The sequence below is a fragment of the Cavia porcellus genome, unplaced genomic scaffold (genome assembly GCF_034190915.1).
Source record: "Cavia porcellus strain 051 isolate PalLab524CR breed Dunkin Hartley unplaced genomic scaffold, mCavPor4.1 scaffold_1, whole genome shotgun sequence".
Taxonomy (NCBI): domain Eukaryota; kingdom Metazoa; phylum Chordata; class Mammalia; order Rodentia; family Caviidae; genus Cavia; species Cavia porcellus.
Genome location: NW_026947484.1, coordinates 192,125,551 through 192,182,697, shown reverse-complemented (window position 1 = coordinate 192,182,697; position 57,147 = coordinate 192,125,551). Strand labels below are relative to the sequence as shown.

General features: G+C 45.5%; 2 protein-coding genes across 3 annotated transcripts; both read left to right on the top strand.

Moving 5' to 3' along the window:
• The first annotated feature begins 374 nt into the window (after positions 1-374).
• Glipr2 (GLI pathogenesis related 2) lies at positions 375-19,068 on the top strand. Of its 2 annotated transcripts, XM_063225478.1 has the most exons (5): positions 457-609; positions 9,914-10,022; positions 10,358-10,461; positions 12,137-12,214; positions 17,607-19,068. In XM_063225478.1, exons 1-5 carry the CDS (start codon positions 597-599, stop codon positions 17,765-17,767), a joined length of 465 nt encoding a protein of 154 aa, XP_063081548.1. In that variant the 5' UTR covers positions 457-596; the 3' UTR covers positions 17,768-19,068. The 2 variants fall into 2 exon arrangements, with proteins under 2 accessions (XP_063081549.1, XP_063081548.1); XM_063225479.1 differs by lacking the exons at positions 10,358-10,461; positions 12,137-12,214 and having other exon boundaries at positions 375-609.
• Positions 19,069-19,193: 125 nt separating this feature from the next.
• Positions 19,194-23,963, top strand: LOC100733980 (calicin). The gene has a single exon (XM_003470869.4). It carries the CDS (start codon positions 22,168-22,170, stop codon positions 23,932-23,934), a length of 1,767 nt encoding a protein of 588 aa, XP_003470917.1. The 5' UTR covers positions 19,194-22,167; the 3' UTR covers positions 23,935-23,963.
• Positions 23,964-57,147: the final 33,184 nt, after the last annotated feature.

The window sequence follows — 57,147 nt, the reverse complement described above, 5'->3', positions numbered from 1 at the left end:
ATAAAGAATGAAGAAATCTACTTTGATGGGGTGGAGCAGGTCTGGCCTTTCGCCTGACCTGGGAGGCACGGAGGGCCAAGCGCGCAGGTCCCAGGACGCTGGCGCTGCGGGGAGCTGGTACCCCGGTCCAGCCCAGCCTTGCGCCCAGCTCCCGGGGCAGACTCCTTCGGAGCCCAGGGTCACTGGGGAGGGGAAGGGCACCCTGGGAGCCTGAGTGTCGGGTACCGACCCCTGGTGGCCCCAACCGGAAGCGTCTACTACGATGCCTCCGGCGCGTCTGCCGCGGCCGCGCTCCCGGGAGCCCCGCTGCTCCTCCCCGCGCCTCGGTGCAGCCCGCGGCGGGACCGCTCGGGGCGCCACCGCGGGGAGACCACACCTTGGGAGCCCCGGGCGGGCGGTGGCCGAGCTCCCCCGCTGGGCAAGCGCCCCACCCGCCCCAGGCTGCCCCGGGCGCCTCGGCCGCTGGCGGCGCTGCCGTAGAAGGCGAGGGGCGGTGCCGCCCCCTCCGCGCCCCGCCCCGCCCCGCCGCGCCCCGGTCCCCAAGCCGCGCGGAGCGCAGCGCAGGACAGCGGGAGCTGAGGATCGCGGAGCCGGCCATGGGCAAGTCAGGTGAGCCGCCGGCCGGGTGCGAGCGGGCTCCTGGCCCTTGCTGTCACCTTGCCCTCCGCGGTCCCCCAGAGCGAGCGACCTGGTCCTGCGCGCGCGGGAGGCGGCTCGGGCTTCGACTCGGGACCCCGGGTGCAGGATGGAGGGCGAGCGGGCAAAGCGCCCAGGCGAGCAGTGCAGGGCAGTTTCTGCTGCAACCAGGGAGCTAAGGCTGTTGAGGCCACGGGGAGAGCGGGCAGAAGGCGAGACGGGGAAGGGTCCTGCCTGGCTGGGAGCCAGAGATTGTGTCTGGGTGGGTTTCCAGGGGCTAAAAGGGATCAGCGCTCCGGGGGCTGGCCGAGGCGTGGCTTTTGCTTTGTTTCAGGAGAAGCACAAACTTAGGGTTGGAAAAAGACCCCAAACTGTGGCAGCATCGCCCAGCAAAAGCAGCTGGCCCTTTTGGACCTTAAGAACAGCTCTGAGCCACCTTTTTCATTCTTTTTGGCTCTTCCTCTCCTGAGCCCCTCTGTGCAGGTCAGCTGCCAGTGCCTCTGGCTTCCTTATTCGTCTCTGACCTGTTGCTGCCCATCCTCACCATGGTGACTGCTGTGGTGAAGTTTCTGAAAGGAAGAACTCCTGTCACTTCCTGTCTGCTTCCCCACCCCACCCCAACTTCTGCAGGGTGAAAGCGTGCACTGTCAGCACCACCCTCAGACCTCTGGACATCTCTTCACCTTTTGCCTGCACCCTGCTCTGCAGCTGACACTTGGTCCCTTCCCTGGTGTCCTAGTCTAGATCTCACCATCCTGTACCTTAGCCCAGCGTTCTCCCCACCCTGTGAGCTCAAGTCCTGTGCGAGGAGCCACCATCCTCCGTTCCCTGACTGGGACAGGCAGCCTCGGCAGCCCCTCTCTAGTGGGCGTGGGCCCAGTGTTCACAGATAGGCCTGCTCCCCCCCCCCCTCCGTGCTCCTGGCAGACAGCAGTGTCTGTGTTTATCTCAGCGTAGTTCCTGCCTCGGAAGGAGCAGCTGGCTATCAGAGCTCAGATGTCCCGCTTCACAGGCGTTGCCGGGTTTGGATGACTAGGCTTGTCCCCTGTCTTGGATCTGTCCTCCACAACGTGGACTCCTGAGGTGCCAGCACTGGGAGGAAGGGGCTTCCCTGCCGTTGGTCCTGATGTGTGTTACCTCGGGCTGCAGTGGCAGGCCTGGCTTGAGGGGCCTGGCCTTGGTGATCACTTGCTGTATGAGATTAGGCCTTGCTCTTTACCCCTCTGTGCCTCGGTTTTCCCATCTGTACAAGGAGGGCAACCCATGATCTCCAAGGTCCTTTGCAGAATGGAAAGGTGACAGAAGAGGTCATCATGTAATTCAAAAGACACAGTAGTAGGTGCTGATTGGGCAAATTATGGCTGGTGTGAATGAGCGTGCTGAAATCTCAAGAAAGCAACTTCTCTGTAGATGTAGGAGAAAATCCAGAAACTCTCTAAAACTACATTTTAATAAGTTTTCTGACTTTTTACCTGACGGTATTCAGGAACTGCTGATATTCACCAGAGGGTCCATTCTTCTATTTGTTCATCCTGCTCTCTCTCCTCTTCATCCTTCCTCCCGTCCCTTTCCTTTCTTCCTTTTGGTTTTCTTTCTTCTTTCTTGTGGTGCTGGGGATGGAACGAAGGCCGCATATGTGCTTAGCCAGTGCTTCAGCACTGGGGTACAACTCAAGCTCCCCATCTGTCAGTTCTGTATCAAGCTGTGGCCTTAGTGCTCTGGAGCTGTGGCCCTGTGCTCAGTAGTGCCATTTGAATTTTAAAATGAATAAATAAAGCTGTTAGAGAGCTTGCCTGGCACCGTAAAAATTAAATTGAGACTGGGTGTGATGGTGTTCACCTGTGATCCCAGCACTTGGGAGGCTGAGGCAGGAGAATTGCTGTGAGTTTGAGGCTAGCCAGGCTCCACAGTGAGTTCAAGGCCAGCCTGGACTACATAGTGAGAGTCTGTCTCAAAAAAAAAAAAAAAAAAAGTAATACATTGAGTAAGCTGGTCTGGGGATAGACAGGTACCACAATGCTCCAAAAAGAAATGGGAAGTAATCCAAGCCAGCCGGTATGCAGAGCGAGGATAGGAAGAGATTTCCTTACCAAAGGATCCTGGAGAAAGTGGTGAATCCTATAGGGTCATGGGAATTTGGGCTTTATCCCACTGGACCTGCAAGGACCAGAGTTGTATTAGGATGGAGGGGAGATCAGAATGGGAGAAGATGGAGCTGGGAGATGGAGGAGACGTCTGCAGTTACAAACAAGAGTAGCAGGCATCTAGGGCAGAAGCAAAGGCCAGAGAGAAAGAGGAGACGAATTTGCCAGGCAGTGGCCGTGAGTGGTCTTGGTGACACCTTACTGAGGTCAGAGGTGTGCATCTGGATACAAGATGTCAGTGATCTAGGACTAGAGATCAAAAGTCGGGCAGATTTCAGGGGAGAATGACTCCACACTCAGGAGCAAGGAGCTGGTGGCAGAAGGGAAGTTAGAGCTGGGTGAGTTAGGTACCCTCCCTGTGCTCAAGAACCTTCCAGAATCCTAGTTCAGGCATATCTCCCTTACAGCCCAGTGCACGTTATTTGTTTTTCTTCTATGAAACTGGCAACCCCCAGCTTAGTGTCTAGCTCTTCTAAGAGTCCCTATAAAGTGACTTCTGAGTGACCAAAGTGAGTCTTCAGCACAAGCCCAACCTTGGAGTTCCGGGCTACCTGCAGGGATTTCTGTCCGCACCCACGGGGAAGTAGCACTCATGGGTGTGAACCTAAATGACCACCCGAAGGGGTCAGTGCCAGCATTTTTGGAGTCTTTGTTTCCTCATCACTGTTCAAAAGCCCGGCTCTTTTCATCCCTGCAGACGAGGTCCAGAGCTGCTGGAGTAAAGGGCACCCTAAAGTCTTCACAGCTCATGTGGCTGCAGTCCCCGGAGCGGCTCCATGCAGGGTGGGGAGACTCCAGGTCCTGCTCCCAGCTGTGTTCTCTCTGCGGGGCTCAGTGGGCTGCATATGTGCTGGGCAGAGGAAGGCAATGGCCTTGAGCTCAGGGAAAGCCTCTCGCCCCGATAATGATACCAATCGTGAGGCTCCTACTGCACCGGGAAAGGAGCTGTAGCTGCTTTATGCTACCAAGCTTTGCAGTTGCGCACCAAGACTGTCGCTGTCAACTCCTTGGTAGACTTACAAAGCTTCAGTCCCTTGCCCTACCTCACACCCTGGCTGACAAGAGAACAAACTGGGATTTGAATCCAGCTCTCTGTCTTCCCAGCTGGACCCTTGCCAGTGGGCCCCCCCCCGAGTTGTCTCTAAGAATTGTGGTGTATCTGAAGACACGTCTCCTAGCACCAGAGGTATCAGAGCAGAGGACTGTTAAGGATGAACTAGTCCAAGGATTCCCTTTTGTGGGCCCTCTGAGAGTGAGGTTGTGAGGACCAGTCAACCCCAGCAGCTCCCCTTTCATCTGCAGCTTCTCTTGCTGGTTTCATTCAGAGTTTCCCTGCTTTGAAGGCATTTTGAAAACCACAACTATCAGCGCTTCCTCTGTGTACAGAGGGGGAACCTAGGGCCTAGGGTGCAGACTTGTCACTAGGCAGGGCTGAGGGACACAGGCAGGGCTGGACATTGGCCAGCCCAGCAGCCACGGTCCCCGGCTCTGGCTCCTTCAAGCTTTCCTCAAGCATGTCTGTCTGGCCATCGATTTGAGAGGGGCACCCTGGAGGAGGTATTGCCCCAGGAAATGTCCCTTGTTCCATAAGCAGTTGAGCAAGGCTTCGCTGCCTCTCTTTACGTTAGGGAAAGACGTAACCATTTGGAGAGTGATTCAGTGGATGACCTTGGGCAGTTCCCATGCTGCCCCCAAACCCAATTTCCACATCTGTCTTCAGTGCAGATGCAATAACTTCATTCATTTGCTCATACACCATTCACATGGCGGACATTCAGGCTTGGTCATCCTGAAAACTCCTGCGAGACTCTGTTGAAATAAGGTCTTGCTGTGTTGCCCAGGCTGGCCTCAAATTCCTGGGCTTAGACTGACCGCCTACAACAGCCTCCTGAGTAGCTGGACTACAGGCGCTCTGCTTAAAATCCATAGGAATATGGCCAAGCTTGGCTTGCAAGCAACTTGGCTTGTAAGTGTTCAGCAAGATGAGCAAACATTTCTGAGAAATTTTACCTTGATAAATCATCATTGTCTTGCAGTATAGACAGTCTGTCACGCTGAATGTCACATGATCACAACTATCTCTCTTTCTCCTACACTCTCTGTCTCTTTCTTGATATACAGATGACTAGCAGAATGAATTATTCTCTCAAACCAAGGTTTTACTGGACCACATCCCTGCTTACCTTAAAGGCAGGGAAGACATCAGATGATGGGGCAGGTCCTCCCAAAGCCAGAGCTAAAGGGTTCCATGCAATCTAAGAAGTGTAATTGACATTTTCGTAACGGTTTGTTATGTTCCAGAACCATCCTAAAGCATTCCCGTATTAATCCACTTAATCTCACAACTGCCCCATGGGGTTTGATATGGGGAATGGGTGGAGCAGATCACATAGCAGGTAAAGGCAGAGCTGGGATTCGCCTTGAATTGTGAGGAGCCCCGGCTTTAAGAACAGGAGCTGCCCACTGGGCACCTTTTCTTACTCAGTTTTCTACTTTTTGACTCCTTCTTCCTGAAGAACAGGCTAAACCAGCTTTGCCTCCAAGGTGGGACCAGGTTGCTGTCTAGTTTCTTGCCAAGCTGACAGAGGGGCCTGTTTACATTTCCTTCCTGTCCCCTGTCATGGTCTCCTTCCTAAGGAGTGTGGAGAGGACAGAGGAGTCAGAGAGACCTGAAGGGTGGAGATGTGCCCGGGGAGAAACCTGTCCCTGACAAAAGGACTCCCTCAGAATCTATTCAGCCCCAGAGGCCGTGCCCCAGAGGGCTGTACGAAGCCCACCTGGACTCCCGGAACTCTGCACCCCAGCAGATGGCTGCCCTGCTACCCCAGGTCCAGGCAGTCCCTGCCGACCCCAGGAGGCCTGGTAGCTGCAGCCTGGGGCCCTCGCTCACCAGGGCCTCTCAGACCTCACACAAAGGAAGCTCTTGAGCAATCATAGTTCTTTTCTCCTCTTCCTTCCTTCCTCTTTTTTCCTTTCAAAAGGCAGCTGCCCACCTTAGGTCTCTGGTCATCTGTTGCTTTCCTCAGCTGGCCCCAGTCAGCTGGACCCATTTCCTGGGACATCCACCTGTCATTTCTGTTTTCTTGTTACCTGTGAGCTGCGGCGTGGGGGCTCAGGACAGGGCCTTGTGTCCCCACGTGGACCCATCCCTGGACTCCATTCCTGGAGGATTTGCTTACTTCCCTTCTCAAGCTTCAGTTTCTTAGTCACAAAGTGTATACAGTGCTGGAAACTCCCACGAAGGCAGTGAGAAGTTGAGGGCACACCTAGGCCCAGCACCCAGAAACAGCCTGAGCCTGGGGCGGACAGGCCTGACTCTCCCCGTTTCTGGGCTGGCATACTGAGGCTGGGTGACCTTTCTGAGCCTGAATCCCTGTACCTCCTCCATCACGAGTTGACCGAGGGCTCTCCCTGCCTAACTGGGACAAGTGGTTTTTTCCTCTGTTCATCTGTGATTTTGGGTTTTTGTACCAGAGGGGATGTGGCTTTGCAGAGTGCGGTCACCATTGATAATTTGCCTCCCCAGGCCCACACCCTGCTCAGAGGAGCCACCTGGACTAGAACTGTTTGCTGGGGTGGGAGAGAACTCTGGGGACGGTGAAGAGGAGAGCGTGAGGCCTGTGCTTCCAGCTGGGGCTGGAGCAGACTTCTTGCTGAGACTCCTGGCCCAGGGACTCCTGCTGTACTGGGAACAGCGCCTGGCTTTGACTTCAGGGCACTGAACTTGGACTGGGCGCTGGGACTTTCACTTTTGTTTCTTCTAACTGCCCTCCTTCTGAGAATGCAGTGACCTACTTTTGAGCAGCCTTGTATGTCCCTCTTTGCTGAGGAGGCTGCAGCATCCACGGCACATGAGAACCGGAAGGGACGACAGGATAGACCTGGCCACACCTGCCGCTCACCCGGCAGCTCTTCGTCACCCTGACCGTGTGCTCCCATCCATACACGCCTTGCCTGAGCACATGTGCTTGTTTTGATCACTCTGGCTTCTTAAAAAAGCTCGGGGGGCTGGGGATACAGCTCAGCAGCACAACTGCCTTCCTGTCAAGTGTGAGGTTGTGAGTTTGACCCCCAATAGCCTCCCCCCCAAAAAGCTCCCAAAGGTCTGAATTCATATTGTCTTCTCTCAGCTCCACCCCAATGGGACTTCAGCTTTGGAGTCATCAGAGTCTCCACTGAGCCTCTAAATCCTTCTGAGAGCGGCTTACCTGCTTGCATGCCCCCAGTGCTGGGGGAGAGCTCAGCACCTTGTGAGGTACCACTTTCCTGGCTTCAGAAAGCTTTTGTTGGGAGAGAAGTCTTAGTCTAAGCTGAAATCTTTCATCCTGCCCTTTCCACCATTGGTCCCAGCTTTTCCCTATTGGGATCTCAGAATTCACCAAGAGCCACCACCATGTCCCCAAAGTTTAGTCCCGCAGGTAAACATACTCAGAACTGGCAGTCCTCACAAGACCAGCCTCTGATAGCTGCCTCTTACCAGACAAGGACAGGGCCCGGCTGGGTGAAGCTGCCCATCACCCAAGAGCCCATGTTTCTGGTGCCACACTACCCTGCTGGCTCCTCCACCTACTGTCTTGGAGTCCCCAAGTCCCATAAGTTGCTCTAGCTCCCCCATTTCCCCAGAAACGCGTGACATAAAATGTACCATCTTAGCAATAGTCTTAGTGGTGGTTTCACATTGCTGTGAAACAGCTTTAGGACTTTCTTAGTTTTGCAAAGCTGAAACTCTATACTTAGTAAATATCACCTCCTTTTCCTGTTGCCCTAGAAGACCTGCAGCCCTTGTTTTTCCTGTCAACAAGGGTGAGGCCCTCCTCTGATCCCAAAGAGGTGAGGACCTCAGATTATAGCTCCACTTCCTGCTTACACCTAGTGCCATTCCTCCTGTGCCCCATCTCTACCTGTCAGCTAAATCTTGCAGCTCGCCAGTCAGAGCCCCTCCTCGTCATACCTGCCCTGCATGCGTTCCTGTGCAGCCACCCTAAGCCCCAGAGTCTGCTCAGGCCTCCCCCCACATTGACTGGAAGGTCTCTGGGCACCTAAACTGCTGCAGGCAAGAAGTGCAGCTTTTCACCTCCTCAGCCACCAGCCCCGGGCCTCCTTCCCTGAGAGGCCTCATGATGTTTGCCTTAAAGATCCATCTCTGGCCAGAGGATAAAGGAGAACTCCATTTGGACCATCTCCTCACTCTTGGGTGAAAAGGCACAGAGAAGGGCGCTGGCAGATGTGGCCTAGGGCAGAGGAAGGTGTGTGGCACTTCCTCTGTGCTCTGGTTAAACATCCTTCCTGCCACCACCCACAGCCAGACTTCAGAGAGGGACCAGCCCTCTGTGGGCCTTCCAATCCACTCCACTCACTCCTGGTTCTGCCGAGGAAATAAGGAGTACTTAAGGCGTGGTACCTAGTCCCTTCATGGTCTGAGCCTGGTTGGGTCTGATTCAGACTTGTTTGGAGCTTCAAATTGGAGGTCAGTCACCTCCTTCATGATTCGCTGGACCTTTAGGTGGCTCTTCAAGTTCTTCTGACACCAGTGTTATCTGCCTTGTGGCACCTATCCTAAGAAATGAAAGGAGAAGAAAAACTTACAGTAAAGACAGGCTTTAAGATAAAGACCTTAGTGGGTCATTGGCTCTGAAGTGCCAAAAGCATCTCTCTTAAGAGTAAGGGTTTGTAGGGGCTGGGGGTTTAGCTCAGCGGCATAAGCGTCTGCCTTGCAAGCAGGCAGTCGTGAGTTCGATCCCCGGTACCGATAAAAAGGAAAAAGACAAAAAGAAAAAAAAAAAAAAAAAAAAAAGAGTAAGGGTTTGTAAGGTATCAAAGGAAATGAGCAACTTACAGGCATGCTGTCCTCAGGATCAGATTTTGACTCTCTGGTTCGTCTTGTGTTTGCACAAGGTTTTCTGTCCAAGAGGTAGAGCACCCTGTGCTCTGGAATATTTGCACAGTAGACAAATTTAATGGGGTTCACATTTATGGGGTTCAGAAGAAAGTAAGAGCTAAAACTCATGAGAAAATGTCCACTGGCCTTTCTTTTCACCTGTCACTCTTCTTTCACATGTTTCCAAGGTTGTGCTCCTTCTGTGAGGGTATTTGAGGGCAAGCTGGGGCTCATTTGTCTCTGAGCCCTAGCACACAGTGTGAGACCTGGCATGCAGAAGATGCCCCAGGAACAGAAGGACAGATACAGGGACTGGGACTGAACGGACGGTGGATGGATAGATGCTGCTGCTGAACACAGGATGAATCGATGGATGAAATGAAGATGGGGATGGTGGAGGTCTGGGTGGATGGAGGTTGGTCTGGGTATTGGATGGATATGTAAAAGCTGTTGGTTGGTTGGGGTTCCATTTTAAATCCAAATGTTTTGGTAGCCCACGGTTGATGTTGCCTGCCCTTTGGCTTCACCCATTTATTTTCTCTTTAACCCAGTCCCCTGGACCTTGCCTTTTCTGAGGTTGTCACCAAGGGGGCACAGTCTAAATAAATAGGGCCACAGTTGTGTGCCACTGCGCCTGGCTTCCCTTTTCTTCATCCTTCTCTCTTGATTTCAAGATGCTTTCCATCGCAGCTAGGCTCTTGCTCTCTGGGCTCCCACCTGGGCTGCCAGGCCCCGCCCCGCCCCACCCAACCTGAGGTTTCTGGGCTTCTTCTGACTTTCCCTTCCAGCAGCTCTGCTGCTGACCGTCCGGCCCTCATCGTCCGCTCTGTACCTCCCATCCATCCCCCAGGCAGCAGCCCGCAGGGTCTTTCAGAAGCACAAAGTCCAGTCAGCTCCCTGCCCTGCTCTTGCCCAGAGCCTTCCTATTGCCGTGGGTAGAGACCCAAACCTCTAACCTGGCCCAGAATGCAGGGATGGGGACGACAGTGCGCAGTGTATGTTCCTGGTTGATGTGCTTTGAAATTTTTAGGCTTTTTTTCTGTTTTTCTCCTTAAAAAAAAGACAATAGATATGGAGGGACGTGGAGGGGTGACGAGGGAATGGGCAGTGGTGAGGAACTGGGCTTCCCCGAATGGGAAGGGACAGCAGTTGTCCATGTGACCTGAGGAAAGCCGGGTGTCGCCCTGAGTACGCCTTGCACTTTTGGGGGGTTCTTTTTTCTGTGCTGAGCTGGTCTCCTCTGTTATCGTTTCAGCCTCCAAACAGTTTAATAACGAGGTCCTGAAGGCCCACAATGAGTACCGACGGCAGCACGGTGTCCCCCCGCTGAAGCTCTGCTCAAAGCTCAACCGAGAGGCCCAGCAGTGAGTGCCCAGCGCCCAGGGGTTTGAGCCCTCCACGGGGCCACTGCCTCAGTCACTGAGGGCCCAGGGTGGTTGGAGGGATGTGGGGTTGGGGATCAGGGAGAACCAGACTTGAGTACCTCTCTGCCACTAACCCAGGCATGGCCGAGCCTGTTTGCTCTCGGGTAAAACAGGACTGCTGGGAAGCCCACAGGCCAGCTGTATGGTGCCCCCTGTGCCCCCGAAAGCTCTGGCAGGGAAAGGAGGGGAGCTTAGTCACACCAGCCTGGGCGCAGGCATGTGTGGGGCGTCCTCTGGCTCTGCCTCCTCTGAGGAAACACCATGAATTCCGGCAGGTATTCCGAAGCCCTGGCCAGCACGAGGATCCTCAAGCACAGCCCGGAGTCCAGTCGTGGCCAGTGTGGGGAGAACCTCGCGTGGGCATCATATGATCAGACAGGTGGGTCACTTCCTCGGGCCCCTCCCAGCTGCGGGGCTGGGCCTAAGCCAGGGCCTCCTTGGTACTTTGCATGGTGCAGGTGCTGTGTCACTGCAGGGAAAGGAGGAGGAGGAAAGGGAAAGGAAACCCAGGTTCTGTGTCTGCTCCAAGGTGACTCAGTTTTCCACAGTGTCCCTGAGGGCGGGCTCAGAGCCAAGGCAGCACCAAGAGCCAGGGACAGTGACGTGGGTCTCATTGACCAGCTCTCCTCTGGAAGCTCCCAGTCTGGGGAGTAGGGCAGGAGAGGACAGTTCTGGACAGTGTCTCAGCCTGATTCTGCAGCAGTCAAAGCATTTTCAGCTGTTGAGAAATACTTTCTTCAGTTTTCTAAGTTATATCTTTTTTTACAGAGCTGGTATATTACTTTTATAATCAGAGAAAAGTGATAGCACTTCTTTACATTTGGGGGCAGGAAATGGGAAAGACAATTCCTATGTTAGTCTCAGTCTGGAAAGATCCCACCACACTGACCAAACATTCTTGGTCTCTTCTGTTCCTCCAGCCCAGAAAGGGCTTTTTAGGAAAACTGTCAGAGAAGGCTGGCTGATCCCTGAGGTTTTGTCCAGGCCCTGTCTGGAAGATGACTCACTCCCTTCCCAGCCTCACATTCCTGGGAGATCCCCGGGGAGCCCCTGGGGCCTCTCGGTTTTCCTGGCACAGCTGGGCCGCCCCTGGTGGGGAGCTGTGTGCCTGCTAGGGGAAGCAGACCTGCTCTGAGGCTCCCATTCCTGCACACTCAGACTCAGCCTGGGAGAAAACGGGGGATGGGAAGGGCCTTAGGCAGGCAGGCAGGCAGCAGATGCAGTTCCTTCCCAGCCTTGGGCTAGGCCCCTGGGGGACCTGAATCAGGTCACTGCCCTCTGTGGCCTGGGGTCCCCACCTCTGTAAAGAAGGGGTTGCCTAGGTGGTCCCCACCCCTCCGTGCTGTGGGATGTTATTCAGAGCTTTCAGAGAGAATGCGACACCCACTCTGAGGAAGGCCCCAGGCCCAGTTTTAGAAGTGGTCCTAAGGTGAGGTTAGGATTTGATTGTGAACCAGCATCAGTTATTTGTTAGAAAAGCAGGAGCATGGGCTACTCAGACCAGATCTATTGATCTGGAGTCTGTACAGTTCAACAAGATCCCCATGATTCCTAGCCACCGTAGAGCATAAGACTTCCTGCCCAGCTCTTGAGCTCCCTCCTCTGGCCCTGCCATCCTGCAGGGCAGTGGATGCCCCAGGCAAGCGCTCCCTGCGCAATGGAGACCTTGGGCTGTTAGCCCTGGGCTGTTGGTCATCTTTCTTCCAGTGGGTACTTCATGAACCAGACATGGGGTGGGATGAGGGAGTCTCCCAGAAACTCTAAGCATGACTAGAAGGCCTTTGGAGCACGCTGCGTGTGTTCAGCCTCCTTGTTGACTGCAGAGAGGGCAGAGAGCCTGCTGCGGGCCCCTTCTCCCAGACCTTTCAGCCCAGGACAAAGCTCTCCTAGACTTCCACTGGGCCTCTCTCTTCAGCCCGGATAGACCACGGGCAGGAGTTGTTGGGAGGGACTCTATCAGATCTCTATTTGTGGAACGGGTGGTGTGGGTCTGTGGGACAGACAGAGGGCTACAGAGTGGGTGGGCTTGGTTGCTGACTGATTTTTCCATACAGGAAAGGAAGTGGCTGATAGATGGTACAGTGAAATCAAGAACTACAACTTCCAGCAGCCTGGCTTCACCTCAGGGACCGGTGAGTGGCTGTGCCGCCAGTGGCTGCACAGGTTGTAGGTTGGGTTTCTGTCTTTGGTGAGGGCAAAGTTTGCCTTTCCTTGACATCTTCCCAAACTGTTCCCCGCATGTGCACCCTCTGCCTGCCCCCTGCTCAAAGCTGCTCACATTTCTGCAGCGCAGTCTCCAAAACCTGGATGGCAGAGGCTGCTGAGAGCTTCCAGGGCTGGTGCCTCAGCACTTAGCCACTCTGGCTTCCAGTCTTCTTCCTTCAGTCCTCTGGCCCTTTGCTGACCTCCTCAGGTGCCTGTCTTCCCTCAGACCTGGCTTAGACTCTGCCTGATCTCAGGAGGGGCTCAGAGGGTGTGTGAATCTGGGGGGCAGACACCAGGGAACTGCTGGTCTTCGCCATGCCCTCCGCCTGCCTTCCCACCCACGGGTAGAGCCACTCTGGGCTCTTACCCTCAGAAGGGTTTCTTCACAAGCAGGAAGTGACACTGTCAGAGCCAGTCACAGTTTCCTGTGGCTTGCTGCTCCCTCTCAGAGGTGGGGATTCTTGCATCACTTCAGGACTCTGGGGCCTGCTCCTCCCGGTCCTGCCGGGCCTGAGTGAGAGTTGATACAGCCTCAGAACCATGGAGGGGTGAGCTGTGGTTAAGGATGTGTGGGCAGGGCCTTGTCTGCTTTCCCCAGAAATACACGCCCGGAGAGGTTTTACGTCGTAGCTTCTGGAATTACTTTTCCTACGAACAAGATTGCTGAGCAGTCAGACACGAGTGGATGTGAGCTCTTGGCACGGTTCCTGATGCACCCGGGGGAGTGACACGGCCCCGACGGCCGCCATGACCACGCCAGCCTCACACAGCAGGGCTTGGTGCTGCCGTTGTGTGGAAGAGGACACTGAGGCCTGCGAAGGGCTTTTCTTGTGTCTTCTGTGCTTGATCCAATGCCTCTTCCATGGCCCCTTCTTCCAGGCAGGAATTTCATGAGTCAGAGCTGGGGATGGGACTCAAATCCCTAAGGTCACTGTCCGGCCACCCGTCATCCTGCATCTCTCCTCCCTAAAGAGGAAGGCCCCAGGAAGCCAGCCCAGTGCCCTCCCAGTGCCAGTGGACAGCGCTGGGGATGGACAGAGCCTCACCCCAACACATGGGCTTGTAAGACTCTCGAAGAGCCTCAAGCCCATCCTGTCGCAGCCTAAGGCTGCACCACTGTTTAGAGGTTCTCTTCCCTTAGTCTGTCCTCCAGATGCAGGGATGTTTGAGCTACCCTAAATGTTTCTGTCTCCCCAGCCCACTCTCCTAGCTTCTCGTGATGAAGGATTCTGATCCTTGCTCTGTGCAGCATGAAGAAAAGCATCTTTTATGCTTACTTTGTCATATTCTGTTTAAATGAGTAGGTTTCTTTATCTATTCTGAATGAGTAATCCTTTTAAATGATATGGAATTTGAAAGCAATACAGTATAAGCCACATAAGCTCTGACCTCTGACACTTTCCTCCAAGAGATAATCAGTGAGGGCAGTTTCTTTTTTCTTTCTTTCTTTTTGTTCTTTCTTCTTCTCTCTCTCTCTTTTCTGGTTTTTAGAGACAGATTCTCACTGTGTAGTTCAGGCTGGCCTCGAAGGCAGGGTGATCTTCCTGTCTCAGCCTCCTGAGTGCTAGGATAACAGGCGTGCACCACTTTGCCCAGCCTGGCAATTTCTTGTATATAATTTTTTTTCTTTTTTGATTTTTGATAGTCAAAATTTTTTTGGTTTTGTTAGTGAAAACTTTTTTGGTTTTTGTTTGAGATAGTGTCTCACTCTGTAACACACAGTGACAGAAAACTTGCAGTCCTCTTACCTCAGCCTTCCAGGTGCTTGGGTTACACTTGTGGCTCCTGCCTAGCTTTTCACTGTAGCTGTCTGAGCTTATGTCAGCATGGACGTGCATATGTTCTTCTTCCTTTATTAAAACTCTGGCATCAGTGTGTGACCTGCTTCACATTTGTCAGAAATTGCTCCATATCCGAAAAAAACAAGTTTTGACAGTCAGTAACATTATTCCTTTGAAGGACATACTGTAATTTATACAGTGTGTATTTCAAAGGCATTCTGGGGATTTGGGTTCACCTCAAGAAAGAGGATGTGATCCTTTGAGAAAAGAATAAGGAACTGTTGTTGGTAAACTAGTCAGAAACCACTGTGTATCTGATGGTTGCCAAGGGAGCTGTATCCTTTAATTAGTCTCTAAATGCCCCTAATTTAATTATCTCTGTACAGATAGAAACCTCCTCAGCGAGAGGAAAGATTACTTAGTGATATCTGCTTGGAAAAAGCTGCCAGCAGCACTTACGCTGCTGACATGCGCATGTATGTGTTTGTTTTCTTGGGAAGCTCTGAGTAAATGGGGGCTTCGTGTTTCTCTGGGAGACTGAGTGGGGGGTGATTAATGGTCAAACACGTGGGTTCCTCTCAGGAAGGCTTGTGGGGGAAAGGCTTGAGCCCTGGCCAAAGGCAGCCCAGAGAAGCAGCCTCACACAGCTGCCAAGCGCCTGAGCTGCGTCAGCGTTAAGGATGCAGGGAGATAGGCAGGCAGCTTCCTTCTGCCCGGAGTGGGAACCAGAGCTCACTGACCAAGGTTGATCCAAGGTTGGTGACGACAGTGTATAGTTAGGGAATTGTTTTCATTCTTGCCTTAATTGTATCATATTGTTGATATGAATTAGCATTTCTTTGGGGCTGTTTTTGTTTTGTTTGTTCTGTTCTGCAGTGCTGGGGATTGAACCCAGGGCCTAGTAGTGAGCTACATCTCCCATCCCACCCCCCTTTCATTTGAGGCAGGTTCTCCCTCAGGTACACGGGCTGAACTTGAGTTTTCCATCTTAGAGGAGGAAAGATTAGCACTGGCTCGCAGATTCAGAGGTTTCAGTCCATGGGAAACTGGCTCCATTGATGTTAGGCCGGTGGCCAGGCGGAGGTATCATGGGGAAGGGGCGGAAGGGCGGAGGAAAGCTGAGCTTTTCACAGCAACCAGACCAGAAAGAGCCAGCGTGCTGGCTGGCTTCTTCCTCCTTCCGATTTTGTCTGTCTGGCCCCACGCGTTTGGATGGTGCCACACACATTCAGGGTTGGCTCTCGCCCACCTTGCCATCACAGACACACCCAGAAGCCTGCTTTACTAACTTCCTAGACATCTGTTGATCCAGTTAACTTGCCAATCAAGACAGCTGTCACATCTCTCTTTAATGTGTCGCAAAACATACATAATATAAAACATTGTGGTAACCATTTTAAGTGTACAATTCAGTGGCATTAAATACATTTGCAGGTTATGCAAACACTTCCAAAAATGTTTTTAAACTGAGGCTTAACTCCCGGTACTTTCCACCAAGCTACATCCTCAGCCCTTTTTCACCTTTGATTTTGAAACACAGTCTCACTAAGTTGCTAAGTTGCTGACATTGAGCTCAGATTTGCTACCTCTTGCCTCATCCTCCCAGAGAGCTGGGATTACGTCAGGTGTCACTGTGGCCAGCTCTGCTGTACAGACTGAAACTCTGTACTTCTTAAGCACCTCCTAACACTGGTGCCTACTATTCTACTTTTATACCGAGAGGGGAAATTCCTGAATCCTACGGTAAATCTATGTTTAATTTTTTGAGGATCTGCCATTCTGTCTTCCTTAGTAGCTGGCCCACTTTCCATGCCCGTAAACAATACAGAGAATTATCCGAGTGTAAGAGGTGTTCAGCAAATAAAAGGATGATTAAAAGAGCTTCTTTGAACAAGTGCCATTTTTAACCTGAGTCCTAAGGGACAAGAAATGATTGGTCATCACAAGTTTTCCACAGTGGCCAGTGTATTGCTTCTGTGGGAAAGAGCCTAGTGTTTGAGGATTTTTGGTCCTGCTTTGTTTTTATTTTTGAGACAAGGTCTTACTGTATAGCCGAGGCTGGCCTCAAATTCACATCCTCTTACTCCAGCACCTTGAGTGCTGGGATTATAGGTGTGCATCAGCATGTTTAGTGAATGGAAAGGAGGCCACTAGGCCAAAGTATTCATTTTCATTCTAGGTGCAGGTGGGAGTATGTGAAGGATTTTTATGCAAGGAAGTCAGTGTATATGATTCTTGTTCTCAAAATGGTAGCTCTGGCTACTTAAGTGAAAAATGAATGGGAGGGGCCAAGGTGGACCCCCAGTACTAGTCAGGCAGTGTTCCAGTGGTCCCTAAAAGAAACCTTGGATAGGACCAAAGATTTAAGAGGAGAAAGCTTTGAGATGCCCTTTCAAGTTGAATCCTTATGGTTGAGTGATGGGCTGCTGAGGGGAATCAGGAGAAGGGAGGATGCAGCCCACTCCTAGCAAGGAGAGCGCCACGGTGCTGCTGACACAAGAGGGAGGGTCGGAAGAGAAGTTAACCTGGGGGACCAAAGCAGTCTTAGATGGATTGCAGCTGAGGTACTTGTGAGTCATCCAAGTGGAAATATCCAGTAAGCCTTTATGCTTGGAACACTGAACAGAGATTTGAGATGGAGAAATAAATTTAGGAGCCAGGGAAAAATAAATTCACTTAAACAAGAGTGTAGAGAGCAAAGAGACCAGGACTGAGTCCTGGGAAATAGAGGTTCTCTAACATTATAAGAGAGACAGAGGAGGAGGAGGAGAAGAGGGAAGAGGAAGAGGTGGAAATGGCTGCAGGGAGACAGGAGGAATGTCAACAGCCCATGGAAGAGTACTTTAAAAAGGGATGGGGAGGTGTCAGCTGCAGTAAATGTTCCTGTGTCAGTAAGATGAAGACAGGTATGGCATTGCATGTCCGCAGTCCTGGTGGTCTGGGGGGCCAACGCAGGGGCACTGCACGTTTGAGCCTCCGCCTGGCAGTTGAGCAAGACCCCATCTTAAATTTTTAAAAATTTAGAAGGGACTGGGGATGTAGCTCAGTGTGAAGATTCTGGCACTGGAAGGAAAAAAAAAAGGGACCATTGAAGAGTAACGTGGAGATGATTGCGCAGACTGCAGTTTGGGAGTGGGTTGGAAGGGCTGGGGATGTAGCTCAGTGCAAAGACCCTGGGTTCAGTCTCTAGCACCATACACATAGGCACAAAATCTGACAGTTGAGTCACGTGGAATAACACCTACCTGTAATCCCAGCACTTTAGAGACCGAGGCAGGAAGACCTCTGAGAGTTTGAGGCCACTTTGGGCTCCGCCATGAATTCATGGCCAACTAACCTGGACTACATCATGAGATTGTGTTTCAAAAAACAACAAAGCAGTTGACGTATTTGCCTTTTCCTCTTCTGATTGGTATCTGCTAAGATCAAGCTGTCAAGCCTGGCAGGAACAGGTAAGAGTTCACAAACCGCTTGTGACATCTCTAGTAGGTCTCCACTAACTCATGGGCTGCCCTCTCCCTCTGCCTGCTTCTTACAGGACACTTCACAGCCATGGTGTGGAAGAACACAAAGAAGATGGGGGTGGGGAAGGCATCTGCCAGTGACGGGTCCTCCTTTGTGGTGGCCAGATACTTCCCAGCAGGGAATGTTGTCAACCCTGGCTTCTTCGAAGAAAATGTTCTGCCTCCAAAGAAGTAACCTGTGGAGCCGAACAGGAAGGTGTGAGTCTAAGAACACGGATGTGAAGTGCCCTAGAACAATGAGCGACAGCTACGTGTCTGTCCCTGTGGATGTATGTGCCTGGTTTGTGATGCATGTGGGCATCGCCTGGGCACATTTTGTAGATATACAGCTCACTGATTAAAGGAATGACCAGTATCCGAAGCCTTACCCAGAGGGTTACCCAGACCACAATTATTTGGATTGGGGAGGGTTTAAGTTTTTAAATTTTTTTTAAAGCGTAATTCTTTTGTATCTTTCTTACTTCTAATATTCATCCTTGGACATTTTGTATTCCAAATATTTGTGATCCCAAGATGGGAAGTTTATCTGATCTTCATGTGTTGTGTCTACTTTTGGTAGATATTTGAATATTAAACCCTCATTTCGATGTGACATAGCTTGAAATGCATAATAGAAAGCAGCTGGCATCAGATGCACAGAGCAGCCCGGGGCTGCATTTCATGGAGCCGTTGAGATTTCTCAGTGTCAAACATGATGTCATCCTGCAGGCCTCCTAGGTCCTCTCATGGTATTGTCAAAGAACAAATGGAGAAAATAACTTTACTTCCTTTCATTTTTCTACCTTTAAATATCAAACTTCAGTACCGCCACCCATGCCACCCACATACACCTTTTTTCTTCAGCTGTTCTGTATTTCGGAGCTCAGTGTGCTGCTGAGTAATTTGGCTAGCCCTGGAATGCCCTTCTAACCCTGTGAAGCGGCCGGCCTGATGTGGAGACAGCCGCTTGCATTGCCTGGGCTCCGGGCCAAGTGGCCTTGGGTGGATAAAATCAGTAGTATGGGGACGAGTGAGCTCACTCAGGGCCCCGGGAGGAAGCAGAAGCCGCTGCCCTTCCCCTACACAGGGCGAAGCCCAAGCCAGTTCCTGGCAGCTGTCGCTGCAGCTGTGCTGCTGCTCCTCCAGGAATGCATGACAAACTCAAATGCTCCAAGGAGGTGTCCAAGGCAGGGGGCTTAGAAGCCCTAATTTGGCTCTGAGTTTTGCCTCAAACTACAGAGTTTCCCTGAATAGCAGTTTTATAAGGTCTGTGTGGGAGGAGACTCTCAGATGCCCCAGCTAACTGTCTTTGCAACTGTGGTCTCTGGGCCTGCCAAGATAGCAGGGTCCAGGGAAGGGTCACTGGCCTGCAGTCTGGACCAGCCAGTGTTTGAAACAACTTTTGAAAGTCCATGGTGCAATGTGAACATAGTCGTACGCTGTACCCCTCATTTCATCCAGGGCATATTAATAATAAAATCTTTTTCTTTTGTGTAATCTTCCTCCACTCTGATTCATCCCCAATTCTTAGTTATTAGCTGAGGCAGTTCATGACTCTGAGTTCCTGTCATGAGTAACTCCAGCTCCCAGAATACCTCCAGCCCCTCCCCTGTGAACTGTTTTGCTTAGGCAGCCAAGATTGGAACCATGTAACCCATGAACGCACAGCTGATTGGGCTACAGTGGACACCTGATCTAAGAGCAGCCAGTCCCTTGGCTGGTCAAGTCCTGGGAGCTGACCTGAAACACAGGGAATAGAACTGAAAAAAATAAGGATGCCATGAATTCAAAATAGGGCCCTTAAGAGTGGGAAAGACAGAAGTGAAAAAGCCAGTCATTAGGTACAGGAGGAAAGGGTGTGGAAGGTTCTAGTTCCAGCCAATTCTGGGTATCTTCAAAACATGGCCCTCAATTTCTTCATGGCTCCAGGATACACTGACCTATTATGTTGGTGTTCTCTGAAGATTCAAGTATTAGAGTACCCTCCCCTAGAGTCTCCATAAACAGAAAATGCTGGGTTGGGCTGGAACCTGAGGGTGGGTAAAGTGATGTGGCCCTGGTCCTTTACTGGTCAATGAACTCCCTGGTGACTGCTAGGCACAACAGTACACAAACATAGAGCCAGGTGGCAGATGCTGGCATGCAGCCAACCTCTAGGCTGGAGGGTTTCCATAGTTGTGGAGATTAACGAAAAAGGTGCTTTCCAGGACTAAAAAAAAAAATACCAGACAGTGTTGAACAGGTGAGTGTTCACTTTAATGGAATTTTTGAGCCAGAGTTTCATTATGGTACATATCTAGTAACCCTCCTGCATCAGCCTCAGAGTAGTAGGAATTATAGGAGTATTCCTGCTTGCATGCTCTTGAGTGGTATCTTAAAGATGGCAGCCCCACAGTCCAACCAAACAGGACATAGCCGGGTGCATGCCTATAATCCCAGCACTCACAGGATGAGGTAGGAGGATCGCTGTGAGTCCAAGGCCAGCCTGGGCTACAAAGTGAGTTCAAAGCCAACCTGAACTGCATAACAAGACTCTGTCCAGTAGCAGACACAGCCCTAGCTCTGTGAGTTGAATTCCCCATGCTGGGATGCTGTGTGTCCACCCAGAGGAGGTCTGGCACACAGAACTTGGCGTGTCCAGTCCCCAACACACTCCCAGGTCATCTCTGGCTAGAAGCATCTGATGACAGAGTCCCTCACTGTTCTGGTACACTGGGATGCACTGGCCCCTGATCCAGCACAGTGACCTTGCAGGAGGTAAGGTCTGCTGCAGGATGCCACTGAGATCGGAGGATGTTGGCCATCAGCCCCAGGAAGCAGCATCCTTCAGCCAAGTGGACTCTGCTTCTCAGGTCAGAGCTGGAGAAGCATTCGGTATGCAACTAATTTTCTGAGGAGGAGAAAGGGTGGTGGAATCAAGCTGAGCCACACAGTGACTCTGGCAGAGGGGCTGAACTCTAAGCCTTCCTCCAAGGGGACACAGAAGTTCTGAGACTTGTGCAGAAGCCACACAGGCAGCAGGATGAACAAAGTCAACACTTTGTACTTTGCTTGGGACATAGTCTTACGTAGTCCCAGCTGGTGTTGACCTGCCAATCCTCTTATCTCTGCCTCCTGATGCTGAAATTCTAGGCCTGTGCCACTAGGCTGGACTAGAGCAATGATTTTCACAATAAGTCTTCAAATTACCAGTCTGTAAGCATTTAAAGACTAGGTCTTGAATGAGAGGGGTGGAGAGGAAATAGTACACAAGTGCGAGAACCCAAGCCAGGGAGGAAAGAGCCTCAGGCTCGCTACCCAGGTGGCCAACGTCTCCTGGGAGGGGTGCTCAGGACCCCTGAGTTCGGAATGGGGCTTGAGGGCCAGAATGGAAACAACCAGAATGGGACAGACTGAGCTGGGTACTGGCCAACGGTCTTGCCAGCACAGTAGTAGCCTGTGTGTTGAGGCCTTTCTTGAGAATCCCCAAACACTGTGGGTTCTGCTCCTCCAGGGAGCTTCTGCTGGCCCTTACCCCTTCCTTGCACAGGCAGCAGCCTACAGATCCTTCCTAGGAACTCCAGGAAAATGAGGCAGGGACCAGGAGGACAGAGCCTGCAGAGGCTCAGCTGGCAGTCTGCACTCGCCCACCCAGCTGCACTCCCAGGGCTCAGAAACCTGACATTGCCCCTGGATGCCTGCTACTCTCTGACAGGCTCACACCCACCATGGGGCCCAGGAGCTCCATCCTTCAAGTGGGGACTGTTGTGTGCCTGCCTGGCTGTGAACCTCAACCCAGCCATTTGAATTCCAGAGCCTCTTTCCTCTGGGGAGCCCAGAGCACTAGGAAGCACAGGGGAAAGGGAACCCACAGGCCTGGGGGAGGCAGCAGCTCCAGGACTGGAGGTGGCTCTGCAGCCCCACCCTGAGACCCCAGAAAGCTCACTACACAGCAGCTGGGGATGCAGGGCCAGAAGCATCTCCCCCATCAATGAGAAAACACAGGGTCTCTGTGGGAAAGCTGCAAGTCCCCATTACTGAAGAAAGGGTTGCCAGGCAAGTAGCTTTCTGAAGCAGAGAATGTTTTCCAGAGGAAGAAAGAGGCTAAATTTCTCTCTGAGTTCTGCTTTATATTCTCAGGGACCAGGGTTCCCTCCTATAAAAATAGGAGGGCTCTCCCAGATGATCCAGTAACACCACATCCATCTCCTCCTCTCCCCCCACTGCCCCACAAAAACTGGCTCTGACACTCCAGTGACAAAGCCCTGGGTGAGCAAGGCAGCCCCTCCTTAAGCTATGTACAGAAGTCTGGGCCCGAGGCCATAGGTCAACAAGGTCCAACCTATGGACTGTTGGTTATCGCCAACTCACTGCCCTTGGCCCTGGCAATGGGAGCCATCTGAGGGAGGAAAGGCCCAGCCCTGTGCCTCTGAGACAGGCTTCCGGCCTGCATTGTGATGACCTCATCCACTCTATGACATCACCCTCTCTCCCGCCCCCACTCCCCTCTGGTCACCCGCTCCCTGCAAGCAACCATCAATCTGAATCGCCAGGCCCCAGAAATTCTGTTCTCTGGTAGCTGCTGCCGATCTTCTGGCCCAGCCAGCCAGAAGCACCATGAAATTGGAGTTCACTGAGAAAAACTACAACAGCTTTGTGCTACAGAGCCTGAACAAACAGCGGAAACGACGGGAGTGCTGGGACATGGCCCTGACCGTGGACAACCACGTCTTCTTTGCACACCGCAACGTGCTGGCCGCCGTCTCCCCGCTGGTGCAGAACCTCCTGCCCAGCAACAACGTGAAGACCTCCGACGAGCTCTTCATCTCCATCGACCCCAACTACCTGAGTGCGGCCACGGTGGAGCAGCTCCTGGACTACTTCTACAGCGGCAAGGTGGTGATCTCGGAGCAGAACGTGGAGGAGCTGCTGCGGGGCGCCCAGTACTTCAACACCCCGCACCTCCGCGTGCACTGCACCGACTTCCTGATCAAGTCCATCCGCCGGGCCAACTGCTTGCGCTACCTCTTCCTGGCCGAGCTGTTCGAGCTCAAAGAGGTGTCGGACCTGGCCTACTCGGGCATCCGGGACAACTTCCACTACTGGGCGGGCCCCGAGGGCTCGGCGCACTTCCTGCACTGCCCGCCGGTCATCTTCGGCCGCCTGCTGCGCGACGAGAACCTGCACGTGCTCAACGAGGACCAGGCGCTCAGCGCGCTGCTCAACTGGGTGTCCTTCCGCAGGGAGGAGCGTGAGAAGTACTTCAAGAAGTTCTTCAGCTACATCAACCTCAACGCGGTCACCAACAAGACGCTGGCCTTCACCAGGAACAAGCTGGTGGGCATGGAGAGCAACTCGTGCCACCTCACCCTCATCGAGAGCGTCCTGGGCGACCGCAAGCAGGAGCGGCCCTGCAGCCTGCTGGGCTACCAGCGCAAGGGCTCCCTGCTGGACTCCGTGGTCATCCTCGGCGGCCAGAAGGCCCAGGGCAAGTTCAACGACGGCGTGTTCGCCTACATCATCCAGGAGAACCTGTGGCTGAAGCTGTCCGAGATGCCTTACCGGGCAGCGGCGCTCAGCGCCACCTCCGCGGGGCGCTACATCTACGTCTCGGGGGGCACCACGGAACAGATCTCAGGCCTGAAGACGGCGTGGCGCTACGACATGGACGACAACTCCTGGACCAACTTGCCCGACCTGCCCATCGGGCTGGTCTTCCACACCATGGTGACCTGCGGGGGCTCGGTGTACTCGGTGGGCGGGAGCATCGCCCCCAGGCGCTACGTGTCCAACATCTACCGCTATGACGAGCGCAAGGAGGCCTGGTCCCTGGCGGGCAAGATGAGCATCCCCATGGACGGCACCGCGGTCATCACCAAGGGCGACCGGAAGCTCTACATCGTCACCGGCCGCTGCCTGGTCAAGGGCTACATCTCGCGTGTCGGGGTGGTGGACTGCTTCGACACCAGCACCGGGGAGGTGGTCCAGTGCATCACCTTCCCCATCGAGTTCAACCACCGGCCCCTGCTGTCCTTCCATCAGGAAAACATCCTCTGCGTGCACAGCCACCGGCAGAGCGTGGAGATCAACCTGCAGAAGATAAAGGCCAACAAGACCACCGCCTCCGTGCCTCTCTTGCCCAACGACTGTCCCCTGGATGTGTCCCATGCCATATGCTCCATCGGAGACGACAAAGTGTTTGTCTGTGGAGGTGTCACCACAACCAGCAACATCCAGACGAAGGACTACACCATCAACCCCAATGCCTACCTGCTCGACCAAAAGACAGGCCAGTGGCAGACCCTGGCCTCCCCGCCCGAGGCGCTGGACTGTCCTGCCTGCTGTCTAGTCAAGCTGCCTTGCAAGATTCTTCAAAGGATTTAAACAACTTTCTAAGAGGGAGAATAAGTAAATGCGTTATTGTTCACAGTTTCCTGAGAGAAGAGGGAGGTGGCCTTTCGCTTCCTGCTGGCCCTTCCAGGCTATGCGTGGCCTTGAAGGGGCCTCCTTAGGCGAGGGCTGCTGCGCGAGGGTGGAGAGTCTAGTCCAGGGTGTCCCTGGGGGTGTCCAACAGAGGCTGGCCTGGAGTCTCTGGTGGTGTCACTCGGGCGTCTCCTGGGCACTGCTACCTGCGGGTGGGATTCTTGGCTGCTCTGTGCCTCGAGTGAGATGTCCAGACTGAGGCTGGAAAGAAGGGTCCCTGGCAGGGCGGGATGCAGGCACCTCCTGGGTACTGGCCAAGGTGCTATCTGCAAAGTCCCCTGTGCTGTGGAGGTGTGCCTTCAGGGCCAGATGGCCTTTGTGAATGCCATTGTGTCCTAATCCCGCACGAGTCATTTAACATCTCTGGGCTTCGTTTTCCTTTTCCTTAAAAAAGAGGTAGTAAGTGTGCCGCCTTCACAATGTAAATGTGAGTTCAGATGCGTTCATCCACACAGAGCGCTTAGCACAGTCCCTGCGTGCTCCAAAGTGCTGCAGAAGCACTGTGTTTAAGGATTAAAAACAGTGTGAGGCCAGAGTTTGACTCTTAGGCCCATCTGTTGAGCAAGGCCCCCTGAAATGTTCTTTGAGACTCTCTATCTGAAAGTGTAGGTGAGCTTTCCTGGGTTATAGCTATTTCTGTTTCCCTTTCAGTTGCTGTGTAGTCACAGAATAATCCTCAATAATGTAGGAGAAACTGACCCTGAAAACTATATATCGCTCATTCATTCACACCCTAATCATTCATGAATTTACTTACCCATCCATTCTTTCATCCGTTCACGTCCATATATGTGTGCACATCCCTGTTCTAGATGCTGGGGCTACAGCATGACAGTCATTTCATGTGCCAGAGGAAGCGGTAGCCAAGTTGCTATTATGCATGAAGCAGGAATATAACAGGAGCCCCATGTGTAATTTATATTTTTTGCTAAAAGCTAGTGAAGTCAACTTTAATACATATAGCATTTAACCTAGTATATCAAAAACATTATGATTTAAATATGTACTCAATGTAAAAACTGTACACACTATTCAACATCTGTTGAACTGCAGTGTGCTTTTAATATTACAGCACAGCTCTGTTCAGTATAACCTCTCTCTCTCTCTCTCTCTCTCTCTCTCTCTATATATATATATATATATATATATATATATATATATATAGTATAGTTCCATAGGCTTAGTGGCACATTATTAGAGCATGCAGGTCAATTCATACATTTTCAGTGTTTAAATCCTCTTATTCCCCTCTTCCCTCTCTACCATGCTTAACCTGCTGAGCATCATCTTGCTGACCTCTGCTGACCTCCAAATGCTGCCCCCTGCCAGAGCTCACTTCCCTCCCTGCAGCCAGGACCTTCGATTTCACGGATGACCTTTGCTCTCCTCTCCTGAGACTTCTCCCACACTTGGACTTCTGCACCCCTGGACAGCCCCACCTCTGCTCACATCCCTGCTACCACCCAGCAGAACAAACAGGGTCTTACCCATCTGTGGCCTAAGCTCAACCACCCTGTCCCCAGCATAGCTGCCCACTGGGTCACTTACCTACACCAGCTCTCAGAGCTGACCCTCCTACCCTTTCTGGTGTCAGGGGACCCCACGCTTCCCCTTGCCCCCTTCTCCGTCACTTGTCTTTTATTCTGTCCCTAGCTCTGCAGTGACCTGAGCTCCATAAACAGTCTCACACTGACCACAATCTCCCCAGAGCTTCTGCTCCTTCTCCTTGGCACAGAGGAAGCTGTGCTTCATGAATCAAAGCTGAGCCCTGCACCTGTCTCTCAGTCCTGTCACCCGTCGCCTCTGAGACTCCTCCGTTCTCTTCAGTCTGCACGCTCAGCCTCATTTCTTCTCTTCACCCATGCTACTGCTCCGATTTCTCCTGCTCTGAACACACAGCTCCTTCAGCTCTGTGGTCTACCTCTTGCTGTCTGCCTGTGTTTCCCCCGTGAAGCTTCCTGTGTGTCATCTGTGCTCTCTGACTCTATCTCACACCTTCAAATCAATCTCTAGCTTGCTGCCTCAGGCTTCTGTTCCCACCGTGCTCCCAAACTGTCTTGACAGAGTCTCCCTCTTTGTCCTTTGCTCAGTCACATACTTTTCCTTGAAGGAAAAGACAAAACTGCCTGCCTGGGTCGGAATCATAGGCTGTTTGTTTTACAGTGGCAGATCTCTGGCGTAGTACCATTATGATTTGGTATACTGACTAGTGTGGTATCCTTCCTATAAGCCCATCCCACACTGAAAGTAGACCACCAGGGCTAACCCTCATGGGCTGGGAAAGCCTTATCACCTTGGAAACCTGGCACAGGTGAATGCAAGAGTCATTTTGGCTTTTGTGGCTAGGGGAGCTTTGCTAGTTGACTGCATTTGCATTTCAACCCAGGTCTTCAAGCAAGGAAAATCTAGACATGCATGCATGATTTAAGGGTAATCAGATTTGAGATCCTCAACTTCTTTCCAATATGAACCTAAGAATTCATCTGTGTTGAAGGTTTCTTCTATAGATGAGAGAATCTTACAGGAGAAAGAGTCAGAGACAGACAGACAGACAGAGACACAGACAGACACATAGACACAAAGAGACAGAGAGACAGAAAGACAGAGACAGAGAAAATGCAAATTTCACTTTCCAGCTATTTCTAGGATGCAGCATTCCAGGATGCCACCCACAGGTAAAACTGGTCTCAGCAAAGCCCTGTTTCATCAAGATACCAATTTCCTGTCTTTTCCTCTCTTATCTTACAGTGTTTCTGTCAAGCTGTGAAGGCTCTTGTTTAAAACGAATATTCTGGTCCTAACTTGGTTTTTCAGAAATGGAGTAATACCATAGAATGATGACATTTTTAAAGAACTTTTGGAGAAATAATTCACACAGCATACAATTCACTCATTTGGAAGTATGCAACTCAGTGGCTTTTGGCATATTCATTCCCTGAGCTGTGCAATCATTACCACAGTCAATTTTAGCATATTACCTGACATCAAGAAGGAACCTGTAGCCCTGAGCTGTCACTGTGTAAACTTCTCAGTCCTAAGCGGCCACTAACCTACTTTCTGTCACTGTAGATTTCCCTATGTTGGACATTTCATGGAAATGGAATCATATCACTTCTTTCACTGTGTAAGAGTGTAATGCTCTTAATGTTTATCTATAAAAAAGATATGCCACATTTTGCTTACCAATACAATAGCTGATAGATACTTGGTTTTATGTTTTCTATTATACATAGTGGTGCTATGAACATTAATGTACAAGTTTTATGTGGACATGTGGGTTCATTTCTCTCACATAATGTACTGAGGCGTGGAACTGCTGGATTGTGTAGTACTTCTTATGTTTAACACTCGAGGAACTGCCAGGCTTGTTTTCCAAAGCAACGCATCATTTCACATTCCTCCAGCAATGTATGAGAGTTCCAGTGTCTCCATATCATCGCTGACAGTGTCTGTCTCTCTGAATACAGCCATCCTGAGGATGTGAAGCAGCACCCTACTGTGACCTTCATTGGCACTTCCCTGATGGCTAATGGTGAGAAACATCTTTTTGTGGTCTTTTTGGATGACAGTTATTTAATAATGCTGCTTCTTCCATGCTCTGATGTTACCAGAAAAATCATTATTTCTGAGGAAAAGTTCTGCAGAAACAAAAAAGATAGCATGACTCTCAATAATACAGTGCTTTATCAGAGTACAGAATGTGGCAAATCTCCCAGATGTCCTTCCCTGTCTATTCATCTCTCAGAATATTCCTGATTTATTGAGAATATGCTAGAACACATCCACTATCAGTCATGTCTTTGTATTTTCTCCACTTCCAATCTTAAAAAAGGACTCTCCTTCTCATCTGTATAGCTGCATGTTTTGCATTAAAGGATGGTATGAAAAGCCCCACTTATACTTGCAAAGATCAGTATTAAATCTTTGCAAAGAAGGAAAATATTGCATGAAAGTAGAATGCTTATTCAGACTCATAAAAATATTTGAAACTTTTTTATTATGAATACAGAAAAGTACAAGATCAAACTCAACAAAGTATTATAAACATCTTGTCACTACTATTCAGTGTGAGAATAGAGAATTGTCTTCAGGCCTCCTGCATGGTCCTCTTTCTGAGCGGAACCCGTCTTTCCCATCTGAATTTTATGCTTTATTCTTTTCTTTACAATATAATTTTACCATCTAAGTAGGCATTCAAACCACAGTTTAGGTTGGCCTGCTTCAAACTTGACATAAGAGAATCTTACAGCAGAAATTATTTTGTACCTGGATTTCATCAAATTTAGATTTTAGTAATTTATCCATTTTTTTTCATTTTACCTCTTTATAGCATCTATAAAATCCTATCATATGAGTATATTATTTTATTCATTCTCTTTCTGGTGGACACTTTGATTATATCCAGTTTGAGCAACTACAAACAATGTGAGTTTTGTAAAGGCATCTGGGTGCTCATGTACTCCTGCTTAGCTAAGGTGTGCACCGAAAGTACAACTGCTGTCTTTTGGTGCTAAAGAATGCCAAACTGAAACGCAAATTCAAAATCCAATTTATGTTGTCACTGGCAGGCATTATTGTTAATATAAATTAGATATGAAACCATTTTCAGTTACACAGTGTAAATATCTTCTCCAACCAGGGTTCTCTATCACACTTTTAGTGGTATATTTTAACCTTTTTTGTTACTGCTCTTTTGATTCTTGAAGACTTGATTCTACTCAGAGGTTGTCGCCAGGAAACCAAACCCTAACGCCTCCAAATTCTAACACTGCCTGGAACTGGTGACATATATCCATTCTTTGTGTCTTTGATGAAAGATTTCAGACAAGAAACATAGTCCATGCTATAGAGTACAGGTGGAGTTTACTATAAAACAATAGATTTTCAGAGAGGGAAGAGAATACACCTTCAAGTAGAAAGGTAGGCAAGGGCCAAGATGACAGCTGCACTAAAGGAGGCCTCAGGCTGCATTTCTATGATGAGCAGGGTCTGTCAAGGAATAGCCTTCCCTTCCTCCAAGGTCATTGTTCTTTTACAAGGCAAATGGCTGTGTTAAGCTACCAGGTCCTTGTTCACTCCCTAGATGGGTGGTTTCTGTTTAGTTTGTTTTGGGACCTTCATTGTTTTTCCAATCCCTCAGCTACAGTCTGGACTTTGCACGGGCCTGGACTTTATCAGCATGCTCAGAGGAGGTTATATTCTCCAGGGTAGACTATGAAACAACAAGTTTGCGTGGATTTTATCTACAGGTAATGATTAAGAAAGTGGAGGAAAAAGTTAAAAAAACAAACACCACATCTTGCTTTTCAAGTGGCCCCCAGCGGCCTGTCTCCAGTCCTGTTAACATCTAACTTTCTGCCTAACAAGGTTCTGGAGTATTTCTTCATATTACCTTCCAAAAGTGTTGCTGTTTTCCTTTTATATATATTTTTTATTTTAAAAGGATAAAACAAAACAGAAAAAAGCAGATCAGAAGAAAACAATGTAAATGACACAGATTTCAGAGCAAGACAACAGGAGGTCAACACTGGCTACCATAATGTCTCTTGTTCTAAATAGTTGTCTATATATTCACATGTAATGAATTCATACAAAACAAAATGGCATAAAACTGATCAAAACTGAATAATAAAGACATTACAGGCCTTCAAAACCAGACAATAGGAAAATCAACAATGGCTACCTTAATGTCTCTTGTTCTCTTCAAAATAGCTGTACATACCTTCATGTATGTTGAATTTTAATAATACAAAACAGACTAAAACCACCCTAAAGAATAAAATCATTACCGATTTCACAGCATGACAACAGGAAATTAGCAATGGATACCGTAATGTGTCTTTTTCTTCAACATAGCTATTCATTTCATCATGTCATCATGCGTAATACAATTGATTCTCATAAACTGTTTCAGAGAATTTCTAGGTGTGTATAAGCCTCTACATATACATCTATCCTTTCTGCATTAAAGGGAAAAACAAAACAAAACAAATTTCTAGAAAAACAAGAAAAAAGACAAAAAACAATAGCAAAGAACCCAACAAAATGACAATACAGGCCTTCAAAACAAGGGTGGTAGGAACATAACTAAGGTTGTTATTTTACATAGTGATTTTCAAAAAAGTTCCTCAGATCAGACACAAACATGCAAAATTGATCCAATCCTATGAATGTTAACTGTTTTGCTTCAAGAATAGAATTTGTAGCACAATCATCTTAGCTATCTTGTGTGTTTATACAAATTTAGATCTCTTTTCTTTTCCCTTTTTTTATCCTTTCCCTTGAGGTATTTTTTTCCCATTTAGCAGATTCTTAAGCTTTCATTGTATTTACTGAAGGTTTTGTATCTCATGTACCCTTCCCATTTCTTACACTAGGGAGACAATATGGTATTTACATATATGAGTTTGATTTATTTTACTTCTGAGTATGGTCTCAAGTTGTATCCATTTACCTACAAAAATCTCAACGTGATCATTCTTTATAGCTGAGTAGTACTCCATTGTATAAAAGTACCACATCTTTTTTATCCATTCCTCAGTTGATGGACACTTAGGTTGCTTCCAAGATCTGGCTATTAAAAATTGTGCTGCTATAAACATGGTGCACATGTATCACTGTGATATGACGTTTTCAGTTTTTCTGGGAATATGCCCAGAAGTGGAAAATCTGGGTTAAATGGGACTTCCACAATCCCAGCTTCTTGAGGAATTTCCAGACTGACCTCCACAGTGGCTGCACCAGTCTACACTCCCACCAACGGTGCAGGAGCGTTCCTTTTTCCCCACAGACTCTCCAGCATTTGTTGTTGGTAGTTTTCTTGACCCTGGCCATTCTTTCTGGAGTGAGATGGAATCTCAGTGTGGTTTTAATTTGCAGTTCTCTAGTGACCAATGCTGCTGAACATAATGTATTTATTTTCCATTTGTATTTCTTCATCTGAGAACTGTGTATTCATCTCAGATGCCCATTTTTGGATTGGGTCTTTGAATTTCAGGGGTCTAATTTTTTAAAATTCTTCATATGTTCTAGACATATGTCGGATATCATGTCTATCTGAGGGACAGTCGACTAAGATTTTTTAAAAATTTATGAGTTTCCTTTTTACTCTGTTGGAGATTTCTTTTGACATACAAAAACTTTATAATAAGACAAGATCCCAGTTACTGATTCTGGGAAGTATTTCCCATGGTGTCTGATTTTTGTTCATGAATTCTCTGCGTACCCCTATGTCTTCAAGATTTCTACTTACTTTGTCTTCCAGCAGATTTAGTGTTTCTGTTTTAATATTCAGATCTTTGATCCATTTTAATTTTAGTTTAGTACATGGGGATAGGCATGGTCTAGTTTTAGTTTTTGGCATATGGAGAGCCAGTCTTTCCAGCACCACTTATTATAGAGACTATCTTTCTTCCAGTGAATGTGTTTGGCCCCCTTGTCAAAGATAAGGTGGCTGAGTGTTTGTTTCTGTAGTTTTATCTGCTACTCTATTCCGTTGATCTTCAGGTCTGTTTTTATTCTAGCACCATGCTGATTTTTTTACAGTAGCTTTGTAGTATAACTTCAAGTCAGGGATTGTGATGCCTCCTACCTTGTCTTTGTTGCTTAGAATTGCCTTTGCTATTCTAGGTCTTTTCTGGTTCCAGATGAATTTTAGGAATAATTTCTCTAAATCTGTGAGGTATGCTAGGGGTATTTTGATTGGAATTGAATTAAACCTGTATAACAATTTTGGGAGAATGGCCATTTTCTCTTTTTTTGTCTTTTTTTCGTTTTTATCAGTACCAGGGATCGAACTCACGACTGCCTGCTTGCAAGGCAGGCGCTTATGCCGCTGAGCTAAATCCCCAGCCTCAAGAATGGCCATTTTCACAATATTTGTTCTTCCTATCCACTATCAAGGGATGTATTTCCATTTTCTGAGACCCTCTTCAGTTTCTTCTTTCAGGGTATTACAATTTTTGTTGAGTAGATTTTTTACTTCTTTTGATTAATAAGTTAACAGTGTGACTTCTCTTATTTCTCTCCCAGTGAGTTTGTTGTTTGTGTACAGGAATGCTATTGATTTTTGAGTGTTGACTTTGTATCCAGCTACATTAATGAATTTAGTTATTATACTTAGGAATCTTTCAATGGAGTTTTAGGGGTTTTCTATGTAGATTATCATGTCATCTGCAAATGATAACTTCTTTTCCTATCTTTACTCCTCTTATTTCTCTCTCTCGTCTAATTGCTCTGGCTAGTATTTCCAGCACTATATTGAATAGGAGTGATAATGGTGGAGTGATAGGAGTGATAATAGGAGGTGACAATGGACATCTTTGTCCTGTTCTTGATTTTATATTAAACGCTTTCAGTTTCTGCCCATTTACTATGATGCTGGCTGTTGGTTTGTCATAGATGGCTTTTATCATATTGAGGTAAAGACCATCTATTCCAATTTTCTGTAAGGTTCTTATCATGAGTGAATGTTGGACCTTGTCAAAAGCTTTTTCTGCATCTATAGAAATCATGTGATTCTTATTTTTGGCTCTATTGATGTGGTGTATTACATTTATTTGTTGAACCATCCCTGCATTCCTGGGATGAATCCCACTTGATCATGGTATATAATTTTCTTGATGATTTGCTGCATTGTTTGCCAATGTTTTATTGAGAATTTTTGCATCTGTGTTCATTAGGGAGATTGGCCTGTGATTCTCTTTTTTGGTTGAGTCTTTTGGTATTACAGTAATACTTGCTTCCAGGAATGAGTTAGGATTGCTTCCCTTTCAGTTCCATTGAAGAGTTTGAGGAGTGTTGGCATTAAGTCTTCCTTCCACCCTATGCTTTTTATTTCCCTTTCTTGCTTTGTTGCTCTGACTAGAAGCATCAATATGATGCTGAACAGATGTGGTAAGAGTTAACATCCTTGACCATTCCCAACCTTAGAAAAGGAGCAGCCCTTCACAACTGATTATGATTTTAGGTTTTTCACAGAAGTCCTGTATCTGGCTCAGGAGTTCCATTCCTAGTTTGCTGAGATACTATCATAAGCAAATGCTGGATTTTGTCAAATATGTTTTCCATGTGAAGTGATATAATTGTGTAGTTTTTCCTTATTAATCTGTGGATTACATTGTTTGGTTTTTTAAATATTGAGTTTTTTAAATATTTATATCTTGGGATATAAATCCCATTTGGTCAGAGCATATGTTTTTTAAAATATGCTTCTAGATTCAGTTTACTGATATTTTGCTTTTGTTTTCAAAGTCGTATTAAAAAAATCATCCCCAAGATTAATGTCATGAAGCAATTCCACTCTTTTTCTTTCCAGTAGTTAGGTAGTTTGGAGTCTGACACTTAAGGCTTTAATCTCTTTTGAGGTTTTTAAAAAATATCATGATGAATAAGTTTCTAATTTCATTCTTCTGAGTTGTATATCCAACACTATTTGCTAAGAATATGGCTCTTTCCCAAATATGTGTTTAGGTGTTTTTGTCAAAAATCTCTTGGCTGTAAATATATGTATTTATTTCTGGGCTCTCTATTTTGATACATTGATATATATGTCTGTTTTGTGATAATACCATACTAATTTGGTTACTATAGCTTTGTAGTGCAGTCATATCTTGGTACTCAAATACTTGGAAATTCATCAAATTGGATATTCAACTCATTTCTAAGTGAAAATTTTGTCCCAGCACTCATGTACACAGCAAGCTAGAACTTGTCAGTGTTGACTGGCTTTTGACTCATCACATTTTTCAGCCTAAAGAATGTATTTGGCACTTGTCCTGCCTCCCAGAATGACTTAACAATGACTACCAAAGTACCACTGTCATTTTGATGTCAAGTAGTGTGACATCTCCAGCTTGGTTCTTTCCATGACACAGTACTTTGGCTGCTTAAGGTCTCTTGTATATCTACACACATTCTGGAGTTTTCTTTCCTTGATGGTACTGAGAGTTGAAGCCAGAGACTTGCACTTGCTAGGTAAGCAGTCTACCACTGAGTACTTTGCCAGCCCTTTTCATTTTTGAGAGAGGGCCTTGTTAAATTTCCCAGGGTGGCCTTGAAGTTTTTTTTCTCCTGCCTGAGTCTCCTAAGTGTTGGATTAATACATATAATATATATTATATCATATTATACATGAAGAATGTCATTGGTGTTGTGATAACAATTGTATTGAATCTATAGCTTGCTTTGGGTAATATGGACTACCCAAAACATTGTTAATTCTTTTAACACATAACATAGGATACCTTTGCAATTGTTTGGATTTTCTTCAATTATTTTCATCAGTGTGCTTTCACTTTGGTTACATGTTTTGTAGATTTTTTTTGGTAGCCACTTAAATAGGATTATTTCCTTGATGTTTTCAGATAGTTCACTATTAACATATAGAAATGCTAATGATTTTTTTGCAATTTTATATCTTGAAATTTTACTAAATTTGTTTATACTTTCACACAAAATACAGTCCAATAAGGTACAGCGTGATAGAGCCAATGAAAACAGAAGAGCAAAAGCATGGTAGGACTTCAGAGTAAGATGAATCAGCACTGGCTATTATAATGACTTGTTTCCCTGATTTTTCTGTGGAAAATGAAATAATATAGTAGCCATTGTTTGTTTTCTGTTATTTGGTTCTGAATGCCCTGTAATACTCATTCTCTTGAATGGTTTTATACTATTCTGTTATGTTTGATTCTGTTGTATATGAAGTATGCTCAACTATTTCAAAGAAAGACACATTATGGTAGTTACTGTTAATTACGGGTTGTCTTGTAGTGAAATACTGTGCTGCTTACATTGTTCTGTTCTGATCTGCTTTGTTATGTCCTGTTTTGTCTTACTCTCTTTAAAAAAAAATAATTCACAGAAAAAAAGAAATTTTACTAAATTTGTTCATTCTAACAGTTTTTTGGTAGACTTCTCTATATGAGATTATGTGATCTAAATACTGCCTTCCAGACTGGACAGCTTTTATTTCTTTCATTGTGATGTTTTCCTACATATTTAGAGTTGGTAATGTCTTCTTGGTAATTTGATTCTCTATCATGTAATGCTTGTTCATCTTTGGATTTTTCTTTGCTTTGGGTGTACTTTATTTGATATCAGTATTTGCATATGTTTTTCTATCCTTTTATTTTCCCCCAACCTTTTATTTTTAGCCTACATGTATCATTACATAAATTGAGGTACAGTTAGAAATATGGTTGGTTCATACCAATGTCTGAGTTTTTTAAATTGGTGTGTTTAAAGCAGCTACCTTTAATGCAGTTATCGATATGTCTGAATTTAAGCCTACCTTTTTGTTTTCTATTCTTTTTTCATTCCTCTACCTTCTTTCTCCCCTCCTATTTAAATATTCTTTAGTATCCAATTTTAATTTAGTGTGCTTTGATTATATCTCTGCATAAACTTTTGGTTGTTGCTCTAGAATATATATATGTATATATTCTTTCTTCTAGGAATATATATGCATAGATACAACTTTTAATAGTTTAGAATATTTCACTAAATGGAATATAAAAGCCTTAATTCACATATATGGAGTGATCAAAATATATGATAAATATTTAAACATTTTTATTATAGTAAAAGATACATTCTCATTAATCCCCTGCAAAACACTCCTCCTTGCTTCAAGCAAACATCATTCTTGACAATTTCTTTTTCTTTCATTTATTTATTTACTTATTTATTTGTTTGTTTGAGACAAGGTCTCGCTATGTGGTTCCAGCAGGATTTGAACTCACTGTATATCCAGGCTCCTGCCTCAGCCTCCCAAGTGCTGGAGTTGTGAGTATGCACCACCACGCCTGGTGATTCTGCCACTTTCTAAGTCAGTTCCGAAAGTCTTCTTTCATGTCTTTAGATATGGTGCATGGCGCTGCCCAGTGCCATTCAAAGGAAAGGCAGGCTCATCAAGACACTGCAGTGTCTCCTCATCAACCTGTCCCCTGACCTGGCATCGTGGGGCCTCTTGGCCCTTCCCCAAAGTCAAGATAACAAGTAAACATTTTGAATCAGTTCAGGACATCACGGAAGCCAGAGCAGCATAATTAAAGGCACTCATGAAAAAGGACTTTCGGGACTGTTCAGAAAGTGGCAAAAGTGGAACAAGTGTGTTTGAAGCAACAACACATTGAAAGGAGACTTCTAGGACTTCTCTGGAAAACGACAAGAATGGGGGGGGCGGTTTTCAGGGGGATTAGTGGCAATGTGACTTTACTATAATAATTATAAAATTTAAACATTGACCATATTTTTGGATCACTCCTTACTCCTTGTATATCACTTTACCCTCTCCCTTTCATAGTACAGTTGTTCTATACATTATGTGTAATACAACTGAAAACCCTCTCTACCTGGGTGTGGCGGCACAGGAATGTATTTACTCCCAGCACCCCACAGGCTGAGGCAGGGGATCACAAGTTTGAGTGCACCCTGGGCAGTTAAGCAACTTAGTGAGAACTAGACTCAAATGTTTCAGAAATGAAAAGGACTGAAGATGTAGCTCAGTGCAGAGGCCCTGGGTTCAATCTCCAGTTCAGGAAAGAGGGGGGAAAAAGCGGGGGGGGGGGGGGGAGAGGAGGGGAGGGGAGAGGAGGGGAGGGGAGAGGAGGGGAGGGGAGAGGAGGGGAGGGGAGAGGAGGAGAGAATCAGGAAGCACACACACACCATCACACTGCTCACAGCCCCTGGGCTAGTTCTGACACACTCGGGGGAAGACGGCGTGTCTTACTCAGATCCTCCCATTCCCTTCTGCCTTCAGCCAGCCGCTTCAGGTTTCCTTCTGATGTCATTTCCTTTCTCCTGAAAAATTTCCTTTTACAACTCTTTTTGAATATGTCAGCTGGCCATGAATTGTCTTATTTTTCCTCTTTAGGAGAGTGTTTTCATTTTATCTGTATTTCTAAATGACACTTTCTAAATGAATGAAACAAAATTCTTGGTTTGTAAGTTCTTTAAAAATGTGTCACCTCTCTCTGAACTTCATGATTTCTGATGAAAATTCAGCAATCAAATCATTATTCTTCTGACAGTAAGTACTCTTTTCTTCTGGTTGCCCTAGAAAAGTTTTCTAGTTTTTGAAAGGATTTTGCCCCAGATGGGACACCAGCCGGTGGGAGCCTGGGAGGCGGAACCAAGGGGCTCTATCTTGAGGCCACCTTTCCCGCCCCTAGGCGATTTACCTGTGGCGCCAAATGGATACCAATGGGCTACCTGTGCATCACTAATGCCCCTTAGGCGCCACCCCAAACCTAGGCTACATGTATGCCCCACACCACGTGTCTGGCGGAGAGAATGCCAGACCCCGGAGGTCATGGAGTCTCTCTCCACATTCTTAAAATAAAGACCATTTTTATTTCATACTTCTTATCTTTTTAGCCGCGCCGAAAATTTTATCAGATGGTTCCCTTCCGAGCCGAAAATTCTATCAGTTTTAAGCACGAATGATGTGGGGTACAGATTTGACCCAAGTATTTTGAGTCTGTACATTTGTGTCTGAATGTTTTGGTGCTTGTGATCCCAAATATTTTTTCAGTTCTTCAGTCCTGTCTTCAAGTCTGATGAAACCAGGTTGGTCTCACTGTCTCACAGGATCTTCCTGTTCTTTCGTTTGTGTCTTTAACCTTCCCTTCCAACTCTCAGTAAGACTAATTTCTATACATCTAGTTTTGATTCATTGACTTTGTTAGCTCTGTTCTTCTTATGAGTTTACTCATGAGTTATTTTTTTCAGTTCTTACATTTTTACTTGGCGATTCTTAGTATTTTTTCATTTCTTTACTGAAACTTTCTAGGCTCCATTTGTTCCAAGTGTTTGCAGTTGTTAGAGGAGTTTTATAATAGCCGCTTTAAAGTATTTGCCAGATAATTCTGATATTTGAATCATCTCAGCAATGACTTGTGTTTACTGTCTTTTTACCCTTGAGTTGAGACTTGGTTCTTTATATGCCAATTAGAGAATTTTACTTAAACATTTGCTCTATGAGATACTAAGCCTTGTTTGAATCCTATAGAGAGTGTTGCTATTCTTGTATTACAATGCAATTCACCAAATTAGGTTCAGGCCTGTTCAGGACTGCCGTTAGAAACGCACATTTAAGATTTTACGACATAGTACTATTGGGATGTAGTCCATGTGTGCCACCTAGTGGTCAGCCTAGGTCTGAATAAAGGCAAATTGAGTTCTCAGTCTTTAACACGCTGAGAGGTGCAAGGCAACCTGAGTGCAACTGGCAATTGTTTATAAACAATTTTACAGGGTTACTTTCCCAACTTCCTTCCTTCCTCCTGACCTCCAGTCCTATTCAGCTCCCGGGGATTCTTTCTGGTTCTTCAGCTAGAAAGAGAGGTTTACTAAAGGCTCCCTGCCATACACTTGTACGGCCACGCCCACGGCAGGCCCAAATGGCAGGAGACAGTGGATAAAAATGGCAAACTCAGTGCCAGTTCAGTGCTTCATAGGATGGTATTCTTCCTCAGCTCTGCGGGCATGTTTATTCCTCCCATTTTGTGCAGGGTTTATGGCTAGGCTGAGTGGGGAAACGTGAGAGCTGTGTGCTTACATCATGATTCCCCTCATCATGGTTTTTCCAGCAATATTTTGAGTCTGTAAATTTCCTAAGCGCAAGGTCCTGAGTTTGATTCAAGGCACATTTTTTTCCGTTTTCCTGAATGTCTGTGAATTTTTATCAAGATTATGCTAATCTCCTTAAATGGGTTGAGAAATGTATGCCCTTTAAAGAAAACCTCTGAAAGAATTTGTGAAGTTTAGGATTTTCATTAATAAATCCAACTGGTATTTTCTTTGTGGGAAGGTTTTTAATTTATTAGACTGCTTTGCTACTTTGGGGAATATTCAGTTATGCTTCTCCTTGTGTTAATTTTTTAAAAAAATTTTTCTCAATCCATTTTATTTCAAGGATAAAGATAAAAAAGAAGAAAAGAAAAAAAAACAACAAAATTTCAAAACATATCAACAGGGTCCTTGTATAGTTTTTAAGTTATATTTTCCAAAGACTTTCTGTTTTGCTTAAATTTTCAGAGATAATAAGATACATTATACATCTTATGATCTTTTCAATATCTTTACAGTCTTCAGTTGTGCTCCGATTTCCCTGATTTTAGATGTTTATAAAACTTCTATTAGTCTCACATAGTTGTAAATCTGCCTGACCTTGGATGGGAAATGGTTTCTTAGATAGGACTCCAAAAGCATAGATAGCCAAAAGAAAAAAAAATAGATAAGAAATAGTCAAAATTTAAAACCTTATTTCAAAGGACAGTATAAAAGAAGAGAAACACAGTAAAGAAAGAAATTAAGAAAATATCTGAACAGCATGTATCTGACAAGGGACTTCTGTTAGAATATTTAAAGAATTCATACAAGTCCATGATAAAAGGGTAGACAACCCAGCTAAAAGATGCGGAGAGGATCTGAATAGAAATTTCTACAAAAATACACCAAAAGTTAGCCAGAGCATGGAGGGAGGTGCTCAGTATCCTCGGTTCTCAGGGAATGCAAGTCAAACCCACAAGACGGCTATATTAAAAAAAAAGATATAACAAGTGTTGGTGAGGCTATGGGAAAATTGGAATCCTTATATAATGTTGGCGAGAATATAAAATAGTACAACCACTCTGGGAAACAGTATAACAATTTCTCAAATGGTTAAACATAGAGTTACCATGTGACTATATTACTACAGTGGTGCCTTGATTCATGTACTGAATTCTTCCCATGATTCTGGCAGCAAACTGAATTGGATGAATCAAATCAAATTTCCCTGTAATGTCAACATTGAACCTAATTACTGAATTTGATTTTGTGCTTGTCTGATTAAGCTTGCAACTGGAATCATGAAAGAAGTTCATGAACTGAGGTGCCATCCTGATTTCACTGCTAGGTATACATACTTGAAAGACATTAAGAACACACATCCACACAAAAACTTGTACAGAATGTTCATAGCAGTATTATCTCTGGCAGCTCAAAAGTAGAAATAATCCAAATGCCCATCAGCTGATAAATGGTTAGAGTACTGGCATATCCATACAATTGAGTAGTATTTAGTCATTAAAAAGAACGAGGTATTGATTTGTACTATAACGTGGATGAGAAAAAGACAAAAAAAATTTTAAAAAACATACGAGGTGAAAGAAGTCAGTCATAAAGGACCATATGTTATATGATTCCATTAATATTAATATAAATATTCACAGCTCAAGTAGAGACAGAAAGTAGATTGTGGTTTCCTAAGCTGAGGGATTTGAGGAGGTAAATACGCATGGCTATGGGCTTCTCTCGGTGACAGAATGTCCTAAGATGGATTGCAATTAACTATCACTGATAGATACAGACTTCACACACATACAGTGGTACTGCGATTTCTGAATGCTTTTGTTCATGAACAATTTGGTTTGCTAGACAAAATGTCTGGCAAAATTTTGGTTTTGTTTGAAAACTCTACATCAGGTGACAAACACAGCAGAGGCCACTTTTCCTGCATAAGCATAAACTTGGCCATCTTTTCAAAAACTATGGAACAAATTGAGTTTGTGAAGCAAAGTGCCACTGCACTTGAATGGGTCAGAACGTGCACTGCATCAGTAAAGTCGCTAGGAAGAGGCTGTGACTCAGTCATTCACTCAGGTTATTCCCTCTTGGGAATCTCAAACTCCACGTTGTGAGCAGCCCGTGGTGAAAGAGGCCCAAGAGGCAGAGCACTGAGCCTCTTGCCAGCAGCCATGTGGAGACTTCGAAAGTGGACTCTCTGACTGCCCACTTCCAATCCAATTAGCAACAGCTGCACCTCTGGATAACAGCTGGACTGCAACCTCAGAAGAGAACCTGGGTCAGAACCACCCAGAAAATAAGCCCAGAGCCCAGGTCCCTAAGAACCATGTGAAATAATACATGCTTGTTATTTGGAGGTGCTAAGCTTTAAGATAACATACAACAATAGATAATATACATTTATCTGTCTCTTTAAGACAAGACTTTCTAGTGGCACATACCTATAATCCCAGCACTCTGAAAGGCTGAGGCAGAAAAACAGAAAGTCTAGAAAATTTAGTGGCTTAGTGAGAGCTTTCTCAGAATTTTAATCTCCTGAATGTCTGTGGGAATCTGTTTCACGGATTCCATTTCTTTCCTATGTTGGACATTTATGGTTTCCATCATTTTCCTAAGTTCTGCTATTTTTTTTTTTTTTACCTATGTCTGCTCTAGAATCACTAACCTTTGTTTCTGCTGTTCTTTGTTTTTTCATTTTCTATTTTTTTGAGAGAAGGTCTCACTGTGTAGTTCAGGCTGGCCTTGAACTCACAGTGACTCTCCTGTCTTGCACGTGTCTTTCATTCTGGTCACTGCCTCTATAGTTACTTGAGAGATTATTTCCGATTTGATTTTTTCTAGAGTTTCATTTATCTGCTTTGTTACCTCACTGTTACCGCTTCTGTGGTACAGGTGGTGGCTTTCAAATTGTTCCACCTCGTTGTTCCCTGGGTTTGCATTTGGTGAGCTGGAATTCTAGGGTTGCATATTAAGTGTCTTCTCATTTTCTATTTTTTTAGTTTAATTCCTAAATTGATGCTTATAAATTGCTTATGGTAGGTAGCTTTATCAGTAGTATTTAGAACCCTTTGGAAATGACTGCTTCTCAAGATGTCTCCCAGGTAAAACTGGGTTTTGGATTTTGATTCTGTTGCAAGATCTACCTCTTCACTTTATTGGTAGTGAGAAATTGCTGCACAATTGGCCTAGCCGCCAGTCCTTTGGCCTGCGACACTGGCCTATAGTATTGTTTATAGGCCAACTCACTCTCGGCATGCCAGGAAGAACAATTGATCAGAAAAATTATATCACATTGATTAAAGTAGTACAATAATAGTAACAACAGTATCAAATACAGCCCAGAAAACAACAAACTGTGCTAACTCTTAACTGGCTGCCTTTATGAACTAGATTTGTGATTATATAACAAAATGTAAAATGAACCAGAAAATTATATACAATAAATATGCCTTGTGTGTGGTAATTTTACCTCAGGGGAGAAAATTTAAAAGAGGGTTGGGGAAAAATAGAGAAATAGAAGAGGAAGAGATTTGAAGCAAGGTTGGAGGACAAAGGAAGATTGGTGAAGAAGACAGTGTGGAAGAAATGAAAAGAACAGAACAGAGCAACAACAACAAACCTAGAAACAGTGTCCACACTAATGCAAAAACAAGAACAAACAATCAAGAAAAAAATGAAGAAAAGGAAAAAAACCAAACATCCATTTGAGTGTGCGTCTCTGCCATCAGTGGTAGACAGAGTGGGCGGACAGATCCACATTGATTAATCCCAGCAGGCCAGCTGCAGATTTACAGTGGGGTGGTGGGTAATCCCAGCAAGCCTGCACCTTTAGTTCCACCGAAGTTTAGGCTGGTTTCTGGCTGTGAGGCTGGAACCCAATTTACTCAGCCTGAGACACTTCATGTGGCCTCTTGTCAGGCTGACCTCAGCTCCCTCAGTTCTGTCTCACTCTGATGCTGGGAACTACTCAGATGGAGCCAGACCACAGGTGCTCTAAGTCTGAGCCAGCTGGGCTCTCTCCAAGACTGTACCAGCCAATCATCCTCTCCTGGGGGATGACCAAGCCCAAATAATTTACCACCCAATGCAGCCCCATGTTCACTGCTCCACTCCACTGGTGTGTTTCTCCACGGAGACCTCCAGGGTCACCAGTAGTCCCTGTGCATCTGCAGGTTGGAGCCACCCCTACACACACGCAGCAAGCCAGGCTCAAGGAGAAAGTGCTGCTTCCCATCTCCTTCTGCACTGCGGTCTCTCTCCACTTTCCCCCGGGGGTTTCTCACTTCTTATCCTCCCTGGGTCTCCTGGGAACCTGCTTCTCTCCATCTACTCTTCCTCACATTGCTATATCCCAGTGTTTGGGCATCCAATCTCAGAGGGTCTGTTTTTCTGCTGCTCACCACTCCACCATTCTCAAAATTTTAAATAAGACTGGGGAAGCAGCTTGCTGCAAAATTCCTGGATTTGGCCCCCAGTACCAACTAACCAAACAAGCAAGCAAAATAATTTAAAAAAGAATTTAGCATAAAGTTTACATTTTACACTATTTATGAAAATTTCTGATATATTTTGTTACTTTGATTAAATGTATTACTACAAATAATTATAATAAAATCAATCCAAACAAAGTTTTTAACATTCAGAGCCTTATGGTGGTGGAATATGTTTTAAAATCTATTATATGAACATTATATATTTTTGTTACAAAGAAGTACCAATACACATCTTCATACCAGGCACAGTGACACATGCCCATAATTTCAATAATTCAGGAGGCTGAGGCAGGAGGACTGAAAGTGCCAGTCCAGTCTGGGCAACTTAGACTCTGTCTCAAAATAGAAAATAAAAAGGTTTGGGAATGTAGCTCAATGGTAGAAAACCCCTGGGTTTAATTCGCCAATGAAGAGGGAGGAAGAAGAAGAAAATGAGGAGAAGGCAAGGGAGGAAGAAGAGGAAGAGGAAAAAGGAAAAGAAAGAAATAGAAGAAAAAATAGGAGGAAGAGGAAAAAGAAGAAGAAAGGAGGAAGAGGTAGAAAATAAGCACAAAAAAATCTCAGAGTATAAACTTTTCAGAGGGCAGCTGCAATGGCAGTAAATATACAAAGAAAAAAGGGTATAAAATGTTTTTCATTTCTTTGGATGATGATGGGTACCAAACTGCTGTGAAATTTAATTTTCACTGTATAATTTAACAGAATAGTGCAACAGTTTTACTCAGTATTTACAGTAGGCTGGGAAATATATCTGCAGCAATCAATTAAGATAGTGTAAAGAAATTTAAATGTTAGTTTAAAATGTACTGGGATATGTTGATTTTTAAAGCTTAGGGAAACCTGTCTGAGGGATGCAAAAATAAAACAGTATGAGAAATATTGAAGGCCAGCACAGTGACTCACGCTTGTAATTCCAGAATTTATGGAGGCTGAGGCAGAAAAATCACAAGTTCAAGTCCCACGTGGGCAATTCAGCAAAATTATGTCTCAAGATTTAAAAAAAAGGAATGGAGATATAGCTAAGTGTTTTAACAGGCCTGGTTTCAGTCCCTAGCAAAACACGTGTTTGTGTGCATGCACACACACACACACACACAGACTAAATCACAAACGTATTTAAAACAAAGTATTTTCCTAGGCATTTTATGAATATCAGAGCAAAACCTGGAAGATTCAAGGATATAATTAATGCTAAGAAATAAAGTAGAAAGAGTACATAAACTAGATCTGAGGAACAATCCAAATACCTATCAATCAAGGAATGGATAAAAATATGTGGCATTTTATATGATGGAGTATTATGCAGCTATATTCCCACTACTTTTATAGGTAAGTGGATGCAACTAGAGACCATACCCCTAAGTGAAATAAAACAGACTTGCATGTGTAAACATCATATTGTGTCCCTAGTGTAAGAAACTGAAAGAGTAAATAAAATTCAAAAGTACAAGCGATATTGTGAAAGGGAAAGAAATTCTTCAAAAGGAAAGACCAGCTAGCTGGGATGGAGGAAAGGAGAAAAGAAAGAAGGAAGATATATATAGATAGATATAGATAGATATAGATAGATATAGATATATAGATACAGATACAGATATAGATATAGATGTAGATATGGCTGCAGAAGGAGGGCAGCTGGATAAGAGAGAATTAGGGTTTGCCAGGTACAGTGGCACATGCCCCTAGTCCCAGCACTTCAGAGGCTGAGACAGAAGGATTACTGCGAGTTTGAGGGCCGGCTTGGGTGACAAAGTGAGTTCAAGACCAGCTCAAACTGCACAGTGAAACCCTGTCTCAAAAAAATGAGAGAGAGAGAGAGGTTGGGATTGGAATTTAGGGGTTTGGGGAAAGTTTCAGTACCTTGCTCTCATCCCTAGATTGGGTGCAGGGATGATCCACAGTGGAGTTTTGGTTGACCATCAAAGTCTGAGCCGGCTTTCTGTCTGGAATTCTGGAAAGCACAGATGTAGAATTGAAGGTAAGATAACTGTTGGAAAGTGCTGAGAGCAGAGAAGCTCAGAGCAGCACTGATGTACCTCCCATTGTCCTGGAGTCACTCTGGTGAGGTCAGTTTTCTTTGTCCTCAAGGTGGACCCCAATGTTAACAGAGAGGGGAAAGCAAGAGAATCTACAGCACTCTGGGTGAGGACAGACCACCAGGGACTCAGGACTCTACAACTCAGCAAGTGCCTCCCAGCGCATGGGAAGGTGACTGATTAATACCCAGAGAACTGAGTTACATCTCAGTGGGTATGATGCAGGCTGCTGACACAGGTCAGATGTGTTTGGATTCCTTCTACTCCTGAGACAGGCGGGGTGTTGCAAAACCTGCTGGGAAAGGAGGCCTAACAAGATCCTAGAACAGACGCACAGAACAGTTCTGTATGGGTGGCCTAGACCTAATGTCAGCCTGAGGAATGGCTGACACAAGAAGGACTGTCCATGCTGAGCTTTGGCCACTATGTTCTGTCTTGCACAGGGGCCCTCCCTCACGCTGCAGGCTGTTCTTCTTTTCCTATTTTTGCTTGATCCAAACTCACTCTGCGGAACCGATTTCTTTTGCTACCTTTAATAAAACTTTTCTACTGTTTGAGCTTGTTTTGACCAATTCTTTGCTCAGGAAGGAGGAACCTCCTGGAGACTTCAGCACCACAAAATCTAATGACACTCCCACTTCCAAAGCCTTACCATTATAGGTCATAGATGACAGCCTGGAAAGAAAGGGTAAGACCTAGAATTGACTTATTTAATTTATTTGAACTATAATCAATTCAAATTTAATTCTGCTATAAGATAGAATAGACCTCAAGATAAAACTTGGGTGGATTTTTGTTGTTGTTGTTCTTTATCTGCACTCAGGTCTGTAAATTGAAAATCTGTATTTGCTATATAGGACAAGTTCCATCTTAAAACCTACTGGAGCATGGTATCTCTGAGGCAGAGCTCAGGAAGTGATCAATTTAAATAAACCCCCCAGATGAAGGTTTAGTGACATCAGCTTTAGGATTTTCCCACTTCACTCATGACATCATTTTTATTTTAATACTTACCGTTCATTCTCTCCTGCTTAGATCCTTTTCATTTGCCTTCTAATATTTATCTTCAGTGCATGAGGCAGCCTCACTATTACGTCTCCAGAAGGTAGATTTTTCTTATCTAGGTCTGTAAGAAAATCTACATCAATAAGAGAATTAGAGATACATGTTTAGAAGGAAAAAGATCATCTTACTAGAAAGGGAAGAAAAGTAGTGAATCAACAACATTTTATTGGGAAAAGGAGAGAAAACGTGTAGTTGCAGGGAGTCAGGAGCCAGAACTCAGCCGGGGAGAGGTCCTTGTCCTAAGCCTCTTTTATTACATAGTGAGAAAGAGACTCTGCCCCCTGAGACTTGTCATAACTTGATTGGTTATTGTGGGCTCTGAGACCTTCCACTGCCTATGTACACATTCTTGGATAAGCACTTTCGTCGTCTCTTTGTGCTTAAATGCATGTGTGGTGAGGTTTTCAGCAGAGCCCCACATCCAAGGATGATTAACAAAGAGACTCATATACATTTTAGCACATTAATATGGTGAGAGATAAATATACGTATGTATATGTGTGTGTCTAGGTGTTGGTGCATATTTTATATACTGAGTTTTTACAATGTAGTCCCTGATTGTCCCCTTTCTCTTGTGCTTCATTGGCAATGGAGGGAAGAGGGAATTATATTTGGCATGAAGTGAGGCAGGCCTTCTTATCAGCTCTCTCTGTTTTCCTTGGCTACCCTCTCTAGCAGGGGTTTAACTCTATTTTCCAGAAATCTCATTGAGGCTTATAACTTTCCCTCCCTGTTCCCCAGCTTTCCCTACATGTCTCTCTGAGATGTCTATCCAATTGCTACTGGGGAAATGAGTGACGACCAACCTGGCTTCCTCATGCTGAGTGAGGTCCTTGTTGGGGACAATGATGGAATTCCTCAGTAGCTGAGAGAGAAAATTGAAAATACATGGCGCTTAAGCCAGGTATGGTGGCACACTCCTGTAATCCCAGCACTTGGGAAGCTGAGATAGGAGGATCACTCCAAGTGTGAGACCAGTCTGAGCTACAAAGTGAACCCAAAGCCAGCCTGAACTGCACAGTGAGACCCCTTCTCAAAAACAAAAGAAAAGAAAAGACATGGCCCAAATAAGCATAATAAGAAAACGTTTGCCAACAGACCTGGCAAGGGTAACAACTGAGTGGACACAGACGGAAGCCATCCTTTAATCTGTCATATAACTTGTGAGGCCAGAGAGTCCATAATGCCCCAGGCATGAATGATTTGTTTCTTTGTAAAATAACTTGAGCCCTGGTCTCCACCTATTTGGAACTGTTAATGTGTGTGCAGTGACTACCGTTTGGCACTGCATAGATGGCTCCTTGATGGTGAGCATGTGGTCCAGAACTGAGTGATACTTTAGCAACACTCCTACAAGTGAATTGAGAGCAACCTGGAAGTGCCTGAAACGGCTTCCCGACTCCTGGGCCACCTCAGCCCTATTAGCAGGGAGGCTGGATATTTGAGTTGAACTGGCAAGTACTCCATTTTTGATTCCTCATAGTGCAGTTAGGAGGGCTGTAACACCTACAACAATGAGGGGGACAGGCTGTCTCATGCAGACAAAGACATGTTAGTGTCCCTCATATGAACCTGTTTTAATTGCTCTGGATCAGAATGATAAAGGCAATTACAACACCAGGATTGGGGCTTAGCTAAACAACTCTTCAGCTTTTTCAACATTCATAGAGAGCTAAGCATTTTATTCCCCAGGACTGAGTTTCATCACGGACTTGTCTCTCCCATAGAACAAGTACCCAGTGGGGAGTCAGGAGAGTAGAAGTTCCATTTGTGAGATTAGCCGGAAGTAGATTTTTGGGTATAATTTGAATTGTCTTTTTTTTCTTTTTTCATTTTTAAATGGCCATTTGCTCAAGAGAACAATTTCAAAAATTTTACAAAATTAAACCCATGTTCACACAAGAAATATACTTCAGCTTATCCATGAATCCAAACACTTCAAAATGTAAATTTAAAATTTGTAGGGCTGCTCTTGGTAAACGCCCCTGGTGTGGGCCAGAAGGAGAACCAACAACTCCCAAGATCTGGCCATGGTGGAACTTAGGTGGCTGCACAAGAAAGCAATTTGCCTGCCCTCTTGGTAAAAGCCCCTGGCGTGAGCCAGGAGGAAAATCAGTCAGCAGCATGAGCCTACTGTTAGCAACTGGGAACAGAGGTCTGAGCATCTCTGGGGAGGATGACCATGTGCAATATAGCGAATATGGGGTTTTCCTTCTATTTTCTGTTTGAAGGCAAAGGTTGTTTTCAGTTTTGTTTTGTTATGATTGTTTTGCTCTATTCAATATTCTCTTTCCATTGGTTTTATAATGTTCTGTTTTTAGTTTGATTTTGCCATACCTAATTGACTGGACAACTATTATGAAGATAATGAGATATACTATGGTACCTATTACTACCATCCCAGTATCCTGCTGTGAAGTTCTGTACCAATTTCACTGCATTGTCTCAATTTGCTTTGTTCTGTCTTGTTCTATTGTTATTTTTACTACCTTCAAAATAAAATTTAAAAAAATTTGTAAGGCTGATAATATACCTCAATGGTAAGGTAGCTGCCTACCATGTGCAAGACCTAGGTTCAACCTAAGAACAAGAAAACAAACAAAACACACACACACATACACACCCACAGACACTCGCACACCTGGATTTAACAGGAAAACACTATCCTGTTAATCTTTACAGTACAGAACTTTACGTCTTCAAGAAAGTATTAGGCAGAAATACATAGTCTAGAGATGAACTTTAAGAACAAGTCACTATGACTGGTTTTATTCTGTTCTGTTCTGTTTGATTTTGTTGTATCTGATGGTATGGGCAGCTAGTTTGAAGGTAACAAGGCACATTACAGTAGCCATTGTTGATTTCCTACTATCCTGTTTTGAAGTTCTGCATTGCTTTCATGTTTCATTTTGATTGGCTTCATTTTATTCTGTTTCATTTTATTCTCTTTAAAATAAAAAAGAACAAGTCACTAATAAAGACAATATAATTTTTGTAACATTTCATATGAGATTTCTAACACTACACATGGACTAATTTGCATCAGACTTTTAATATTTCCTATATTTATATGATTTCTCTGCAGTGGGAACTGTTACATGTCTTTGAATTTATTATCTGTAGTACCGAGGACTAAACCTAGGAGCTCACACATGCTACGCAAGTGCTAGCCCACCAAACTACACCCCATCTTCTTTGAAATTATTGTTGAAATTAAAATCTTGCCTTTCATTTACATGGTTTCTATTTAGTACACAGTCTCACATTTTAGAAGGATGTGGGTAACCAGAAGCCCTTCCCACAGATGTAATGCCTTCATCCATTGAATGTGAATGAAATACAGTACTGGAGACATTTATTACTTTTGCTATATTAATAAGGTTTCTCTCCAGTACTCTTTTTCCCTCTATATTTGAAATTCACTGCAAAAAATGGATGCTTTTCTACAATCCCTACACTTGTAAAAAGTTCATCTACAGTGTGCATGATCACATCTTTGAACATTTTTCAAGAGAAAATAAGGCACTTATATGTTCTTTACATTCCTAAGATTTCTCACTATTGTGGTCTTTTATGTAGCTGCAAATCCAAAGGAAAAATAATTTTTTCCCATCTTTTATGCTCATAGGGTGCTTCTGCAGTACAAGTTCTTTCTTGCCCTTGAAAGAACCTGGGACAAACAAAGTGTTTCCCATATTCTTTGTATTTGTAGAGTTCCACTTTTTTCTTTCTTTTTTCTTCTTTTGGTTCCAGCGGTAGAGCTCAGGATCTCGCACTTGCCAGGCAGGCGCTGTGCCACTGAATTGTATCCCAAGTCCAATCTGCAGGGCTACTCTCCAGCACAGAGTGTCAAGTGGACATAAAATATTGACGGATTCCCTGAAGCTTTACCACACTGCTCACATGTACAGGACTTCTCTCCAGTGCTTTTCTGTGTATTTGGAATCAGCTGGGAGGTATGAAAACTTTCCCACTTTCTTTACATCTCTAAGGCATACCTCCATTCACTTTGTCAGGAGAAACCACTGTATCAAAATGAAGACTTTCGGGAATTCTTTACACTCACAGCCTTCTCTCCTTTATGGGTTCTGCCATCAAAAGTGGGCCAGCAGGGGCTGGGGATGTAGCTCAGCGGCATAAGTGCCTGCCTTGTAAAGCAGGCAGTCGTGAGTTCGATCCCCGGTGCTGATAAAAAGGAAAAAGACCCCCCCCCCAAAAAAAAAAGTGGGCCAGCAAAAGAACTGTCCACATTATTTTTTATGTCCACAGATCTCTCCACTGACTCCGTTTATGAACTTTAAGGAAACAGCACACATGAAAACTTTACCACGTGCTTATGTTTTTAGTGTCCAGTGAGAGAGGTTTTTCTCTCTTTATGTGTTTGAAATTACCTGTGATACATAGTTATTTTTTTGATACATAGTTATTTAATATTATTTATGTTCTCACTGTTTCTCATGAGGGTGAGTTGTGACTTGGAAGGCTGTAAATGAATGAAGTTTTTTCCGTGTTTCTTATGTTTGCAGATTTTTTTCCCCAAGTGAATCTTCTCATGCATTCAAAAAGAATTGAGACAACTGAAGGCTTTCCCACATTTCTTGCATTTGTAAGGTTTTTCTCCAGTATGAGACCTTTCATGAGCTTAAAAGGTACTAGAACACTTGAAGGCTTTACGTGCTGTTTCCACTCAGAAGATCTCTCACCAGTGTGTGTTACTTCTTGTCTTCTTCACCTACTGGGAGGAATTAATGCTTTCCCAAATATTTTACATTTATAAGATGTATTTCCATTGAGTGTCATCGTGTATCTTTGAAAACGCTGTGGATAAATGAAGGTTTTCCAACTGTAGTGGATTAAAATTGATGGTCAATTTAACACCAGCTGAACCGAATCAGTGTGGTGCTGAGTGCGGGCCCCATCTGAGGATGGTTACCAACATAAAAGGAGACCTGGAGAAGAAGTTGGTTCTTGTTTGGTGCTGTTGGTTCTCCTGGAGGAGCTTGTTGAGCTTCTTTCCTGATATGACTTGAGTATTATCATCAGAGGAGCTCGGGGCCTTGTTATTGCTGAGAACGGCTGCAGTTCACTGGGGTCGGGGCTCTGGTCCTGACTTTGAGCATTGCTTCCTGACTCCAGAGGGGAAGATGTATACTGTTCAGTCTCTCGGAGAAGCTTCATCCTGGTTTCTTAATATAAATTCAGCTGTTCTCATCGTCAGAGGAGCTTGGGACAACAACTGTCACTGAAGATGGCTGTGGTGATTTTCATGGGAGCATTGGTCCTTACTTTCAGGGTTGTTTCTTGGCTCCAGTGCAGAACCTTCAACCTAGTGGCACAGGTCCTTCACCCTACTGACACAGACTTTGTAGCTTCCACTGCTGACCTGAGGACCTTCCCAGAGCAGGTCCACGAAACAGCTTGCATGAGTCATTGTTGTGGGCTCTAGGCCTCCAGTTGGACTTGTAGGGGGTGGCACTGTCATGGGCTCTAGGTTTTCCAATGGAGTAAAGCAGAACATTACTTGAGTCCATATGTGTGGACTCATTCCTTGGGTCTTAGTGTGTGGATAGATTTCCTGTACTTGCATTCAAATCTTTGGGTGACTATTATAAAATAATTCTATAAAGTATGTGTCCCGCATGTAATTATTTTTCTTGCAACCTCTGGCTACAGCAAAATTGGTACCGAATGGGGTGTGACATATAATCAGCTGTCAGAGGAAGAGATTCTGGTCAGGGCTGGTTTATGGATGGATGTGTATGTTATGCACAGGTAACTGGGATATCCCTAAAAGACAGTGGTGAAGGGAAACCATCACAGTGGGCAGAACTTCAAGCAGTGCACTTGGTAGCACATTTTGTCTGGAAGAAGAAATGGCCAGATGGACATGTGACTGTATTTATCCATGGGCCATAGCCAATGATCTGGCCAGATGTCAGGATTTGGAAGGAACATAATTGGAAAATTGGTGACAAAGCTATTTTGGGAAGAGGTATGTGATAGACTTCTCCATATAGGCAAAGGATTATAAATATTTGTTTCCCATGTAAATGCTTACCAAAAGTTAACACCAGCAGAAGAGCATTTTGATAATCAAATGGATAAGATGACCCATTCTGTGGATAGTGCGCAGCCTCCTCCTTCAGCCACTCCTGTCATTGCACAATAGGCTCATGGCCATGGTGGCCATGGTGGCAGAGATGGAGGTTATGTGTGGGCTCCCGTTCACCAAGGCTGTCTGGCTATAGCCACTGCTAAATGCTAAATATGCCAGCAGCAGAGACCAACACTGAGTCCCCAGTATGGCACCATTCCCTCGGGAGATCAACCTGAAGCCTGGTGGCAGGTTAATTATATTGGACCACTTCCACTATGGAAGGGACTGTGCTTTGTCCTCACTGGCATAGACACATCTTCTGTATATGGATTTACCTTTGGCACACAGGATTCTTCTGCCAAAATTTCCATGGACTCAGAATGCCTTATCCACCATCATGGAATTCTACATATTATTGCTTCTAACCAAGGAACACATTTTATGGCCAAAGAAGTGAGACACTGGGCTCATGATTATGGAATTCACATGGTTTTACCATGTTTCTTATCATCAGAAGCAGCTGGATTGATAGAAAGGTGGAATGGTCTTTGAGGACACATTTACAGTGCCAGTTAGGTGGCAACAGTTTGCAAGGCTGTAAGGTGCTTCAAAAGGCTGTGCTTTAAATGAGGTGCTTTAAATGAGCACTACCATGTGGCACTGTGTCTCCCATAACTAGTACCACTCACCATTGCCCCTAGTGATCCACTAGCAAAATTTTTGCTTCCTGTCCACACAACCTTATGTTTTGCTGGTTCAAAGTTTTAGTTCCAGAAAAAGGAAGGCTTGTACCAGGAAATAAAACAATGATATCATTGAACTAGAAGCGAAGACCCTTGATCATTCAGGTCTCCTCATGCCTCTGAGGAAACAAGCTAAAAAAGGAGTCACAGTGTTGTCAGCAGTGATTGACCCAAATCATCAAGGGGAAATTGGATTATGACTCCACAATGGAGGAAAGAAAGAATACACATGGAGTGCAAGAGATCCCCTGGGGTACCTTTCAGTATTACCATGCCCTGTTATTAAAGTCAATGGGAAACTACAACAAATTAAAACAAGCAGGATGACAAATGGCCCAGAGCCTTCAGGAAGGAAGGTGTGGGTCGTTCCACCAGGGAAAGAACCAAGACCTGCTAAGGTGCTCACTGAAGGCCAACAGAATACAGAATATGTAGTAGAAGAAGGTAGTTACAAATACTAGCTACAACCCCATGATCAGCTACAGAAAATAGGACTGTAGTTACTACTTCTCCCCAAATACGGTTCTAAAGTAATATAATGTTGATAGATTTCATGCTGGTTCTTAGGGATTGTTAAACCTGTGTTATAATATTGAGGTTATGAAATGGTAAGCAACACCCAAGAAAACTTACATTCTAGATACATACTAGAATAGGTGAGGAAAATAGTGTGTTTCCTTTTGTATGTAAGTTGGTTATAGCATGTTAGGTGCAATTATATGCATGTCTGTCTGGGGACTGGTTTAAAGAAATGTGTCAGCCAGGCATGGTAGCACATGCCTGTAATCCCAGCACTTGGGAGGCTGAGGCAAGAGGATTATTGCAAGTTCAAAACCAGATTGTGCTACAAAGTGAGTTGAAAGCCAGCCCAAACTGCATAGCATGGCAGTCTCAAAAAGACAAAAACAAAATAAAACAAAGAAAGAAAGGTATCTGGTTGCCAGGTTGCCAAGGGTTTGATTGACGGTATCAATCTGAGTCACTTAGAGGCTTAACTAAATTGGCTTAGCAATTCTATGCCCTAAGATCTAGACCACCCTTGGGTGGCTCATCACCTTGATGGTATAAAGGGGAAGGACGAAGGACCAAGGAGGTTCCCTTCTTTGGAGGAGGTACTCCAGTCTTCACCTTCAGCTTGGATGTCATCACCTAGCTTCCAGCACAAACTCTTCAGCTTCTGCCTTGGATTCTTCAGCTTTCCAGCATAGACTCTTCTGCGTTCTTTTGCAGACTCATTGGCCTGCTGGTGTGCACCTGTGTGGGACCCTGCAGTGACCTTCAGATCTTAGATTGAATCCTTTGGCCTCCAGGGTGCAGACACCCTCTGCACGCTTTCTCACCCAACTCTGTGGCTGAACATCGTAAGCCAATCTTGAAATCTCTTATACATTTGTATTGCTTATGTTATAAGTTTCTCTGGTAAAATCCTGACTAACACACCCTCATGTACAAAGCTTTCCTTCAGAATGAGTTCTTTCATGTATTCAAAGGGCCTGGGGCCAGTGGGAAGCTTTATCGCAGTTTTCACATTCATAGCCTTTCTCTCCAGTGTGAATGGTTTATGTATCTGAAATAATTTATGTGATATGATGGCTCCACATTGTTTACACTACATATTGTTTCTCACCAGCTGAGTCTTCTCCTGTCTAAAAGAGGACTAGAGAAAATTGGAACCACTATCTTCATTCCTACATTTCTATGATTTCCAATGGGCACAGAATTTGTGCTTAGTGTAAGAAGTCACGAGCCTAATAAAAGGTGATAGGGCATTAGACTCTTTGCACATTCAGCACTCACATGGCTTTCTTCTAATAGTTTTCTTGTTTGGATTAACATCTGGAATCTGGCTAAACGTTTCTCTCCTTGAATTCCTTTCTTTTCTCCCACTGTCTTTTACTATTCTGGAAGCCAGGTTCCAGAATGTGTCCTCTGGGAGGGCCTAGCAAAGCCCCTCCTCCAGGCACATCCTCAGGTCACTGAGGCTGTGCCTCAGAAGTCCATAGACACATCCTCAAGGGCCACTGAGACCATTTCCCAGCTTCCAGGTGTCACATCGTCCTCTCCTGAGACTGTGACACGGCCACCCGAGATGAGATGGTGACAGGCAGTGAGCCCAACACGCAGAGTGGCGCTATGCCTAAGGTCCACGTGCCTTAGGGCCTGAGTTGTCTTTTTTTGAGAGACAGTGGTAAAAATGTTATTAGATGAATTTTTTCTCTCTCTTTTCTCGCCATTCTCTGTGGAGGGCATAGGATGGCCTGATGAGTGTCTTAGCCCTCTGAATTGCAGGGTAGAGGGAAATCTGATCTTATATCCATGTGCACCATCTCTAGTCAAACATATCAATGCCTCTTTATCATACCTCTGGTAAGGACTCCTGTTAAGGGATTTGGAGACCTCAGGGACCATCTTTCATATTTAAGATATTCTGCATGTTGTACAGGTTCAATCGTAAGTCAAGGTGTTCTGTGACCTCCTTGGGATCTGTAAAACAAAGCCAACAATTGAGATACCCTAAGGCCAGTGTCTTTGCTATCTAGATGAGTAAATTTTCATGCCATCCTATGGATCTCAGTGGAGATCTCAGTGGACAGATGATAGTCCCAGCTAGAGTGAACACAAGCATGAGAAATGATTCCATCCCTGAGGCAAAAGACAACTGAACTGGAGCCATAATGAGATTATTAGCCGGGTGTGGTGGTGCACACCTATAATCCCAGCACTCAGGAGGCTGAGGCAAGAGGATCGCTGTGAGTTTGAGACCAACCTGGGCTACAAATTGAGCTCAAGGCCAACTTGAACTGCATAGTGAGACCCTGTATCAAAAAAAAAAAAAAAAAAAAAAAAAAGAGAAAGAAAAGATTATTAATAAAATCCACAGAAAAATAGTAGAAACACAGGGTATTAGGACCCTTTATGAATTACCAGTATCTTTTTCCTCTAACAGAGGACATACAAGCAAAAGAATTCTATTTGTGTTGGGGTAAGGTCAGAAAAAGAGGCCTGAAACCAGAGATTGTGTATGGCATCAGTGAGGTCCTGTCTTGTGGCTATAGAATAAAACAACTTCTTAACATAAAATGAAAATGTTGAGCCTGGGGTAAGAAAACGGGCATTATTTAAACCCACAGTAAACATTTTTGTTACCACTCACCACCAGTCTTTTGAAGCAGACCTTGAGGTCTTTCACAGGTTCACAGGTATCTGTGGGCTCCACCGATATGGCCTGGGGTGGGTCTGGTGTGTTGCTGTGGCTCTTGGGGGTGATGAATCTAGGAGTCCTGCCCTGTCACTATTAACTTAGGTGTGAAAAGAACCACTGTACACAGTGGACTTTTGCTGCCTTATGTGTCCAAGGCCTTGACCAGCGCTGGGGTCCCAGGCAGAAGACAGGCTCACTAGATGAAAAGGGTCTGCACCTTAAAGCTAACAGGATTTTCTGGAACTTGGCTAAGAACCTTACTTGTCTCAAGAGTCCTTCAGTTTTCTTAACAACTAGGATGTCACTTTTGAGGAAGTTCAAAGGGAGAAAGCCCATGAAACCTGGGTGTGTTACTGGCCTGTGTAAGGCTACAGGTAGGAGTTGTTTCCAAGGGGTCTTCCATTCTTGTGCCAAGTATCTCATTAGCCCATTCTACCTATTTGGATGATTGCATCCACCAAGCATGAAGGAGCTGATACTCAACGCCCAGGGCTTTTGAGACTCCCTTGGTGACTTCAGAGCAAAAGGCAGGTCCATCATCACTCTGTAGACTTCATGGCATCTTGGGATGATCTTGTAAACAAGGACCTTTGCCTTTTTCAGTCTGAGTAGGAAAAGTATTATCAACCCATGTGAGAATCAACCAGGATTAAGAGGAACTGGCCATGGTGTCCTCCTGCCACATGGATGAAACTGATCTGCTAGCCTTTCCCTTCGTAACTGCCTTGGTATTTTACTTTTGGAGATTTTAATAAGGCATTCTGAGGATTAGTTCTCACATATATCTCACCATTTAACTGCCTGTGGTATCACTTCATCTAGTCCTTCCCCTAGAAAGGACTTGGTAACCAAAGTAAGGGTGTTGGGTTTTTTTCCCCTAAATGACAAGTGTCACAGTTTGTTC

Excerpts from the sequence above, each read along its gene's own strand:
- Glipr2 (XM_063225478.1), top strand. Across the intron at positions 10,023-10,357 it reads CTCAACCGAGAGGCCCAGCA|GTATTCCGAAGCCCTGGCCA; the intron begins GTGAGTGCCCAG and ends GAATTCCGGCAG. Across the intron at positions 12,215-17,606 it reads TGGCTTCACCTCAGGGACCG|GACACTTCACAGCCATGGTG; the intron begins GTGAGTGGCTGT and ends TGCTTCTTACAG.
- LOC100733980 (XM_003470869.4), top strand. The coding sequence starts at position 22,168 with ATGAAATTGGAGTTCACTGAGAAAAACTACAACAGCTTTGTGCTACAG.